This window comes from Mytilus californianus, unplaced genomic scaffold (genome assembly GCF_021869535.1).
Source record: "Mytilus californianus isolate M0D057914Y unplaced genomic scaffold, xbMytCali1.0.p SCAF_7, whole genome shotgun sequence".
Lineage (NCBI taxonomy): Eukaryota > Metazoa > Mollusca > Bivalvia > Mytilida > Mytilidae > Mytilus > Mytilus californianus.
The window spans coordinates 10,209,209-10,281,297 of record NW_026262723.1 but is presented as its reverse complement, the minus strand read 5'-3'; the positions used below and the strand labels follow the sequence as shown (position 1 = coordinate 10,281,297).

Sequence of the window (72,089 nt, the reverse complement as noted above, 5' to 3'; positions counted from 1 at the left end):
AACAAAATCTAGATTTCCAATTTTGCATCCCTATTGCAAACATTTAAGTTTTGTAGACATAATCCTGATTACATATTTCGCCTTCCCGGTGCTTTTTTATGGACAAATTACAAATTTAGCATTTCCGATTCGGAAATGTGACCCATATGCGTCAAAGATTTACTTATCATGTAATGTAGTAAACGAAATCTTGATAAATAGGTATAACAGTCATGAGAGTCTTTTGTATGCTTTATTTTATAATTCCTTAGAGACTCAAATATGTTTTTTCGGCTACTGTGTTTTTTCTAAAGGCGCGAAAGAGAGCATGCATATCATTAAAATATTTTATTAAAATTTGTAAAGCTGAATTTCAAAACCAAAAATAACCTAACAAAAGAAGAAATATTTTTTCATAAAAAAATGACACGTTGAGAACTTCAACTTCTTTGATTAACTCGGTTAAACAGATGACCTATAATGCCAAAAATCTAAAATAAAAACATACCTGCCATGGCCAACTGTGCGGAATGGACTCTTTGCCTCCAACAATATATGTAGATTTATGAGGTGCGGTTGTTTGTTTTCCACATCCTGTATTTTTACCACTCGGTGCACCTATGTTTTAAGAAATTATTATCTTAGAAGATTAACACAACTCTTAAAATTTCTAGTTCCTGTAAACTCTCGCAAAGCGTAAATGCTGACATAGCTGATATGTATCTTTTTTTCATAATACCAGTTCTATGTTTAGGATTTTTGAATTATGAAAAATGCACGAAATTTCAGATAATAATGAGTAAAATATTCATGCACATTTATCTTGCTTAATACAGAAATTAAGAACACAGTAGTTTAATTAATTTCAAATCTCCTACATCGACTTAGAAGATGCAAATCAAGATAACAAGATGCGATTGCGTCAACAGAATATAGGGTCTCATGCTACCAAAAACAAACGAAATATAATAGAAATATGTGTGTTTTACCAAACACAATGCCAATTAAACATATAAGTACGACTGCCTTCATATTTCAAGTATGTAGTACTATAGTCTAACAAGCTCTCCTTATAAAGTGTTGACTTGATCGTGGATGCAGTCACGACCAGGCAATGGAACACAAAAGAGGGGTTAGAATCAATAAAAAAGTCATTAACAACCTACTTTGTAATAAAAATCAGTTTAACTCGTTAATACTATTGGACTTTGTATTAGTACAAATGAACATATTTGTAAAAAATGGTTGTCAAATCGTTCTCAATTTTTTAAACACATATTTTTAAAACTTTCCTCCCTTACCATTCTAAATTTGGACGATTTCAGCATCTGTAATTTGACACATATAGGTAATGATAATATCATTTTATAATCATTTGAACTAATATTTATAGTTTGCGGTAACGTGACTTTAATAGACATAGTCCTACTTCGTATAAAGCTAGTCAATTCCAGGGCTTTCTTTACATATTTCATAATAACACTACAAATACTTGGCTAAAAACAGAAAATTGGCGTCATAGGTTACACGGTTACCTGCATGAAAAGGGCGATAACACATTTGATTCTTATAGAATTGAAAGAGAAAATGCTGGATGTGTAATTTTTCTCCATGGAGGACATTCATTCTTAAAATTAAAGAAATACGAGTGAGTAATGAAGCAAACAGATATATAAAACACAGCAAGATGATTCAAACATATGTGTATTTTTTAATCATCTTTGAAGCTCGAAATGTTCAAGACTTAAGATTTGATTTGAAGTAGACCAGGGAAAAATGTGCTATTAAGACCATAATCTAAAGACAAGGAGAAGCTGGTTTTTTTTAGTGATTTATCCTCGCTACTTAAAATTGGGTAATTGACAGAACAAAGCAAAAGCTGTACAAAGAAGAATGTAACTTTTGTTTTGAAAACCGGTATACTACTGTTGCCTTTATTAAGCACAGAACAGAAACCAATTTTATTTTTAAGTATAAAATATTTATTTGAGTGACCTACATTGTCATTGATAAGCACACATAAATAAGTCATGTACAATTGTCACGTTGTAGTTTATTATTAACATGTACTTTGAACTTTATACCTAGTTTTTGGAATATAAATTGACATACACTAAAGGTGGGCAGGTAAGTCATATGCAAGTATACTCAAAACAAAAACAAAAACTTATAAAGAACGCTTGCATAGAAATTACAATTTCAATAGCCAGACTGGGACACATGATACACTAATGAATTATAAAGAGCACACCAACAATATAAATGCAACGTTTGCTGTTTAGGCAACACACTTGTTCACCTTATCTGAATATTATTGTTGAAATTGACAGACTAGGATCTATTACAAACGTGACAATTTCAACTCCCCACTTGCCAATCTCCCATTATCAGTTATAACATACCGTCTGTCGCATTGCATGGCGTTTAAAATCTCAATTTATAAGTTACGCGCCTCCACGTTCACATTTATAAGGATGTGCTTGTTTTAACAGGGGTTTGTGGAAAAACCATTGAAATCCACACTACACAAATGCTATGGTCAATATCACGAATTGGTTAACTGATACGATGTGTATGTGTCTTACATTTGTTTTTCTAACTCATCAGAGGAGACATCACTAGTAAACTAATTTTGATCTGAAACGGTCATTTTTGTTCTGACAAGCTCTTACATTTGTAAAACAATGGAGAATAAAATATTAAGTCTTTTTCAGTCTTTCCGTCCAGTTTCATACTTATCCACTGCGGTTCATTTAGTAATGTTTTGAAATTTTGTTTACAGTCAGAAAATACTTGTTCAGTCTATGTTCAGCTTGTTCAGTAGTTGCTTTTTACCTGTACATTACACTAGTCATTTTGGGGGCCCTTTATAGCTTGTTGTTCGGTGTGAGCCAAGGCTCCGTGTTGAAGGCCGTACTTTGACCTATAATTGTTTACTTTTTACAAATTGTATGTCATGCTGAACTTTATTTTAAATAATTAGTAAATTCGCTTGCTGTTATTTTCAGTACGGTTCGGTAGCTTTTTAAATAATTCAGTATGTTGTTGATATATAGAAATAAGAAGATGTGGTATGAGTGCCAATGAGACAACTCTCCAACCAAGTCACAATTTGTAAAAAGTAAACAATTTACATAGGAAAACAATCTCTGCTCATTTTAACGGTATTTACCGAACCCTCATAGTTAACTCACCATGACTGGTCATGATAACAATATTATCAACCATAAATAAACTAACGTTGATTTCATGAGACTTGGACAGTTGAATATTTGACGATCAGGAAAAAAGGCACTGCATTGATTCAATGCAGCCTGTTGTTCAGTGGTTGTCCTTTGTTGGTGTGGTTCATAGGTGAATCTCGTTTCTCGTTTTTTATATAAATTAGACCGTTGATTTTCTTGTTTGAATTGTTTTACAGTAGTCATTTTGGGGCCCTTTATAGCTTGCTGTTGGGTGTGAGCCAAGGCTCCGTGTTGACCTATAATTGTTAACTTTTTATACTTTGTGACTTGGATGCTTAATATTGCTAAACATGTCCATATAATATATATGATATAGCTACTTTAGACAAATGACAATAGATATGGCCGCTAAATCATCTCTGTAAATACATTGTATATAAATATTGCTTGTCATATCCAAAGGTATTTCTCGGTAACTGATTAACAAATGCTTAAGATCCATTGTGCCCGAACAGTAATGCAACGCTATTATATTGTCCGGAGAAAACAAATCCTATTTGATTTCTTTTATTTGAAGATAATCTAATTAAGAATACCATGCTAAGCCTTGTAATTAACAAAAAATGAAAATTTGCTAATATACTTCCAATACCCTACATATAAGGTAAACCTAAGTGTTAGTTTGGTACAAAAAAAAAACAACTTATAAAGCTGATGTCACGTGTGATTAAAATAGTTGCATTTGATAGTTGTTAAACAGGTGAAGAAAATGTTTATAAAAGAAGCCGCAACTGCTCTAAAGGACCATTTATTATTCATATAATGTACAGAGAAAAATAACCACACCGTTTAATGTTTTTATAATATAACATTTTCAAGGAATTAAAGGATGTTGGATATCAGGAATACACAGCTGCTGGTAAAAATCATAGCATACACTAACATAATAACAATCGCCAGGTAACATAATATGTTATTAGCTTGAATGGAACTCCCTCAAGTAACATTGACTTGCGTTATATTCCCCTTTTTGTTAGATCGCTATATCCTTGTATTAATACGATTTGTGACGTCACATCTTTTCGCAATTAATGTGCAGTATACAGTTAAAACAAAAACATCGTGTAACTTTGAATCACTTACTTGAAATAATCGAAATGTTTGGTAGCAATGAATGGTTAACTACAAATGTATTTGTTTGATTTATATATATACAGACGTTAGAATGTGTGTATATATATATGGGCATCGTATCACGATATGAAAACTAACTTAAATCACTATTTAAAAAACACCTACCGAATGTTATTCCAATTACCGCAGCAAATAAAGCCAGGAGTTTCATGATGAATAAGAATTTGACAACTGCTTATCACCAATGCCCAATCTATTTAAATGGAAATATATACCGTATCGTATGGGGGCACAGTTTGTTTGAGTTTTTATATTGTTTATGTTTCCTATCATCTGTCAAATCTTGCTGTCCTTATTTAATTCATTTGGCTTTTTATTTTCAGTTGTTTCACATCTATACCGGATTTGTTTTTATATCATCAATAACATATAAGTTTTGTCATTTTCCTTACACTTATCCCTCGTTGTCCTCTGCTTTCTCTTATCTCTAGCCTGGGTTATGAACTTGGAAATCACGTAGAAACTAGACTAAAGGTTAAACTATCTTGTAATATAGATTCCTGTTTGGGATACATGAATGTATATAAACATTATATAATACCGGTACCAGCATTGTATGAGAGATTTAACTTTGATACATTTTGACATCAGTTTCAAGTAATGACAATTAAGTCTAAAATGAAATATCAAAACCTGATTGAAAAAGTATAAAATTCACTCCTGAAAAAAAAAACATTTCGTAATTTTTTTGCTATTTTGTATTTGCAACAATTGTTTTAAAAATGTCAACACATCATTTATTATACATTTTGCACAATTTCAGCAATATTTCAAAAACGTAGAAATCATTCATTTATTGCGCGCTTTTTAAATATTGTAACAATTGGTTCAAAAGATGTCGAGACGTGAATGGCCGAATGTTCTAAGTAGTTGATCTAAAGCAATTACTAGCGTGTCAACACTAATGTTGTGAGTTCAAGTTCCGTTCAACACTGATCTAAAATGACCAGCATTACAAATTTTTCTACCAAAGGTCATTAGTTCTTTCTGTGTAGTCCAGCTTTCTCCACCAATAACAACTTTCCACTATGATGAAGTATATAGTCCTTAAAGTTGTGTAAAACGCAATCAATCGGTCAATCAATGAAAAGATGCCAGTGACAGATGAAAACTGGTCCTGATACATTTGGTGCCTCGAAGAATCGCTTTTCTGGGTTAAACTTAATTGAATACGCTGAAATCTAAATATTTGTAAGCAATGAATGATACATACGCTAGAAGGGGAGGATCTTCATGGACCTAAAATAAAATAGCAAAATTTGAATGAGGGAGTTGAAAACTTAATTCTTCATTTAACTGGTCAAGAACCGACAAAGTAGTAATGACATGCTTTAAAGACTCATTTATTTTGTTCAGGATCAGTTTATATATTAGTTAATTGCACTTTATTTATTGATGTTATAACTCTCATGGGCTAAATTGACCATAGACAAAATTGATGATTTTGATAAGCATATCCAACTAAGTCAGACATCACGTGACTTTTGTGACGTATACTAGCCGCCATTTTGTATTATATTGCCCCATATAAAATGCATAGGTGCTTCAATAAAGTTTAGTTTTCTCATGAACCTGACCCGTTTTCTAACTTTTGCAAATCAATCCTTGATATTCAAACATATTTCTATCAAACAATGTTGGTCTTAACAGTTTAATTTTTGATTAAATTCTGTCACTGGAGAATCGTAAAAACATGTACTTTTTCTCGTTATTTCTCCGTTGACTCAATGCTAAATGTACCGATACCCATGTCTACTTGTATAACAAATAAAGAAATTCCGTTAATAAAAATAAAACTTTGCAAATCGATTAAGTATATTCAAACATATATCTGGCGAAAAATACTATTTAAAACAGTTTAATTTCTGGGCAATTTCGGTCAAAAATCGATTTAAAAAAGTGAATATTTCGGGATTTTTCAAAATGGCGGATGATGTATATGGAAATGTTGCATCAAATCGAGGATTTGTATAGTAAGACTTTCCTTGATTTAATTTAATTTTCATGTAGAATCTCTGATGTTTCTGTTATTTTCTTTGGTGATATTTCGATATGATTGATTTCAAAATTTATTGATTAAAAAAATATTATTTTAAGTGTGACATGGGAACATTTTATTTTGACAGATATCCAGGATAGTTAACAATAAAATTTATAATAAAATTTTCTCTCTTCTTTTTTTAAAAGGTTTTTTTCCTGTTTTCTGTATAATTTATCTTTCTTTAGAAATATATTTATACATTCCTTTTAGAACAAAAAAATATTTACGTCCCAAGAGAGAAAAAAATCCCAACAATTATTATAGATGAATATTCCATACCTTCAAAATCCCATCACTTGACGAACAGGTGAACTCTGACTTTGGATGTAATGTTACATAACAATATATTGTCAGGTAGACGTGCAAACCAAAAGCAACCAGGTGACATTAAACATCCTGTGTATACATGTATTACCAGAGTTTAAATTTTGTGATATACAAAAGTTTTCATAACTGTACAAATAAATATCTTCTCTTCCCCGTGTCAAACCAGAAGAAGTATGTATCATAATAAACTTTAAGAAAATATGAATATTATAAAAAAAAATCTTTAAAAAAATAATTTTTGCTTTAAAAGATAATCAAACTAATATTTATGTTTCTATAATTATTTTAAAGAAATATATTGATTCAAATTTTAATTTAAATGGATTTTGTATTATTTCGTAAAAAATTAAACGAGATTTCATTGAATATGATTTTATTATTTATTTTTTTAATTCAATATTTTAAGCAAAATCCAGGCATTCAATAAATCGATATAAAGTTAAACTTGTGTAAAAAAATTTGTTATTGTATACATTTCAACAGATGCTCTGATTTCAACAACATTGTATACCCGACAATATTTATCGACAGAGTTATCGGTCCTGAATAGGACTGATATAGTTGGGTATGGCATTTTTTTTTTATTCTGATGCGAATACATGTTGTTTTTACTTGGTTTCTCACATCCTTGATAACAAATGTGAATCTAATAGAGTTTATTGTTAGAAACCCTATATCAAACATTTATATCCAATTTTCATGACGTAATAAATACACAGAAAACGTTCATAATAAGGGAAAAAAGACACCAAAGGGACAATCAAAATCGTAAGTCAAAGAAAAACCGACTATGTCATGGCAAAAAAATTACGACAAAAAGACAAACAAATTTCCGCAAAACACTATATACAAAACTTAAGACCAAGAGCGCGAACCTGAACCGGGGGACTTCAGTTGTTCAGGAAAGGTATGCAGATCCTGATCCACAAAATCTACCCGTTGTGTTGCTAATTGCAAGTACGATTGAATGTCTAATTCGGTAATGCCACATTTTCGGAAAAGATGAGAATCGGAACTATCCATGGTCAACTGTGACAACCATAATCTTTGACGTAGTAACTATTGGATTATTCGCTAATATTAATATCTGTTGGTTTTCAAATTAGCTTTTCTATCAAAAAACTTCTGAAAATCTTGAAAAAAAACGATTTAGTGTGTAACTTTAAAGATGTCGCTATACTTGTTTTTGAAGTTTTGTCAGATTTTCGGAATCTTCTAGTTTTATCGATGTAGTGCCAATAAAAAATTTGACCGCTAACTACTACTTTTCTTTTCATAATTTTATTACATATAGTTTTAAAAGCCGTTTTGGTATTTTTTCATAGTTTTTGAAAGAAAAAAAAGTGCCAATGTTGAATGTACGAAATATCTAGAGAGAATCGCTCCTCGCCAAATTTTCAATAATTGATTATATCTATAAAAAAAAACACGGACGCTGACCATTCTTTTTTGTCTGCTTTTTAAGTTCCGTTATTTAATATATACTATCACAACTTATAACAGTCTCTTTAAAAGCTTGTTTTTTTAAACGGAGGAGCAAAACATCCTTCAAGATAAAATAACATGCATTTACCACTGCTTAAAAAAACAATAAGGTTTCAAAATCATGTGGAATTTAAAATCGTCTGTGAACAGAACATCTGAATTAGTTGATGAAGGATTCAAATAACAAAAACCGTCTGTAGAGTGTGATAACATTTTGTGAGGGAATTCGATGTTTGCTATACCACAGTTCATTTCAACGCACGTTATGACAGTATAAATATACCAATCAGAACAGTGTTTTGAGAAATGATATCACTGTGTATCCATGTATAATTTGTGAAACATTAAATGTTTTAAAAGGGTGAATTTTCTGTATAAAGTCAAACATTATGTAGACTTTTGAAGTCCAAACTTTCTATTGCCTTAAATACGCAAATGAAAGATCCGAAAACTATACCAATACAGAACGACACGTTTCTGAAATTATGGCAAGAGTTTTGGTCGTTTTTGAAAAAAACATGAACTTAAAATATCTGTCATTTTCTCCCTACCCAGTTTATCCCTATTATTATACTTCATGTCAAAATGCCAGATTTTGATTGGTAAATACGAGGGAGACAATTTACTCTATCCCATGACAAATACTCTATTACCCTTCACGGAGACGTTTGCTCAAGTGTGCGCTTTAATAAACACGGTTGATTGTTATATACAAGACGACATAGTTTATTACTTTGAATTTGAAATTTAATAGACAGTCATAACAGAACATTCAGTGTATTAAATTAAATAACACATATCTGAGAGGGTGATAGAGCAGATTGTTACCCCTCGAAAAGACATTGTCAACCTTGGCTTCGCCTCAGTTGACAATGTTTTCTCGGGGTAACAATCTGCTCTATCACCCTCTCAGCTATGTGTTATTTATATATTACTTATTATGATGTGGACCGGTCATTGTTATTGTCTCATACGCAATTTGATTGGATTAAGTTACTAATAGTTTACCTACAAACTGTTTATTTTTTTTCATACACGTATATTGATTAAATCAGAACATGCATGAATGTGTACAGTAACTTAATTGACCTTCAAACTGGACACTGGACGAGTCCATATTATTTTTTATCAATGAAACTAAAGGTATAAAAGGTAAGAATTGCCACTTCTCATATTTTCACAAAATGTTCTACATACAGAGTAGATAAATCATTTTTTAAATAGCCTATTCCGGAGAAAAAAGAGAAAGTTTACAAATCAGACGTTTTATTCCTTTAAACAAGTCATTTTTCGAAGAGAAATGCCGAAAACATGTTATGCACGGCTAATTTCACTCTCATTATAATGTTATAATTACAATTAACCCCAAACAAAAGTAGTCAGTAGATAAAGTCAAATATATCCGATCTGCCTATTTTTGGACATCAAAATTCAATACGATCGTTTTAAGGTCAATTTCGTCTACCTCACAAAATCTTGTTCGGCACTATAGCTTTCATAGAAAAGTTCTTGGTAATATCTATAATTCTGATGACGGGGCTTATTAACGACCTTGACTGGCTATAAAGCCCTCGCACGGTCGGTAATCTATAATACTAAAATAACGAGGTCCAATTTGTTAGCCGACATGACGGAAAAACGACGAATCAAAGAATTCATCTTTATATATAACTAATATAGGACAATGGTGTTGATTAAAAATTACAGCATTCCAGGCCCTTTCTTTTTCCACATAATTAATATTACCAATAATTAACAAGTTCCGTGTCGAATCAGAATCCCATACCAATGTTATATTTTACCCGTTACCTAATCTGTACGTTCCACCCCTGACGGGCGCACCACCAAATGGTGTATTTAGGATTTGCTATATAAACACGTGTCATAATCACACCTGAACTTCGTCATTACCACTAAATACAACCATTGTCACATGAATTTTCCGGTTGTGGAGAAAACTGTACACCTTTAGTTTTAATCAGCATAAGGCGTAGTTACTTTAATTCATTCACGGACACGGGATGTCGCGGGTGTGTTCTAGTATACATATATAATGATGAACCTCTGTTTACATTCATACTTATGTCACAACACGCTCCATTTTATACTACATGTATGCCATCTAAATGATACCAGTTTAATCGATAATGGTACATGCATGGACAACTTTTTCAATTTTATGTCGATCTATTATTAATATCTTTCTGATACATATTGAATGTTTGGTAATGGGGATCCAGCTATTTTTGTAGTCGAGCAACCATCCATAATATGATTATGCGTAATAATTTTTGCATGTAATACATTATTTTGTATGTGTAAAAGGCTAAAACTTTTCCAAAAATTCTATAATACTTCACATGCTTGTTGCATACAGACGGTGCGATTTTAAGTCACATTGTGTACAAATCCGAACACTTTTGAATAATTTTATTTGAAGAGAGTGTCTTGAAAACGAAGTATTTCGATAGATTACATTACTCAGCAAGGGTGCGTACTAATTGATATGTGGGGTGCATCCGATACAGTTTCAAGGGAGTTAACTATTGGCGCGACCGACGTTAATGCATTCGAATTCCCACAAAACGTCACTTTCGGCGGGACGTCATGCGTGTAATTTTCCATAATAAAAATACCGTTTGAACGGTATTTAGTATAAATGCTCCAACTTGTGTTTCTTACACACGTCAACTTCTATGCCTTGAAGATTAGTGCTTTTTATTCTAACACTTTGATATATAAAATCATAAGAAATTAAACACTTATTACTGTTTCTGTTGTCCTCGTCTTGAAGCTTCTGTGAGGTCTTGAATAATGAAGTCAACAAAATATCGTATAGTGAGTAATCTCAAGACGACTGACTCTTTTGGTGTAAACATAATGCATGCCAATTATCATTTTTATTATCATTCATTCCTGATCGAATTTTGATTTGGATTCGATTTTCTGACAGCACACAACAAATAGTTTTACGGCGCATTTTAGTAACAAGCAAAGTCAATATCAATTTCTGTCAAATTTCATATCAAAAGTTCAGATAGCGCAAAAATCCAGTTTTAATCATTGTAATTCCACATCAACACATCAAAAGAAGTAAATTTCCTTACGGAACATTTTATTCCATTTGTTTTTGTCAAATATGAGAGGTCGCGACAATAATGGTATGCCGCAATTATTAGCGATGATACAACTTTTAAAATAATATATAGTAATTTACTAACATAATTACGCTTAATGAAAGTATTCCGATTTTAATCGAAACTTTTACAAAAAAAAAACATGAAATACTGGTTATTACGAGGAGAATGTATGCCAATATAATAGTACAAAACCAAAAGAGATAGGGCCAGTTTTCCATAAATTTATTACACACTGATAGTCTTTTTTCAAAGGTCTTTAAATCTGTTAAAAAATTATCACATCTATACTTTGGGGTTTCCACAACACTATATGGTATTTCTTAACATTTATTAACCAGATTATAAATGCTTTAAGTGACTTGCTTTAAAATTCTAATTTCGGACAGTACATGAATCTATACTATTAAATGAGAAGACCTCATTTTGTGTGTCGCTTCTCTTCCTTCCACAATAAATTAACCATCATGCCTTTGTGTCCTATAGGTACCATGCATAGTCGCATTTGTCATCCTTGCTTATGATTATTCCCTTTGGGTTATTTGAGGAGGAAAATGAAAATAAAGACGTCCGGATATTGTTTCCGTCATCAAACGGACTTTTTTAAAAGTCATAGACAAGACTTCCGTTTAGAACTGTTTAAAATTACACATTATTTTCATAGGTACTTGGGGACAGGACAATTATTATTGCCTTTTCTGTATACTATGAGCATACATATACTATAAATAAAGTGTATTTGCTATGTACTATCAATTCCAAGTTTACTATCAACGGCGGTCATATATTATATAGAGATTATAGTATATGTATGTTCATAGTATACAGAAAAACGCGAAAATAATTGAAATTAATAGAGAGCAAAAAAAACAGCGGATTTTGAAAAAAAAAATGGGGAGGGCTAAAAAAAATTGTCCTGTTCCTAAGTACCTATGACTTTTGATACCTTTCCCTGAAATTCTCCAGTCATAAAATCTTTTACAAAAACTTATCCTACAACAGTTTCCATACTTTCAACCCGCGATTTCGCGGGTGTGTTCTAGTATGTTTTATATTTGGGAGATGAATAAAAAAAGACACAAAAACTAAAACCAAAGTTAAGAGGCATTTATAGGTAACATGTCCCGTTTTCAGATATACATTGAATCATTTTTGCCAGATCAAAAAATTATGAAATATTTCAAATTTATTGTAAAGTTTTCCTTAACTGTAATCATTCACCCGAATAACAGTTTGATTTTATGAATAAATGTGAAATTATTAAAAGCGATTAGAATGTGAATAAAATATGTTTTGGGTGTGTGTCAATGAAACAGCAGCCCACCAACCAAAACAAAAACATCTAGGGGTCAACATATGGTCTTCAACAATACACGAGTGTGTACAATTCCGACATGTCTTTCTCTAAATTGCCGCGAGTCTTTAAAGTAAGCCGTAAAAAATTTCAACAGTCCGCAATAACTATACCGGAGATGTTTTTACTTGGAAAATGATAGAGAGGTATTTATGATCAGGGACTTTTAGTAGAGAAAGTCCCTGTTTTGATACACATTTTTTTTTATTTCCAAAACAATATTATAATAATTCAAGGTAGCTCTTTATAAGCAATATATAAACACTTGGAAAATATCGCCGATAACCTTGCAAGGGTAATTGGCGGGAGACGTCCAAATTGTCAGCCAGCGACGTCGTGCATTTTGGCGCTAACGTTGAGGTTACCAAGGGGGGACGCAATTTTTAGGATAAATCGCGATTTATCTTCGAATCCAGCACGGTGACATATGTTTTTATTTGCTATTTGGAGAAAGCATGACAAAAGACAGTTAATGTAGAAAAATGATATTATAAGAACCTCTCGATTTCCACATTTTAAGGTAAAAAATATCCCACTTTGAACATCTTATCAATAATTCTAAGCATGGCTTGAATAATTAACTAGTCATTCTTGGCGGGATTTATTTTTCCCTTATCTTTACTTATCACAGCTTCAGATTGAATCCAATCTTATTAATTTATGACGAAGAATATCTACTCCAAAATTTTTATAACTTTGCTCAACTTTTTTTGGAACTGTATCTGATGCCCTTTTAAATACAGAACGTCATTATTTCCTAAATAAAGTTTTCGCCTAATATATCATGATGTAAACGTGTTCGAGTTAGGACGACAACTACATTACATTCATGCAAAACCATGATTCGAATCAATTGATAACCTAAAAAAAAACTAGGTCTCTAGTTCGAACTAATTTTAAAGTAGCATTGTTCCGTGACAATTGTTCACGACGAATGTGAACACGTCATATCAGTAACAATGTTGATTACTAAATACCAAGGACATCTGCATTCGTTTGTCTTGACTAGATGGTGTGTATATATATACAATGTATATCATGTATATGACAGTTGCACTTCACTTCGTGCATTTGAAATGTATTACAACTTTCGATGAATGATCTATCCGTAAATTAAAATTTATGATACACGTTCTATTATCGTGTTTATAGGCATAATAAGTATTATAGTAAAAGTTCAATGATAAGTTAACATTGATATTAAAAGACCTCCTCACAAAAAGGGATACACAAAAAGGGATGTTGACATCCCCGAGATCGAAGTGCGAGCGGATTTGAACAACCCTTTTTGTGAGGAGGTCTTTAAATATTCATCATGTTGAATGTGGGCAGTATTTGGAAGAATATGTCAATATCAACTTCTCATTGAATTTTTCGAAAGCGTAAGAAAAGTACACGTAAAAAGCACTTGCAGAAGCCTAATTTCCCTGTAATGGACGAGTCTAAATATATTCAACTTACATGATAGTATATAACAGTATTCAGACTGATATATACAAATAACAGTTACCTAATTGCATTTACAACGGACTGATTAAATTGCAGTACAGGGGGGGGTTAAAAATAAAAAAAAGTATGCCTTTAAACGTCAATGAATACAATCGTATTGTAATACTTAGTAGCCTAAATGTAACATCTTATATATACTAAGAACCATAGTAAAAAATATTTTAAAAAAAATAGATATTAGTGTTCAGTCATGTAGTAAATTGTAAATAAAAAAGTTAGCACTATTTATTGAGTGATTTAAATGGAAATTTTACATTTATAACATTGAACAAGATCCTGTCTTCGTGTATTGTTTACATGGATTAATTAATGAAGTTGATTGATTGTTGTTTGCTTTACGTCCAGTGAAAAATATTTCATGCATGTTCATGACGAGAACACATAAATGTAGATACAATATACGACTTGCAATAGGTAAATTGTGAGGTTGGACGGGAAACCTAGAATACCACTGGAAAATGAGGGTATATTGGATAAGAACAGAAATTTAGCCTTGCAACAGCTGGCCACATACGGACCCTTCAAATAATTGGTGCATGTGTTTTTCATTTGCAGAGAGCGTTGATGTATGAAATCTTCTCTTAAGTCGGCAATTAATATTTACGTGTAGTTTCCAATATCATTCAACGTTTCTGATTTAGGTTAGATACAATGAAAAATGCACGAACAGGTTGGTAATGGGTTCAACAAATATGTGTTCAAGGAATCATTACCTTTAGAAATGCATGTCTGTCTGTTGATGAAACCTTTTTAAATGATTATTTTATTTATGAACGTTCAAGTTTCATAGCAGATATCACCGGTGCAATAAAAAAACCCAAGTCTCAGAAAAGCATCACTAAATAAATAACTGTCAATAACGCACTATACAGAAGACAAAATAGGATGCCCGCCATTAACCGGGGTTGATGAACTACAATTGTGTAAAATAAGAATGTGGTCTCCTTCCTCAGGAGAGTAAAATTTTGTCGAAATAAAGATTCAATGTGTGAATCTCAGTCTTTTGATTCAAATGTGTGATACCTAAATGACTAACCTTTCTAGTGTTACTAATATAAGAATAAGGAGATGTGGTGTGATTGCCAATGAGACAACTATCCACCCAAGTTCAAATGAAGTGGATGTAAGCAGTTACGACTACTCTACACCCGAAATCTAGTGTTAAAAGGATAAAGGGTCCCTGGTTTACTTTTAAATGGACACACTGTTATTTGATAGATACCACTGCAAACGTATTGATTGAACAGACAGTACTGAATCGCAGTGGATGTATAAAAAATCTTTTTGTTCGGTCTTTTAAAATAATTAAGGTTATTTTGAGATTCTTATCAAAATAAACTTGAACATTTACTTACACGGACATGTCAGTGGACGATTTGCTACTGTAAAAGTATATCGAAAATAATAGAAACAGTTGGCCATACAAGTACCGTCATCAGTTTAAACTGGTACTTAGTATCATTTATATGGCATAGTTTCAAACGCAATTTAGTGTGTTGCTGTCATTGGCCAGGGTTTTATAATATGTGGAATTTGATAAAGAATATTGTTGCGATTTGTATATAGTTTTTAGCAACTCATTATCCAATGCAATATGTGCAATGTCAGAATGTCGTATCGTTTGAATAAAAGGAAGATTCGAATAAAAAATATACAGCGGTAATATATTCAAAACAAGTAAAGATGTACTGTTAATATTAAAGGAGAAGTCGTAGTTAATATTGGCAGATGTCAATGTTGATATTAAAGGAGTAATTGTTAATAGTGAACGAGTAGTATCACGGCTTAACCAATGGACCAAATGCAAAGCATTGGTAATATTGCTAATTGTGCGAAGGCTCTTTCGAAAGAAAGTTGTTTGCTGTTACTCTATTTTTATGTGGATAAATCATTGATTTTTTACGATAGGGATGAATATTCTTATAATGTTATAAACTTTCAAAATCAAACACGAAGAAAATTTGATGGTAATAAATGTATTATGCTAAATGCATTACTGATTTGACATTTATCGCTTTATGCTTAACCGTTTTTTACAAATTGCTTACATGTTGTCAGTTTTATAATTAGTGATACATATCACACCAATTGCTATGTTCGATTTGAACATTTGAAATGCCTTTCATTTCTCGTTTTGGACTTATCTTTGTTTAACTTTTATAAATGAAAATAATTTGATAGTTTAACTTGTTATAATAATGAACTCGAAGTATATCATCATTAGAATAGTACAACAGGAAATACTTTTCCTCCCGGAGTATCTGAGATTAACCTTTTGTTAAGTTCCAGTTGCAGCATCCTTAGTTTTTTATGCATTGCGATGAAAAGAAAATAACACGTGAATTTGAAGGTAACCCAGCGATACTAAATGAAATACAAAGGTCAACATTTGTTCTATACAAAATTAAATTTCTACGTCGCTCCGAGTCAGATCAATTGTAAATATTCCTTTCTGAATAAAATTGAGAATGGAAATGGGGAATGTGTCAAAGAGACAACAACCCGACCATAGAGCAGACAACAGCCGAAGTCCACCAATGGCATGGGTCTTCAATGCAGCGAGAAACTCCCGCACCCGAAGGCGTCCTGCAGCTAGGTTGATTTATGGACTGCTATTTGTTCTTTTTCTTTTCCATGGTCTCGTTTTGACTTATAATTTTAAAGTTAGACCATTCAATGGATACTAGGTTAAGTGACAATCGATAGTGGTAATAATACTTCAATATTCTAAAGTACGCTGAAAGTACATCCTCATGAATTGTATCATATCTGTATATTCTTCATAGAACAACATTGTCGTTTGACGTAGAGTTATCTCGCTTTTATTTCAATAAATATCCTCTGATTAAGTATAAATTATGCTACTATATATTACACAGGCAGTCGGTAAGATAATCGGGCATATACACGGTCAGAAAATGTTTTATGTGATGAGATCGTAGTTCGAATTCACCTAATTATACAATTTACCTACCGTATTTATACCAGCGCCATGTCAACTGTGCGGTACGTCAAGCGAGATAGATTCGCTGTTCAGAGGGGAAGATGATGTTTTGTTCAAATTTACGCAGGAGAGTCTTAACCAATTAAATATTTATTTAGGTACCAATATTTTCATGCAGTGGAATGGTAAGTTTTGTTATATAATTGAATGGTGTTTTTGGTTTTTTGTTTGTTTGTTAATTTATACGAAATGAAAGCAAGTGACCATACCATCTTTGAAATGAAGAACGGTAGTGCTTCCTATAAAATTGTAATAATTTGCTTTAATTTTGTGAATATTTTCAAAAACTCAGCCTAGCTTCAATTTCGGATTTTCGAAATATAAAACATACACGTTATCACAAGTACCATTTCAATCTGAATTTAAAACACACACACGTTATCACATGTACCATTTCAATCTGAATTTAAAACATACACGTTATCACATGTACCATTTCAATCTGAATTTAAAACATTTAGCGCAAAACTTTGCACCAATACACCCGAGATCATCCCCGTATTTTTTTCTTTTGGTGAGGTTCGTGTTGCTCAGTCTTTAGTTTTCTATGATGTGTTTAGTGTACCGTTGTTTGTTGGTATCTTACTGTTTTTGCCATGGCGTTGTCAGTTTATTTTCGACCTTTGAGTTTGATAACCCCTTTGGTATCGTTCACCCCAATCGTACGGTTGATAGGTTGAATGACGATTGATATTGGTAATTAAGTGCCAGCCTTTGTAAGAATCAGGCAATTTAGAAGAGTTTCAAAACATGGCCGAAAAAACCCACTGACCTAACCATCCTATTTTTAAGTTACCCTCATTCTGACTTAGAAATGTTAGGTCTTTTGTTTCGGTGTTTCCGGTAACTGGAGAAATCTCTATGTAAATTTTAGTTAGAATGATAGCAAATTACGGAGTTAGCTTCCCTTAATTGGTAATTTCTAATGCATTTCAACCAAATTATATCTTGAAATACCAGAACAGGAAAACGAAACGAATGTTATATTCGTGCACCATTATACATTATGAGCTTAAATCAACGTAAACGAGTTTTTTTTTGTCAAGTTTTCACCACTGCCTGATTTTTAGGCAGATTGGCACTTAAAAGTGAAATGTTCTGACGTGATCTATGTGTAGATAACTGAGACTTCATATTCATTAATTGTATCATTTCTTCATATTCTTCATGAAATAACATTGTCGTTTGACGTAGAACTGTCTCTCTTATGTCATGACATTTTCCTCTCAATATGTGTTAATAATTATGGTACTAATTGTTAAAATGTTTTATGATAGCTTTTGTATTATCAACAGGTAATTTTATTTTCCAAACAGAAATGAAAAAAAACAAACACTTCTATTGTGGAATTGTTGGCAAAGTCAGATAAATATACAATATTAGTACAATGTAGGAAAATATAAAATTTATTTGTACGAGCTTTACAAACATAGAGCGAGTACACATTAATAACATATTCTCTTACACTGTAGGAATTCTGTTTCAATCCTGCAATTTAGTATTGAGCTTAGACGTATATTTTTTATCCTAACCGTTTAATTTGTTTTTGAATGAAATCGACAGAACCTAAACGCACACCGCGATGAGGACTCCGAATTGAACTTTGATGTAAATAGTAATTCTAACATAGCTGTTCGCTCGCAAAAGAAGCAGGATACCTTCCATAGAAGTGTAATGTAGTTTAAGTTTATATAATTAACGCTTCGTGTTACCTGTCCATCTGTATTTGTATAGCAGAAAGGTCGATTGCAGGATAAAGGTTGATCCTTAAGTTCAAACATTAACAGTATTGACGCCTCTAGTAAAGCTCAGATTTCTAAAGGTTTATTGGTTGATTTTAAACATTGTAAAACGTTGTTGAAAAACTGAACATAAGATTCTTTCAGATTGACAGTACATCATTATATATTTTTTTCTTTGTATTTAACCATAATTTTTATATTTATCCTTCCTTCTTTGTTTAAGTTGTTGGCTCTGGACAATAGAAAAACATTACGATGTTTACTCAATTAAACGCAAATGCTCTAGATTTTCTTTTCTGTTTGAGAGTTGAAGATAATTGTTAATATACAAATAAGGAGATGCTGAAACGTTTCTACGCTGGTCTCACTATAAGAACTGTTTTCTCACATAACAAAGTGTCACAAAATTACACTGCTTGTTTTATGAATCTAGTATTATTATAAAGCGTAGGACCAGGAAAGCCAAAGTTCATCATTAAAATAAATCTATACAATGTCACATTTGAAATGTTTCATACAAATATAAATCTACTATCTTTTCTATTTACTCTTCGTGAAACATTGTGAAATTCCTTAAAAGTTTAATGATTTCGTATATATTTCAGTCACGTGTTGTATTAATGAGTTTTGATTATTATTTCATATTAAGGATAAGTTGACCACATTCATGGAATATAATGAATTCGTTAGTGTAAGGTCCATTTAGTTAAGACACAAAACGTTCCATAGACGTCAAATATCCTTCATTTCAGCTTAACGTAAGTGTTCTTCTACCAATCTTGTTGTGCTTATTTTTTACAGTTCCATTATTATGATTATAGAACTTTTTATGAACTTTTCAAATAAAGCGTATGCAAATTAGGGAATTGATTATTTTATGGGTGTTTATCTATATTCGGCAAAACCTTTTGGAATGTTTGGCCCTCAACGCTCTCCAACTTCATATTCATTTGGCCTTTTATCTCTTTTGATTCGAGCGTCACTGGTGAGTCTTGTGTATACAAAACGCGCGTCCGGCGTACAAAAGTAGAGAGCCTGGTATCATTATTGAGTGTTTTTAATACCGTAGTTAATTCTTTGAATATTGTTTTTATCGGTACTAGTATTGAGTTTGTGTTTGATAAATTAAACCATAATTTAATATTAGTGCTTTGGCATGCTTTTTCCAGACTGTTTATGATGTCACTTCACTTTTTTAAATTCGTTGGATGCGCACTGGTTGACATGTTAGTCTGGAAGAACATGATTTATTTAGTAGTTGTTACTTACTTTGAACTAGCTTTCCGTAACTGCGATTGGTACATTGTTTTCTTTTGTTTTCGTGTTAGTTTATTTTGTGCTTCTTTTCTATCGTATGAGTCCATTCATTTCAAACCAATTGTTTACAGTTTGTTCTTATTTTGTGCCTTCACTTCAATGTCCTAGATTAGCAGAACGGTGAGCGCTCGCAAAGATGTTTTACCCGCCACATTCTATTTGTGACTGTTTCAAGTCTGTTTTCATTTATCGTTTTATCTTAAATCGGGCCGATGGTTTTGTTCGTTTCAAGTGTTTCACATTTAATCAAATCGGCGTCTTTTATAGCTGACTATATGCTTTTGCTCATTTTCAAAGACCGGACAGTGAATTGTAATTGCTTAAATCCCTGTATTTCAGACTATATTGGACGATTGTCTCATTAGCAAGTTTTCCATTCGTTTGAAGCATGTGTTTGAGCTTTAGATTTTGCCATTTGATAAGAGACTTTCCGTTTTGAAATTTCTTTGGAGTTGGGTATTTTTGTTATTTTACTTATTCCTTGTTCGCAACTATGTCGCTTAATAATTACATGTATTAGGATTGCAAATGATGCTGATATTAAATCAAACACTGTTCATTCCCATAGTAGACACCTAACAGTGTGTGATTCATATTGCTAAATCTTTAATGTTCTTTCTACATATCAACATTAATTTTGCTCCCCTATTCGCCTATGAACTTTTGATCATGTTGCTGTCCGTTCTTGGTCGACATTATGACAAGGGTTGATATCGATACTTTCTTTGACTACATCGTCCGCTTGTAGAATACCACAATAAACTTGAGAATTCATAAAAAATTAGAATTGCAAAGATGTTGATTTTTACAAATGTTGCTCGGCAACATAGAAATTAAAAACAAACAAGACAAACAAACATACATAGACAGAAGTAGATGTTTGTCATGAATAATGATCATATGTTTGTAAAGCATACATAATTATCTATATTCTCGTGTGTTTCTTTGTCTTATATGTTCTCCCTTTTATTTGTATTGTGGTCCTGTCATGTAATGTTGTCGTTTTGGTGTTGTGTTTGACGTTGCCATAAAAGCGGGAGGTTTGGCATGCCACAAAACCAGGTTCAACTCACCATTTTTTTCTTAAAATGTCTTGTACCTAGTCAGGAAAATGGCCATTGTTATATTATAGTTCGTTTCTGTGTGTGTTACATTTTAATGTTGTGTTTTTGTTGTGTCGTTGTTCTCCTCTTATATTTGATGCGTTTCCCTCAGTTTTAGTTTGTAACCCGGATTTGTTTTTATCTCTATCGAAAGCTTAATACCAAAATTTTCGATAAAAGAGATGATTTCTTATTAATTTTTTCCTATTGTTATAATCAATATTCATTTTTAGATGGTGACGTTCCCTTGTCACCTCCTTATGGTGTTTATATATCTCAACTTGTTCGTGTATTGTGATAGATATTTGACATAAATTTTGGATATAGATGACGTTACAATTATTCCTTTGATTTAATGTTTCAAATGTGTCAGATAAGTACTCTAATAAACTATTAAACATATCTGTTCTATAAAACTTCGGCTGATGCCAGACTGACCTCCAGTTGTATGTCTGGCAGAGTTTAACATAAGGTCTTAGAAGTTAGACAGCGGTCAACCTGCGTCAGCAACTTTATTTATAACTCATAAAGCATAAATTCTTTTGTTTGTTGCAATCAGTTAAGGGTTACTAGGATATTCAGAAATTAGTATATAAACTGATCAAGCCGCTATAATATTAATAGCGAGTTTCTTGATGTTCTAGGTGAGTCTCTTGATTTTGGAAACAATTTAGATTTTAAATTATTTTTCTTTTAATTTTATTTTGGAAAAAACAAAGATAAATAAAGTTTATAAGTAACTAATATTTAAATTCAAAGGTTGAATTTAACAGTAATTATTATTGTTATTATTTGATATTTAATTTGAATTGTTTGTAGTATTTTATTATTGTTTTCAATTTATTTTGACATTCAAACTACGTACTTTGAAATTATATTGTAATTATTTCAATGTTTACCTTATTAAATTAATAGCGAGTTTCTTGATGTTCTAGTTTGGTTTTCTTTCCTGTTGTTGTTCCCGGCCTGCCTCTACATCGGCAACAACGCCCGGCCTGCCTTTACATCGGCAGCAATGCCATACATCATCAAAGGCATTGTTCACAGCTAGTTTCCCCCGAACATGTAAAAATCAGAACCAGCTCTCACAGATGTAGTTCGTCTGTTGAGAGTCTGAGGGAAAAGAACAGTAAGCAGACCATGTTACATTACGCAAATATCAACCAACTTCATATTACAATAAATGGTGGTTCATTCGTTTGATACAATAATACAATAATTGGTGGATTCTTTTTGTTACAATAATTGGTGGAGGCCCGTTAATAAATGTTGGACGACTTTTAAAAGCTGACACCAAACATCGACATCCAGACCTTACAGCATGCTAGCGTTTCGACCATTCGAACAGAAATATTTACATTTGAACATTATTTTTTGTACCGTTCGGACTATTTAATTATATATGTTTTTCCAGTAAATGATTTATTTGTGAATTAATCAGAATACACCATTGAACAACGACACCAGCTGAATATCAAAGAACATATATATATATATAATGCATTATTTTCAAAGAAGAACTTTTATCAACATCAGTGACATTAATAACTTTAAAGTTATATTGTTGTGTATTTTTATTGTAAACATATATTTTCATGAAACTGTGAGTATATCAAATGCTTATTTAAAATCTATTTTACAATCTAAATTTAAAATTTAAAATTTTCAGCTATGAAACAAAATGTTCATTCTCATTTCACAAATCGTATTGCGTTTCATGTCTTAAAATTTTAAGAAAAACTTTATTAAAATACTGTTTAAATAAGTTATAAAATTATTTTTTGATAAAATGTTGTAAAATTTTATTCATTTAAATCATCCATTGAATAACTTTTCAGAATGATGTTAATTAGAACTGAATGTTTGTATTTCAAACGCATGTCAATATTAATATTTGCAATCAGTCGTCTTTAAGATTAGGTTCAACTTCATTAAGGGTTACATAAAGTAAATATCCTTGTTTGTAAGTTACCTATTAGGAACAAGTTAGACAAATTCTTGTTGCCGTTTACTGTTGGATAATCTAATACCGGTACAAAGTAATAATTATTTAATATATATATATATATATATATATATATATGCAAGCATATTGCATAGGCTACCTGAATAGCAGGGACGCCACACAAATACTTAATATAAAGGGCTACCTCAGGAGCAGGGACGCCACAAATACTTAACATAAAGGGCTACCTCAGGAACAGGGACGCCACAAATATTTAATATAATGGGTAACCTCAGAAGCAGGAACGCCATAAAAACGATTAAACAGTAACTTAGAGACTGAAGTAAGCAATTCAAATTCTGTTGAAGTTTTATTCTAGTCTTTTCATATTTCATATATTTTTGCAACATTTTGTTTAAAACACTTTGCATATATTTTTAATTAAATTTTATTAACTGTAAAAATAAACGTTCAATTGTAAGCATGCGGGTAACAAACTTTCAAGAACAACGATTTAAAATTAATACCAAAATATTGTAACACCATAGACATCAATTGATTTATAAAAAATTACAATAAAACCACCAATTAAACAGTATGATTAACATGCAGTCTCAAAAATGAAAAAAAAAAGAGAAAAATATTTAAAAAAATAAATTCAAGTTATTTTTTATCGCTTAAAATCAAAAACAAAATACTATACTTTATTTTTTTTTGCATCGCAATCTTCTACATTGCTTGTCTTCTATATTGTTTTGAGGTTTAATATGGATATTAATTATTTATTTACGTTAATAATTAAAAGTTATAAATCCATTTTAAGATTAATATAGTAAACATAAAATTGTATGCAATTTCTTTAAAATATATTTTTTTATTTATTAAATTTTGGAGTCCAAAATTTCTAAGGAGAGTGATATATTGTGATAGATATTTGACATAAATTTTGGATATAGATGACGTTACAATTATTCCTTTGATTTAATGTTTCAAATGTGTCAGATAAGTACTCTAATAAACTATTAAACATATCTGTTCTATAAAACTTCGGCTGATGCCAGACTGACCTCCAGTTGTATGTCTGGCAGAGTTTAACATAAGGTCTTAGAAGTTAGACAGCGGTCAACCTGCGTCAGCAACTTTATTTATAACTCATAAAGCATAAATTCTTTTGTTTGTTGCAATCAGTTAAGGGTTACTAGGATATTCAGAAATTAGTATATAAACTGATCAAGCCGCTATAATATTAATAGCGAGTTTCTTGATGTTCTAGGTGAGTCTCTTGATTTTGGAAACAATTTAGATTTTAAATTATTTTTCTTTTAATTTTATTTTGGAAAAAACAAAGATAAATAAAGTTTATAAGTAACTAATATTTAAATTCAAAGGTTGAATTTAACAGTAATTATTATTGTTATTATTTGATATTTAATTTGAATTGTTTGTAGTATTTTATTATTGTTTTCAATTTATTTTGACATTCAAACTACGTACTTTGAAATTATATTGTAATTATTTCAATGTTTACCTTATTAAATTAATAGCGAGTTTCTTGATGTTCTAGTTTGGTTTTCTTTCCTGTTGTTGTTCCCGGCCTGCCTCTACATCGGCAACAACGCCCGGCCTGCCTTTACATCGGCAGCAATGCCATACATCATCAAAGGCATTGTTCACAGCTAGTTTCCCCCGAACATGTAAAAATCAGAACCAGCTCTCACAGATGTAGTTCGTCTGTTGAGAGTCTGAGGGAAAAGAACAGTAAGCAGACCATGTTACATTACGCAAATATCAACCAACTTCATATTACAATAAATGGTGGTTCATTCGTTTGATACAATAATTCGGATTCTTTTTGTTACAATACGTGTATGTAACAACGTATTTTATTTTAACGAAAGAAATCGCTGTGTTCCAGAAAAAGTATTACACTAGGGTTTTTCGATATCACAAACTTGTCAAAACATTGAACAAATTTGATCATCGGTACAAGCACACTATTCGTAAATATAAATCACCGTGTAGATATCTTATACGTTCAGGTATTTCACATCCAATATTTTATGGTAATATTCTATACAAAGAACAAAAATGTCGTCATTCACCTCAAGAGCTAACCAAACCTTTAAACATATTTATTCAGAGTGGATATTGTTACGATACTGTTGTCAGGTCATTAAAGATGGCATTTTTTGGAATTAATATGATTCACTCATAGGGTCTTTGTATCGTAAATAAACACATTTATTCTAAAACCAGTTGTTGAAATGATACAGGTTATGTTCTTCTCATATGTTTTATGATGGTATGATACTAAACCCCTAAAGGGAGGGATTGTGCTTGTATGATCAAGACATAACCGTTCAATCAGTTTAATTGAGGTCTGGAGCTTGCATGTCAGTAGCTGCTAGTAGTCCTTTGTTATTTGATGTTATTATTGTCATTTTGCTTAGTTTCTTCTGTTACTTATTCTACAATTTAGGGGCCAGCTGAAGCCTGCATCCGGGTGTGGGATTTTTCTTGCTGTGTTGAGAGCCCATTGGTGTCATGGGCTGTTTTCTGCTCTTTGGTCGGGTTGTTGTCTCTTTGACACATTCCCCGTCTCCATTCTCAATTTTATTTTTTATTAAAATAAGAAACAATAACATATGCATGTCAAAATATTGCACTAAGACTTTGTACGACCATGGAAGTAACATGAAAAGTCAATATAATACTTCCATGGTACGAAGGACGCCCTTTTAATCTCACTAGCCTCGCCAGTTTCATCCACCCAGTGATTGTAGAGACGTACCGGATATACCAGGCTTACAAGTAGGTTTAATTTGACAGACGCGCCTTACGTCAACATAAGGCTTATTAATCAGTACCACTCAACTCATAACAATTGGAGGCAAACTGCTTTTCAATGGCCTCTAAAGGCAAATTTGTTCCTTTACATTATAAATCGCAATTTATGGCTAAGCTGCAATTTGTCAGAAATTTTACAAATTATATTCAACAACGATCTGCAGATTGCAGATCCGCAACAAAAATCTGCAGTTATTTGAATGGCAGATTCGTGTTACATTTAATGTTTATATTCTTACTAAGTCTAACATTAAATGCAATCGTTATCCCTTTTAAAGTTCAGTTTGAAATCTTCGAAAGACAACTATTCTTTTCGTTTTCTTTCCTTTTGTTATTCTTCATTTCTTAAATGATCATTCGTTGGATCAGTCTTGTTTGGTGTATACATTTCTGGCCTTTGTTAGTCTTGTATGTTTTTTAATTTTAGTTAATTTATAACGTTTTGGAGTTTAGTATGACGTCAATTTTCACTCAACTAGTATACATTATTGTTCAGGGGCCATCTGAAGCCCGCCTCTGGGTGTGGGATTTTCTCGCTGTGTTGAAGACCCATTGGTTGTCTTCGGCTGTTTTCTGCTCTTCGTTCGGATTGTTGCCTCTTTGACACATTCCCTATTTCCAGTCTCAATTTTATTTGTCAAATTATCTGATATGCGCGTGTTTGCAGCTACGATACTGGCATGGAAAAACGAATATTGTGTTACTGAAATTTGTTGTTATAAAACTTTGTAGGAATTCATTTGAAATTAAGTTATGTAATCATTTGAAATTAAGTTATGTATCTCTCTCGTCCATTACTCTGGTTCGGTTTTTTTCTGCTCTCCAAGGTTGTATAAGTTTTGTGATTTTTAAACATTTTGACCTCAAGCATAACTGAAGAGACATTTGTTGTCCAAATACCCTTCTGGTTCAGTAATAATGGTAGCGTTTAATTTTGATACTACCACTGGGTCGGTACATCTACTTGTAAGCTGTAAGTCCAAAAAGGTATCCCCAGCATAGCAGCTAAGTACTATCGTACTGACATAAACATACGGATACTTTTTTATTGAAATGTGCTGTTATAACTTAAAAATCAGTAAATCATGTAAAATTAAGGAATGCATCTCCATCGTTTATAGTTCTGATTTCTTGTCCGACTTTACTTTTAAGGATTTTTTTCATTTACATGTATATCTGCTCTTAAACGTTTGTATAAGGCTTTGGATTTGGCCTCGAGTGTCACTTAAGTTAAATAATATTCAACATGCGCATCGTGGGGCAGTAAAATTGATACTCATTGTCGAAGGTCGTGTAGTGATCTATAATTGACTAACTTCTACGTCATTTGGTCTCTGATGGAGAGTTGTCTTATTGACAATCATACCACATCTTATTTTTATCATATCCAGAAATCAACGCCACTTTGCTTATTTGAATATTATACTAAAAAAATCGGATACGGGTCACGGAAATTATATTGAAATGATAGGGAATTCTGACAAAAATGTCTGTTTTAACTTTAATTTAAGTGATAAACAGGTTGCCGGGACAGAAAATAAATATACACACAATATACACCATTTAAACGAAACATAATGACTGTCGTTGCAAAAATCAAGGTTCCTGAGCTATTTTAAAAATCGAAGCGAGAGGCTTTTAACATTGCAGTATAAAATACAGGCTAAAATGGCTGAAACGTCAAATTTGCAAACTTCGTGTTGAAAACTGGCTAACAAGGTAATTACAAAAACAGTTGCCGGGATGAAATTTGAAACTTGAATGTCCAAAGAATAAGCAAGTCCAAACCTTGTATATGTAGTCGTTGAACTCTAGGTTCCCACGTAAAGTTAAAATGCCCATATTTCAAGAAAAATAAAATCACGAAAACACGAAAAATTCATTAAATTCGCGTTCATTGTTTTGATTTTGACCGCCAGACAACTTTACGGAAATATCAGAGTGATTATAAACAAGGACTCTGTGACGGGCAACTTATAATATCCGTGTTTTTAAGATTTTAATGATGTCAAGCCAGTCCAGTTCAAACTATTATCACGTGGTACAATTCTCATTTACATGTAATGAATATTAATTAGCAAAAGTACTACTAATTTCTGGCTATATATTGTTTTTAAGAGTTGATTTTAGTTTTTCATGTTGTGTGGTTTGTTTGTTCGTTCGTCTTATTATTTCGGTCATGAGGTTTTCCTTTTTTTTTTACATGGTTTAATATGTACATCATTTTATTTTTTTTAAACATCGAAAATACAATATAATATAAATACGAAACTAATTTGGATTTATGAATTAGCTTTGTCCAACATGTTTGATTCTGCAAAATGTGACCCACACATCTGATGATCCCTGTAAAGTACATTGATGATACGTTATCTGAAAAAAAGAGAAAATATATTAGATGTTAATCAGAAAATGGTGTCACAACGTAACTATCAAACAGACTACATAAATTGACAACATTGAATCAACGTCATTATTTGTAATTTATTGTCATATGTTGACGCCGTATTATAGAGAAATTAATTAAATTTTCAAAGAACCGCGCGATCGACAAAATCCTACATCTTTTTTTAAATTTCAAGGGTAAGTATGGTGTCAACAGTTTGGGTAATTTTGTTAATTTTTGTGTTCTGTCTTTTGTTGAGCAGCGAGTTATTGTAGCACAGGTTTATTTTTTAAAATCAAACAGATTTTGGTTGAACATAATGTATTTTTAAAGCAAATCCAAAGTCCGTTTTAATTTCTTGCTAATGAAGCCTGTTCCCTTGTTAGCAACCCATATGGTACATTTGCAGATAGAGGTTGGTATTTTTTTATCTCCTGGCAAGCAAAGCTCAACTTCCTCGTCAACGTGGTTCATTTTGTCCTGGTCTGGACTGTACAATGTAATCAGTAAAAATTGAATGTTGTTTTAGAAGATAAAAATGAAAATACCACAATGAATGATAATACACTCATGGCTATTACATGATGGCCAGTTTAAAGAGAGCATCAGGCCTTCGATTGGGAAACTGGCAATCCTGGGCAAAGTCATAATAGAATATAGCTGAGTTGTGGTTATGTTGGATAAAGGTTTCTCCCTTTACTTTTTGCTTAGTTAAATATAATGTACAGTTTTTACACAGGTAGTATGATTTTACCTTAATCCTAAAAGTGTATTGGTTAATTAACAATTACGTATATTATTGAAAAAACTTAAGATACAATTATTTTGAATTGACAGTGAATGGTTTAGATGTATTTTTTTTTACTAATATAATTTGTTTTATTCTAAGGTGCATTATGCGAATAAAAAAAACCACACACACATACATCCTCTGACATTATAAGTGAGTCCATCCATTTGGCTAATATTGCATCAAATAATTTTTTTTTATAAAATAGTTTACACAATGGCATGCTCGCTTAATCAGTGACTGTAAACACATTTTGATTTTAGAAAACATCGAAAGTTTAATGTAAAATTGAAACCAAAATATGGAATTGTTTGATTGTTGGTGGCTCTTTAAAATTAATTTAAAGAATTGTTAGGCCAATATATAAAAATACCTGCAGTGTCGGATGTGGAACAAGCTTCAGAAACAAGTTGAAACAAGAGTGCACACATTGAAATGTCTCGCCTGCTTTACTAACCATTGATTTTAAAGATAAAGGTTTTACTAAAAGCATTACAGCAACTTAACATTTTTAAAGATCTATGACAATGAGGTCAAGGTCAGATAAATCGTGTCAGAAAGACATATATGGTTGACCTACTGCGTATGCTAATTGCAAAACAGACCAAAACACAAAAACGTAACATTTATCAATGAACCATGAAAATGAGGTCAAGGCTAGATTATACCTGCCAGACAGACATGTGCACCTTACAATTATTCCATACACCAAATATAGCTGACATATTGCAATAAGTATTTGAAAAACAGACCAAAACACAAAAACTTTATAATGACCATTGAACCATAAAAATAAGGTCAAGGTCAGATGATACCTGCGAGACAGACATGTACATCTTACAATCATTCCACACATCAAATATAGTTCACCTATTGCTTATAGTACATGAAAAACAGACAAAAACACAAAAACTTAACATTGACCAATGAACCATACAAACGAGGTCAAGGTCAGATGATATCTGCCAGACAGACATGTACACCTTACACATTACATACGCCAAATAAAGTTCACCTATTGCTTATGGTACTTGAAAAATGAAAAAAAACAGAAAAGCTTAACATTGACCTATGCACCATGAAAATGAGGTCAAGGTCATGTGATACCTGATACACAGACTTGTACACCTTACAATCATTCCATAAACCAAATAAAGTTGATCTATTGTTTATAGTATTTGAGAAACGGACCTAATCATGTAACTTTAACCTTGATCACTGATCCATGAAATGAGGTTTAGGTCTGTTGAACTCTGTCTGACGGACATCTAGACGTTGCAAGGAACCCGTATACCAAATATAGTTATCATATTTCTCATAATAAGTGAGAAATTCACATGACAAAAAAACTCATTTTTTTTCAAGCAGTCGCTGAACCATGAAAATGAGGTCAAGGACAATGAACATATAGTTGACGGAAACTTCGTAACATAAGGTATCTGCATACAAGATATGAAGCATCTAGGTCTTCTACTTTCTGAAATATAAAGCTTTATACAAATAGTTTACGCCGCCGGATAGTAATACCTATATCTCGCATACTGTGACTTTCGTCGCAGGCGAGACAGAAACGAGGCTCAAATGAATTTTATATCTCAACATTGGCCATTCTTAACATATGAAAATTTGCTTTCCTTTTTGTCTTTGAATTCGGTATTTAAACGTTAATGTTAAGTTTGATATATATTTTTTTTAAATAAAAATTCTAGTTCAAAAACAAAAACGGCATTGATATTTATTGCTTAGAGTAGGATACCAAACTGTCACTTAAACAAACGCCCATACTACCGATCGCTCATACTAAATAATCTGTGCAAATATCATATGAGTTTTTAACTCCTCTTTACTTTAGTTATAGTTAAATTGCCCAGATGAAAGATAAAAATGACGACATTTATCTTTTATTCAAACACAATTCAAATTATATGAAAATATCTGCTTTCTTTGCATGATATTTACTAATGATATACAACTCAATATTCACTGCTTTATGAAATTCTGTTATTGACATTTAATTGGATCCTTAAATGTTAATGGTTCCCAATGGATAGTGCTGAACATGCAGAATTTAAATAATTTCATGCAGTGTAATAGAAAAATATAAATACAGCAAAGTGCGCAAGATTTACAAGTTAGAATCGATGATTGAAATTTTACCATGGAGTTTGATACATGTATACAGTGTGATTGTTTCGTATGTTGTACATCACATTAACTGACATAAACAGGAACCATGATATATAACACACATTTGCAGAATATTATTGCTGTCTGTCTCAGAATCATATTACCATGTTTACAGAAAAAAGGTATATAAATATTAATTGATGCTACAAAATCATTACATGTACTTAACGAAAATAGCAACAGAACTGCTTTTAATGCCACAGTCACACATTGCAATTTTTAAATGATCCCTAGCGCCGGTAGAGCGGAATCATTAGCTATATATGTCTATTACAGATATTGATTGCTGATTATTGAAATGTCTCATTTGCCATTGTCACGTCCCTGTCTCCTTTTCTTCTTCACAATGTTTTATTAAAGTCATGAGCAATGCAGCGAAAATAAACTCATCATAGATAAAAGGGATTAAAATTGTGTACGCCAGACGCGCGTTTCGACTACATAAGACTCATCAGAGACGCTCGAATCAAAATTTTAAAACGGCCAAATAAAGTACGAATTGAAGGTGAAAAGGACACAACATTCCGAAAGATTTTTCTAAAAACAGCTAATATAATCTATTCCTAAAACAGATATTATTCTTCTGGAGCACATGTGTTCACCCTCGTTTTCAGTGTAATTCATTTTGCTCATACTTGAGTTTTTCTTTGTAATAATGTATTGACATGTATTAATCTTAATTCCCTTTTTTATTTTGTTTCATTTGTCTTCTTAATTAAAATACATGAGATACAGTTGATAAAGATGTAGCTTATTTCCATTGCAAATAATCATGTTTCCGTGGATGTACAATATAAAAATACAATAAAATGCTCTATTATATTTTATTAACGTTGTTATTGAAAACAAACTGAATGGAAAAGAAGGATGTAATGTATCAAATCACGTGACAAAATCATTACACACATTTTATAAAACAGAATTAAAGCGAACAGCGCTTTTACCGCTGCTGTTCATTTAATCAGGCCTTCAATGCGGAGCCTAATATAGCACCATATTGTACGTGCATGATTTCTCTCACCGACTTGAGCGAGATCCACTGCTAGATTGTAAATAACACTAACATTTGTGCATTAAAAAACACACTTTTGATACGTCTTCCAACCGATTACACCAGGCAAGGAATCCAACAAATACTGTTGTAACATATAGCAGTATATACTATTTCAACTAATTCTACTAATAAAGACTACTGTACGGTCTTCTAACAGCGTGTGTCGCAAGCATAAACTCTTTGTAAGTCTAGAAATATTTCGAAGGGAATTCAATGAATGGTACCAAAGATCTGTTGTAAACGCCAAATTCTAAAAAGGGGCAATAATCTAATGTGTACTTCCAAACTTTTTCAAAATACAACAGCGTTTTACTATACATACTGTCATCTGTAGTAAGTATATAAGATGTAAAAGAATCATTTGTTATAGTGCAACCTGAATAAACAAATAAATGCATGTTTTAAAATACAAAATAATCAGCCAGCCAAATATGTTGAATTTTTATGCACCTGTCCTAAGTCAGGAGCCTGTTGTTCAGTGGTTGTCGTTTGTTGGTGTGGTTCATAAGTGTTTCTTGTATCTCGTTTTTTATATAGATTAGACCGTTAGTTTTCCTGTTTGAATTGTTTAACACTAGTCATTTTGGGGCCCTTGATAACTTGCTGTTCGGTGTGAGCCAAGGTTCCGTATTGAAGACCTTACTTTGACCTATAATTGTTAACTTTTTATGCATTTTGACTTGGATGGAGAGTTGTCTCATTCGCACTCATACCACATCTTCTTATTTATATTATGATGCACCTTCTAATAATAATAGTCTTTTCTGAATTATGAAAATGATTTTTGAAATCAAAATTTAAGTTAATGTATATTCATTGTTAGGCGATTTTAAAAAAAAAATTTTTTATTAACCATTACGATTTTAAAAACTAGAATTATTTTATTTTATAAAGTGATACCCTGTCTTCTTGTAGCCATTTCAACGCATGTTCTTGAGTAAACCGACAACAGAACAAGACAAAACCATACACAGACATACAGACATATCCAAACTTCCAAGGACACATACAAATGGTCGTACTTCTCTCGGAACAATCATACAATGGAACTTGCTCCCTCAAACTATCATTGGAACCCCTTATGTTGCCAGCGTAATTCAGAGATAAGCTAACTACAGCTGTGCTCTCCAGCTTCAAATAAACACACCCAAACCAAAACATGTACATAAAGTAAAGGTTATCTTACCAATGTTGTAATTAGATCTTTGAATATAGTTTACATTGGCACTAATATCGATTTTGTTATCAGCAAATTAAAACATAACTAAATTTGTATTCTTTTCAAACGGGATGTATAAAGACACACCACGTTCATTTTTATCTATTTATCAGGTTAACTCCTAACTATCCTACTACCTGGCGATACATTTATTTTTGGCATTGCACAAGTCATGTCTTCTTTGACTGTCCATGACGTTAATATACTAAATCCCTGGGATGTGTTTTAGTTGATTTTAGTCTCTGGTGCATGATTTTGTATTATTAATTGTTTTCGGCTTTTAACTAGCTGTCAGTAACTGCGAGTACTCTCAAATCGTACTTTCTTGTCAATTTGACCTGTTGATACTATTTGTAATGCTTTTTTGTTATTTAATGTTTACTTATTCAGGGTTATATCTGTCCTATATATATATATCATCTTTGATAAGTGTTTGGTATTACTATAAATTTTCACATCTTCGAACTATGAAAATCAAAATTATTTATTTTGTAAAAATTGTTCCTTTCTCCTTTTAAACTGTATACCTAACAACAAATTATTTCCATTTACTTGTGTATAATATTATTGTAAATGGCGGATTTTTGTTTAAAGTTATTGTTGTTTTTCTGATATTGTTTAACATTTCACAGCGGTATAATACTGTTACTTTAATTATTCAGCCCTTATTTTATTGATTTTGTATTTACATTGTATCATAGATCAAATTTATTCGTTCAGTGTATGTTCACTTGTGTTAATATGTCTTTTGATTGAGTTAAGCCATTTAAATTGATATTTTATAGTGTGTCTTTCTATGTTGTGATGTAACACTATTGTTTCAGATAAGGGTGAAGGTTTGGTACATATGTACCATTAAAACGTTTAAACCCGCTGCAATTGTTTGCACCTGTCCTAAGTCAGGAATCTGATGTTCAGTAGTTGTCGTTTGTTGATGTGGTTCATAAGTGTTTCTCGTTTCTCGTTTTTTATATAGATTAGACCGTTGGTTTTCCCGTTTGAATGGTTTAACACTAGTAATTTTTGGGGCCCTTTATAGCTTGCTGTGCGGTGTGAGCCAAGGCTCCGTGTTGAAGACCGTACTTTGACCTGCAATGGTTTACTTTTATAAATTGTGACTTGGATGGAGAGTTGTCTCATTGGCACTCATACCACATCTTTTTATATCTACATAAAATTTATATTTTTACTAATCACGATCTGTATATACGAACACTTAAATTGTTATTAAATTATTATGAATTTGTTTAAATTTTCGTCAATCATGCAAACAACATGTACAGGTATTCTTTGGTATTAAAGCCGTGTTGACCCAAAGAAGAAGATCAATTAATGCCTACTTCTATGGGACTATATAACATATTGATGAGCGATTACTTTGGTGAGCAGGTGTGGTTCATAAGACGAAATTGTTAAAATTAGATAGTTTTGCAAACATTGAAAATCAAACGTCTTTGACAATAGAGATGTTCGTTTCGCTGCTGTTGACATTGTACTACTTGTAATGGTTGAAGGATAATTTAAAGCGTTACACATTCAGCAGTTAAGTAAACCTAGCTTGATTGTTTGGTGCAAATAAAAGATTAATAATAAAAAATGAATAAAAAGAATGATTAAATGTACATAAATAAGATGATTACAGAAATATAATCAACAATATAATTTCTTTTTAATGATATGAACTTTTGGCACTGCACATTTAGTAAATTATTATCTCGACAGCGAGAGAAAAAAATATTTATAAAATCAATAGACAACTGACAATGAAACCTTATATATATGCTTTTCGATTTGATTTAAATTTGCTCTATATACTGAACTCTAACTAAAGAACGAATTCATCCTCTGACAAGCATTTTAATTGTGTAAATGCTATCTTTGAGATGAAAAAAAATCCACATACTTAGATAAGTCTGTTAGTTTTTTACATCTAAAATTGCCTAATGGTGATTTCACAAGTTTAATGGAAACTGGCCAATAAGAAGCAATTAAATATTGATAGAAATCGACATTTGAAAAATTGCTACATTGAAAATAATCGATAAACTTGAAACTGGATACATATACAACATTGTCATTTAAGTTTGTGAAATAGATATACCCTTTAATTTTGATTCTACTTTTAGAAGGCTTTTAGATTTTTCTAGGTTAATTACAATACTAATCAATACAAACTTACAATAATGACTTTAATAACGCCTCTGTGTTTCGTCGTAACGTCTCTTGTTGATTTGGTCAACAGACATCACATAGGGTTAAAACATCGTTTTTGTTACAAGATGTTTTGACATTGGCCGTGCTTTATAACGTTACTATCGATATATTTTAACTGATCAGGTTTAAAAGTTCGCAATACTCTTAGGATATCTATTATGATTTGTCTCTTCTAGTTATGTATTTTTTTGGTTACACAATATCTATGCATTTAAATAACATTTATCATCCAAAACTTGTCGATCTGAGCATTCCTGAGAATGTCCTCCGTCGCATAGCGATGCAGAGATATACAGAAATATAGGTCGTCCGTTCGTCTGTCCATGCGTTCGTCAAGTCTTGTATGAGTTATAACCCTTGGAAATATAAATCATAAGGGAAATCCATTATAAGCGCTCTCAAGCAAAGCCTATATTAAGTTCTATGTTAGCAATGTCTCGGACCAGTTCTATTGTCAGCGCTGATCAGTACTTTTTACAGTAGTTATGTCACTTGGAAATGAATATTAAGTACCAAGTGAGAAATTTCAAGTACGAGGTTTAGCTTGCTATAACACCCGGTTTAATCCAACATTTTCTACAGAAGGAAAAGCTGTACCAAACCAGCAATATGACAGTTGTTTTCCATTCGTTTGATTTGTTTGAGCTTTTGATTTTACCATGCTATAAGGACTTTCCGTTTAGGATTTCCCTTGGAGTTCGGTATTTTTTGTCAGTTTACTTTTTGTCAACCATAAGAAAGTGCATAAAAAATCAACTGAGCGTGCCAGCATAGTATAAAGCAGGACTTAATCACATATGAGAAATTTGGGTAATTTTTCTACATTCCGAACTTGTTTCTGATCTTGTCGCTTTATCTTCTTTCAAGGAAGATGACTTCCGAATGTTTATTTCTTGGGAAACCATGACATATTTTTAATTTCCTATTAAGAAATTAGCTCATAAGAAAGAAGAATGTATGTGGTTTTCATACTTCATTTAGAACTTGTGGACATTGTAGTTGACTTGTAATCCAACACTGCCACGGGTAATAAAGAGGAGGGATGAAACTAGCTGATTTGAAATCATATCGATTGGTCATTGTTTTAATTTGACAGAAAAATACAAGTAATTACTTAAAACAATGTTCCATTGAACTGAAAAAAGTTCTGCAGCCAACAGGAATTGTCCTCGGATTGCATATACATTTGTATCTCATATATTAAACTTTTAGATTATTGATCCAGTTATCAGTTTCACAAAAAACTTACGACTAAAGTTGATCGTAAGTCATAAAGAATTCAGTATATTTACGATCAATTGTAATCGTAAGACTTTTTGTGAAACTGATCACAGATTCATAGAGATAACAACAGTTATTTATTAAAGTGACAAGGGCATGCTTTAATTGACTATGTTATTACTGGAAAATACGTTACATCAAGGATGTTTAATTGTTTATGAAAGCAACAAAACAACACGCTATTATACTGCTTTAGAAAAAAAAATTACACTTAATAAATGCATTGCGTCTGAAACATTATTTCGGATTAGCCTTCATCAGAAACGGTCAAACTCAAGATTTTAAAAACTAAAGATGTATAGATATTTGTGAAGCTACAGGTATATGACCAAAACGGACAAATCCACTTACAGCTAACATTGCTTGAAGGAGTTAGAATCTTAGTTGAGCAATAATTTTCATCGTATGTCATGGTATATTATAAATCATGTCAGTGCCGAACCATTGACAACTGAGCATTAATTTAATATAAAAAAGGAGATGTGATATGATTGCCAATGAGACAACTATCCACCAGAGTCCAAATAACTTTGAAACGAACTTTACTAAAAATAAAATAATATTGCAAAATGGTAGGTTTTGAAAATTTTGCTAGAAGCAAATCAAGTGAAAAAAATGAATAATATATTTATTTTCACCTGAACTCGATTAATTAATTACAACTCTATTATAAATGATTAATCACATATTATCTTTTATGATTCCATGTGTGCTAATTAATTTCCCTATGTTTTGACGAATACTAATGTATTACCCAATAAAGCAGACAGATGGTTTTCAATTGAAGTAGATGTTAGCAATTATTATACGTGCATAACCCTACGACCTTCAACAATGAGAAAAACACATACTGTATATAGTCGGTTATAAAAGGCCCCGACATGAAAAATTAAAACAATTCAAATGAGAAGACTAACGACCTAATTTATAAAAAAAAATATACGACCTAATTTATAACAAACAAAATAAACGGCCTAATTTGTAACAAAACAATAAACGGCCTAATTTGTACCAAACAATAAACGGTCTAATGTGTAACAAAATAATAAACGGACTAATTTGTCACAAAATAATAAACGGTCTAATTTGTAACAAAATAATAAACGGTCTAATGTGTAACAAAATAATAAACGGTCTAATTTATAAAAAAAACAATATACGAAAAACAAATATGAAATGAACTAACACATCTTCTTTTTTATATAAACGACAACCCCTGAACTACAGGCTCCAGACTAGGGACAGGCATTCATAGAATGTGACAGGGTTAATAAATAAGAAGATGTGGTATGAGGCCAATGAGACAACTCTCCATCCAAGTCACAATGTACATGTATAAAAAGTTAATAATTATAGGTCAAAGTACGGCCTTCAACACGGAGCCTTGGCTCACACCGAACAGCAAGCTATAAAGGGCCCCAAATGACTAGTGTGAAATAATTCAAACAGGAAAACCAACGGTTTAATCTTTATAAAAAACGAGAAACGAAAAACACCTATGAACCACACCAACAAACGACAACCACTAAACAAGAGGCCCCTGACTTAGGACAGGTCCATAAAAATGCATCCCTCCCCTAACCTGGGACAGTGGTGTTACAGAACAACATAAGAACAAACTGTTAAAATCTGTTGCAATTGGCTCAACTCGAAAGATCGGTACGAGGCACAAAAACTACTAAATATGTATGCTAAATTTTTTCTGACGTTACATTTTTGTATTAATTCAATTTTTCACGAACACTAGTTTATAACTCACTTCCTTTATGTTTTATCGTTTGATAGCACAAGCAAAAAAGACAATGATCGCTGTGGGAACTGTTTTTTTCCCTTCAAATTCATGTACAATTGAAGCAAACTTAATATTCCAGTTTAAAAAAAAAATACACGTATGTGTAAGAAGTTTCACTAAGGCAATCGGAAGGTGGTGTGGTAGTACTGTCTTGAAAACTTCCGTCGAGTATGTAACGCAAGTATATGGGTGTAGTGTGGAGGTCAGAAGTACGTTTAACAGGCAATAATTCCTGTTTTTTTTATATTCATGCTTACCATTTTCACTCTTGAAATTCGAAGCTATTCAAAAGTGTTTTTCAAACATGCTTCAAAAATGGTTGTGCAATATAAAATAAATTCTTGCAATGGCACGACGAAATGAATTGAATAAAATTTGTAATGTTAAAATTTTATTGTTCTGTGATTTCAATGATTGACTTGAAGAAACAAATAAAAAATGGCAAAATTTTGGTTGCTATGCATATCGGTTGCCATATCAACCGATGACCAGTTTTACCCCTACTGGATATCCACGATATTAAGCTAAACAATGGTATTTTCAACTAAATTATTCATATAAAATAAATAAGAAAAAGAAATATTTTAATAATTTTATTAAATATATACATTTTAATAATGTATATTTTTATATCAATTTTCAATCATAATCACATATACCCCCCTTTTTAGGTGGTTTGCATTAAGTAAAAAATACCCTTTTGAGGACATTTTTGAATGCTCACCATATTTTTAGCGGACACCTGAATTAAAATCAACCATGAATTCATAAATACCATAGCCTTATCTTATAAATGACGCCAAAACATAATGGGGAAAAATGTCTTATTATGTTGTTGCCATGGATACAAAATGCTTAGTTTTCATTTTTTCTATAAAATCAACTTTTGCAAAATTTTGAAAAAAAATTGTTTCAAACCTAATTCTGCAGTCAGAAAAAAAATAAATAAATATACAATTTGTAGAAATTATAGGTATCATTAAAAATTTTAAAAATATTCATATATAACAGTATTAAAGTTTTAACTTTGTTGCTATGGAAACAATTTCATGATGATACACAAATTTGAAACAATTTTGAAAAAAGTTTCAGTTTGTTTCTTAAATGTGCACAAAAGATGGAAACTAGAACAACCTACACTAAATCAAGTTTCACTGTGTACATACATGTGTATATATAAATATAGTTTTGCTAGTATAGTATATCATAATGGTAATACCAACTGAACGAAAATACACAATTTCTCTAATCTGGATAAAAGTGCTTATTATGAAGAAATTTCAGTCTGTTTGCATTAACATGAAAAATATACTAGAAAAACAAATATTCAGTATAGAAAAACAGATCAAATTTTTAAAAAAATCATGTATTCAAATTGTGAAATATTTGCCATTGAATGTATTGCCATGGAAACAAGCAGTCCATTTGCATATATTCACTGAAAAGTGCTAATCTTGACAAATTAATTTTAATGAACTTAGATACATATAACAATAGACAATTTTGCTTACATTATGCAGGTGTTATTATCTTTGAGAAATATCAATAATATTCCAGGTAGAATTAGTGATAGTGTTGCCATAGAAACAACAAATAATATGCATAAACTTGGAAAACGTTAAAAAAATGACTTAATCTTTCATACAAGAACTCACTTCTGTAAGTTTTCAATTTAATGCAGTGTCAAATAATGATGATTTTAACCAGTCGTCCATCAACTATTATTAAACTGCTGTAGTGAAGATTAAAGATCAAAGTGCCACTTGATGTTGACAGTTTGGAATTATAGCCACTAGCTCCAAACTATTTATACCATTAAGAAGATATAATTAGAAAATTGCAATTGACAGGTCAGGAAAGGCCAAGCTTAAATTTTTTGTGTCGATTAGTTGTGGTTTGCTTTTTTTCCAGTGTCAAACATCTCATGCATATTCTAGAAGAGAACAAAATCAATTAATATAATAAGTACATTGTAGGTCCTGCGATAGTCTACCGACCCAAAAGTATAAAAGGTAATAATTTGATACAACTCAACAACAAAATAAATAAATGGAACAAAACGATTCAGACGTTGATCCTCTATCTATGATAAACGATTGTAAATAAACGATAGTTGACTGTCTAACTTTTCTTACTAACAGGAAAAAATACCTATATTATGAGCTGTTAACTTTTTTTATGCATTCTTAAACTGAATGTTGAATTGGCAAATCATGTATAGCTATACATTTTGAATAATATTGTATTATTATAGTGTGTATATAAAGATCATTTTTGAGGCGAAGTTGAAAAAAAGACAATTTCAAAAAGGTCCTGCGATAGATGTAGGCTGGGATGAAGGTGGACAATTTTAAATATCACTGGAAATCAGGATCAATTGGAAAGGCACAGAAATTTCAGCAGGTCATCTAAGGACCCCTGAAAGAATTGTCGCAACGGTTCTTTAGCATACAAAAGGCGTAGCATTTTCTTAACAAATTAGCTATCGGCATAGGATTATTGAAATACAAGAATAACAATTATTTTTATGGGTTTTTAGCAGCCAATTAAAAAATGTTGACAGACTGATAAATTTTTACACAGGGTAACTTTAAAATGAATTATATTCATGTACATTTTGTACCTATAAATTGATTTTCACCGAAAGCCCATTACAAAAAGATGTTTCTCAAAATTAGTACATTTATTTTAACAAAAACTTCATATTTTACTTTGAAACAGGACTTAAAGTTGATAACATATTATACATGATATATATAGCATTTTCACGAAATCCTACAATGTATCACAAACAAAAATTTCTCAAAAGTTTTGATTTTTGCCAGCAAAAAAAATATTATTCCATAAAAACAACATACTGGTATGCATAAATGGATAAACCTCCAATTTTGACTAAATCCTGCAGTTTATTACATTGGAACTGATAATATACAAAAATTAGCACCATTGGCAATTTTGTTCAGAAATGTAAACAAATGCCATGGGAGACCATAAGTAAACTGTAAGTTGAAAATACAAAATTGTTGAAAAGTATTAATTTGACAAAGTATCAGTTCCAAACATTGCTTAGCCATGTTTATATAATGTTGTTCATTTCTACTGCTTGAATCTCTGGTGTAAATGTGTTCCATTCTTTCACTGTACGTACTGACACCAGCAAGAGTGATAAACTTGTTGACTACACAAGTCACACAGTCTTTTGATGAGTGACTAAGATGACGTTAACATCCGGCATATCATCCTGCTACATCTAAAGCATATGTTGTTACCTACAAAACAATTGAAAGATCGAATCTTACATTCCATAGTAGCGGAGGGGGTATTAAGTTTTACCCTTGTCCGTCCGTACGTCCGTACGTCCCAAAGTTGGTTTCCGTTCTCTAACTTTAGTTTGCCTCAACCAAATGTTATGAAACCCATACACAATGCTTATTACCACAAAACACAGATCAAGTTTGAACTTTGGTGGCATCACTTTAATCGTTCTAGAGTTATGCTCCTTTACAAATGGAAAAATTGCTGAATTTTTCGTTTCCGTTCCCTTACTTTAGTTTGCCTCACCCAAATGTTATGAAACTTATACACATTGCTTATTACTACACAATACAGATCAAGTTTGAATTTTGGTGGTTTCACTTTAACTGTTCTAGAGTTATGTCCCTTTACAAACTGAAAAATTACTGAATTTTTCGTTTCCATTCTCTAACTTAAGTTTGCCTCAACCAAATATTAGGAAACTTATACACAATACTTATTACAACAAAACTCAGATGAAGTACAAATTTGGGTAGTGTCACTTTTACCGTTCTTCAGTTATGTCCCTTTATAACTTTATATATGCAAGCGGGGGCATCATCTGTGTCCCATGTACACATTCCCCATTTATCTTCTGAAAGAAACCATATTTTTCCATGACCTTAGTCAGCATATAATTGACAGTACAAGCTTAAAACATTTTTCGTGTCTATGCTGTATTTAAATATTGCTAACAATCAAATTACATGCCATCAGAAAACTTGAAACTTAAAACAAATAAAAAAACTATCAATTAGTCACAAACTTAGAAAGGAGGAATTAAGTCTATTACCAAACTCTTCATAAGTTTCCAATTTTTCTCATGTTATTACCGATCCTACCCTTTTTTTCTATAAGTTTCTATATTGTTTAGGTGTAATACCACCAAATCATAGTACGTCACATCCGGTTGCATACGAAAATAGGTCGAAAAAAAATATTCCCTTGAATTTGACAGTTGTAGGTAATTGATCCTACATTTCATTGCAGTAAAACATTTCTGAGTCATAAACATATATCTTGGGTATTTCAAAGCACCATTATTTCTTTATTTGGGGTTTCAATAGAATATTTTGGAAACTTGAGGTTACATGGTTACTAAAGCTTGTACACAGGTTAAAAAAGGGGGAAAATTTGATTGGTTAAATTCCAGTGATGGTTATTTTCTTATATGCAATGAAATGTTATGTGAAATTTTTTCTATAGTACTGGACAGGATAAAACTTTACTCATGCCAAGTATTTCTTTATTTGAAACAAAGATAAATTCTGCACAATTTTTTGAAAAGTGCAAATTTAACAAAGACTAATAGGGGAAAATCAATGGTGGTATTACACCTAATATGGGAAGCTGTACATGCACCTTTGACCTTGTGAGTACTCTCATGTGTTAAAATTTCTTGCTATTTAAGTGAAATATTACAAATAATGAAATATTCTGAGTGGATTGAGTCTCCAAAATACATTTTATGAGAAAATTTCCTTGAAATAGGACTTTACCATGAATATTAGTTGACAGAACAAGCCATACTTAGAGTCTTGGAGAGCTTTTTCTCCTTATTTCTTATATTCTGCTATACTAGAAAATTTTTCCTAAGAAATACTTTAATAAATATATAGTTTTAAGTAAATGAAATTATTTTTAAAGCAGTAGCAACAAATTATTCATCAAAAGAGAAGTTTTTTATGTCCCTCTCTGGAACGCGGCGTAAATTTAAGTTTTACGCAAGGACTTATTGAAACCTCCTTGGAGACAGTAAACTTTTATACGGATAGTTCAAGCAGCTTGAATACTTCAATTAATCATTTATAATAACATTCCTATCATAAATGAGTGAAAGTTACCCCAAAATTTTTATTTATTGGCTTAAAAAGTAGAAATTTTGAGGAAATGAGAGGTATAAATGGACCAAAAGAGACTTTATAAGGAAGAATAAGAGGTCCATTAGTAGTATTTATCATCCTAAAGTCATCTTTTGTATCATATTCAACTGTTTGTAGGCAGATGAGATAAATATTTGATCATTTATTGGTCCACACTATATTCTATCATGATGCGGCTTGGTTTGAATTTTTCGAAGAAATTTTGCTCGAATCGCTGTAGATGTCGTCTTACATTATACTAGATTTTTCTCAAACTATTGAACTGATTATGACAAAACTTGACAGGAATGCTTGAAATAACCAGTATTACAAAGGAAAAAAGTCACATTCAGTTTATTCAACAAAAAAGTCTTCTTTAGGTGTAATACCACCAAATCAAAGTACGTCACATCCGGTTGCATACGAAAATAGGTCGAAAAAAAATATTCCCTTGAATTTGACAGTTGTAGGTAATTGATCCTACATTTCATTGCAGTAAAACATTTCTGAGTCATAAACATATATCTTGGGTATTTCAAAGCACCATTATTTCTTTATTTGGGGTTTCAATAGAATATTTTGGAAACTTGAGGTTACATGGTTACTAAAGCTTGTACACAGGTTAAAAAAGGGGGAAAATTTGATTGGTTAAATTCCAGTGATGGTTATTTTCTTATATGCAATGAAATGTTATGTGAAATTTTTTCTATAGTACTGGACAGGATAAAACTTTACTCATGCCAAGTATTTCTTTATTTGAAACAAAGATAAATTCTGCACAATTTTTTGAAAAGTGCAAATTTAACAAAGACTAATAGGGGAAAATCAATGGTGGTATTACACCTAATATGGGAAGCTGTACATGCACCTTTGACCTTGTGAGTACTCTCATGTGTTAAAATTTCTTGCTATTTAAGTGAAATATTACAAATAATGAAATATTCTGAGTGGATTGAGTCTCCAAAATACATTTTATGAGAAAATTTCCTTGAAATAGGACTTTACCATGAATATTAGTTGACAGAACAAGCCATACTTAGAGTCTTGGAGAGCTTTTTCTCCTTATTTCTTATATTCTGCTATACTAGAAAATTTTTCCTAAGAAATACTTTAATAAATATATAGTTTTAAGTAAATGAAATTATTTTTAAAGCAGTAGCAACAAATTATTCATCAAAAGAGAAGTTTTTTATGTCCCTCTCTGGAACGCGGCGTAAATTTAAGTTTTACGCAAGGACTTATTGAAACCTCCTTGGAGACAGTAAACTTTTATACGGATAGTTCAAGCAGCTTGAATACTTCAATTAATCATTTATAATAACATTCCTATCATAAATGAGTGAAAGTTACCCCAAAATTTTTATTTATTGGCTTAAAAAGTAGAAATTTTGAGGAAATGAGAGGTATAAATGGACCAAAAGAGACTTTATAAGGAAGAATAAGAGGTCCATTAGTAGTATTTATCATCCTAAAGTCATCTTTTGTATCATATTCAACTGTTTGTAGGCAGATGAGATAAATATTTGATCATTTATTGGTCCACACTATATTCTATCATGATGCGGCTTGGTTTGAATTTTTCGAAGAAATTTTGCTCGAATCGCTGTAGATGTCGTCTTACATTATACTAGATTTTTCTCAAACTATTGAACTGATTATGACAAAACTTGACAGGAATGCTTGAAATAACCAGTATTACAAAGGAAAAAAGTCACATTCAGTTTATTCAACAAAAAAGTCTTCTTTAGGTGTAATACCACCAAATCAAAGTACGTCACATCCGGTTGCATACGAAAATAGGTCGAAAAAAAATATTCCCTTGAATTTGACAGTTGTAGGTAATTGATCCTACATTTCATTGCAGTAAAACATTTCTGAGTCATAAACATATATCTTGGGTATTTCAAAGCACCATTATTTCTTTATTTGGGGTTTCAATAGAATATTTTGGAAACTTGAGGTTACATGGTTACTAAAGCTTGTACACAGGTTAAAAAAGGGGGAAAATTTGATTGGTTAAATTCCAGTGATGGTTATTTTCTTATATGCAATGAAATGTTATGTGAAATTTTTTCTATAGTACTGGACAGGATAAAACTTTACTCATGCCAAGTATTTCTTTATTTGAAACAAAGATAAATTCTGCACAATTTTTTGAAAAGTGCAAATTTAACAAAGACTAATAGGGGAAAATCAATGGTGGTATTACACCTAATATGGGAAGCTGTACATGCACCTTTGACCTTGTGAGTACTCTCATGTGTTAAAATTTCTTGCTATTTAAGTGAAATATTACAAATAATGAAATATTCTGAGTGGATTGAGTCTCCAAAATACATTTTATGAGAAAATTTCCTTGAAATAGGACTTTACCATGAATATTAGTTGACAGAACAAGCCATACTTAGAGTCTTGGAGAGCTTTTTCTCCTTATTTCTTATATTCTGCTATACTAGAAAATTTTTCCTAAGAAATACTTTAATAAATATATAGTTTTAAGTAAATGAAATTATTTTTAAAGCAGTAGCAACAAATTATTCATCAAAAGAGAAGTTTTTTATGTCCCTCTCTGGAACGCGGCGTAAATTTAAGTTTTACGCAAGGACTTATTGAAACCTCCTTGGAGACAGTAAACTTTTATACGGATAGTTCAAGCAGCTTGAATACTTCAATTAATCATTTATAATAACATTCCTATCATAAATGAGTGAAAGTTACCCCAAAATTTTTATTTATTGGCTTAAAAAGTAGAAATTTTGAGGAAATGAGAGGTATAAATGGACCAAAAGAGACTTTATAAGGAAGAATAAGAGGTCCATTAGTAGTATTTATCATCCTAAAGTCATCTTTTGTATCATATTCAACTGTTTGTAGGCAGATGAGATAAATATTTGATCATTTATTGGTCCACACTATATTCTATCATGATGCGGCTTGGTTTGAATTTTTCGAAGAAATTTTGCTCGAATCGCTGTAGATGTCGTCTTACATTATACTAGATTTTTCTCAAACTATTGAACTGATTATGACAAAACTTGACAGGAATGCTTGAAATAACCAGTATTACAAAGGAAAAAAGTCACATTCAGTTTATTCAACAAAAAAGTCTTCTTTAGGTGTAATACCACCAAATCAAAGTACGTCACATCCGGTTGCATACGAAAATAGGTCGAAAAAAAATATTCCCTTGAATTTGACAGTTGTAGGTAATTGATCCTACATTTCATTGCAGTAAAACATTTCTGAGTCATAAACATATATCTTGGGTATTTCAAAGCACCATTATTTCTTTATTTGGGGTTTCAATAGAATATTTTGGAAACTTGAGGTTACATGGTTACTAAAGCTTGTACACAGGTTAAAAAAGGGGGAAAATTTGATTGGTTAAATTCCAGTGATGGTTATTTTCTTATATGCAATGAAATGTTATGTGAAATTTTTTCTATAGTACTGGACAGGATAAAACTTTACTCATGCCAAGTATTTCTTTATTTGAAACAAAGATAAATTCTGCACAATTTTTTGAAAAGTGCAAATTTAACAAAGACTAATAGGGGAAAATCAATGGTGGTATTACACCTAATATGGGAAGCTGTACATGCACCTTTGACCTTGTGAGTACTCTCATGTGTTAAAATTTCTTGCTATTTAAGTGAAATATTACAAATAATGAAATATTCTGAGTGGATTGAGTCTCCAAAATACATTTTATGAGAAAATTTCCTTGAAATAGGACTTTACCATGAATATTAGTTGACAGAACAAGCCATACTTAGAGTCTTGGAGAGCTTTTTCTCCTTATTTCTTATATTCTGCTATACTAGAAAATTTTTCCTAAGAAATACTTTAATAAATATATAGTTTTAAGTAAATGAAATTATTTTTAAAGCAGTAGCAACAAATTATTCATCAAAAGAGAAGTTTTTTATGTCCCTCTCTGGAACGCGGCGTAAATTTAAGTTTTACGCAAGGACTTATTGAAACCTCCTTGGAGACAGTAAACTTTTATACGGATAGTTCAAGCAGCTTGAATACTTCAATTAATCATTTATAATAACATTCCTATCATAAATGAGTGAAAGTTACCCCAAAATTTTTATTTATTGGCTTAAAAAGTAGAAATTTTGAGGAAATGAGAGGTATAAATGGACCAAAAGAGACTTTATAAGGAAGAATAAGAGGTCCATTAGTAGTATTTATCATCCTAAAGTCATCTTTTGTATCATATTCAACTGTTTGTAGGCAGATGAGATAAATATTTGATCATTTATTGGTCCACACTATATTCTATCATGATGCGGCTTGGTTTGAATTTTTCGAAGAAATTTTGCTCGAATCGCTGTAGATGTCGTCTTACATTATACTAGATTTTTCTCAAACTATTGAACTGATTATGACAAAACTTGACAGGAATGCTTGAAATAACCAGTATTACAAAGGAAAAAAGTCACATTCAGTTTATTCAACAAAAAAGTCTTCTTTAGGTGTAATACCACCAAATCAAAGTACGTCACATCCGGTTGCATACGAAAATAGGTCGAAAAAAAATATTCCCTTGAATTTGACAGTTGTAGGTAATTGATCCTACATTTCATTGCAGTAAAACATTTCTGAGTCATAAACATATATCTTGGGTATTTCAAAGCACCATTATTTCTTTATTTGGGGTTTCAATAGAATATTTTGGAAACTTGAGGTTACATGGTTACTAAAGCTTGTACACAGGTTAAAAAAGGGGGAAAATTTGATTGGTTAAATTCCAGTGATGGTTATTTTCTTATATGCAATGAAATGTTATGTGAAATTTTTTCTATAGTACTGGACAGGATAAAACTTTACTCATGCCAAGTATTTCTTTATTTGAAACAAAGATAAATTCTGCACAATTTTTTGAAAAGTGCAAATTTAACAAAGACTAATAGGGGAAAATCAATGGTGGTATTACACCTAATATGGGAAGCTGTACATGCACCTTTGACCTTGTGAGTACTCTCATGTGTTAAAATTTCTTGCTATTTAAGTGAAATATTACAAATAATGAAATATTCTGAGTGGATTGAGTCTCCAAAATACATTTTATGAGAAAATTTCCTTGAAATAGGACTTTACCATGAATATTAGTTGACAGAACAAGCCATACTTAGAGTCTTGGAGAGCTTTTTCTCCTTATTTCTTATATTCTGCTATACTAGAAAATTTTTCCTAAGAAATACTTTAATAAATATATAGTTTTAAGTAAATGAAATTATTTTTAAAGCAGTAGCAACAAATTATTCATCAAAAGAGAAGTTTTTTATGTCCCTCTCTGGAACGCGGCGTAAATTTAAGTTTTACGCAAGGACTTATTGAAACCTCCTTGGAGACAGTAAACTTTTATACGGATAGTTCAAGCAGCTTGAATACTTCAATTAATCATTTATAATAACATTCCTATCATAAATGAGTGAAAGTTACCCCAAAATTTTTATTTATTGGCTTAAAAAGTAGAAATTTTGAGGAAATGAGAGGTATAAATGGACCAAAAGAGACTTTATAAGGAAGAATAAGAGGTCCATTAGTAGTATTTATCATCCTAAAGTCATCTTTTGTATCATATTCAACTGTTTGTAGGCAGATGAGATAAATATTTGATCATTTATTGGTCCACACTATATTCTATCATGATGCGGCTTGGTTTGAATTTTTCGAAGAAATTTTGCTCGAATCGCTGTAGATGTCGTCTTACATTATACTAGATTTTTCTCAAACTATTGAACTGATTATGACAAAACTTGACAGGAATGCTTGAAATAACCAGTATTACAAAGGAAAAAAGTCACATTCAGTTTATTCAACAAAAAAGTCTTCTTTAGGTGTAATACCACCAAATCAAAGTACGTCACATCCGGTTGCATACGAAAATAGGTCGAAAAAAAATATTCCCTTGAATTTGACAGTTGTAGGTAATTGATCCTACATTTCATTGCAGTAAAACATTTCTGAGTCATAAACATATATCTTGGGTATTTCAAAGCACCATTATTTCTTTATTTGGGGTTTCAATAGAATATTTTGGAAACTTGAGGTTACATGGTTACTAAAGCTTGTACACAGGTTAAAAAAGGGGGAAAATTTGATTGGTTAAATTCCAGTGATGGTTATTTTCTTATATGCAATGAAATGTTATGTGAAATTTTTTCTATAGTACTGGACAGGATAAAACTTTACTCATGCCAAGTATTTCTTTATTTGAAACAAAGATAAATTCTGCACAATTTTTTGAAAAGTGCAAATTTAACAAAGACTAATAGGGGAAAATCAATGGTGGTATTACACCTAATATGGGAAGCTGTACATGCACCTTTGACCTTGTGAGTACTCTCATGTGTTAAAATTTCTTGCTATTTAAGTGAAATATTACAAATAATGAAATATTCTGAGTGGATTGAGTCTCCAAAATACATTTTATGAGAAAATTTCCTTGAAATAGGACTTTACCATGAATATTAGTTGACAGAACAAGCCATACTTAGAGTCTTGGAGAGCTTTTTCTCCTTATTTCTTATATTCTGCTATACTAGAAAATTTTTCCTAAGAAATACTTTAATAAATATATAGTTTTAAGTAAATGAAATTATTTTTAAAGCAGTAGCAACAAATTATTCATCAAAAGAGAAGTTTTTTATGTCCCTCTCTGGAACGCGGCGTAAATTTAAGTTTTACGCAAGGACTTATTGAAACCTCCTTGGAGACAGTAAACTTTTATACGGATAGTTCAAGCAGCTTGAATACTTCAATTAATCATTTATAATAACATTCCTATCATAAATGAGTGAAAGTTACCCCAAAATTTTTATTTATTGGCTTAAAAAGTAGAAATTTTGAGGAAATGAGAGGTATAAATGGACCAAAAGAGACTTTATAAGGAAGAATAAGAGGTCCATTAGTAGTATTTATCATCCTAAAGTCATCTTTTGTATCATATTCAACTGTTTGTAGGCAGATGAGATAAATATTTGATCATTTATTGGTCCACACTATATTCTATCATGATGCGGCTTGGTTTGAATTTTTCGAAGAAATTTTGCTCGAATCGCTGTAGATGTCGTCTTACATTATACTAGATTTTTCTCAAACTATTGAACTGATTATGACAAAACTTGACAGGAATGCTTGAAATAACCAGTATTACAAAGGAAAAAAGTCACATTCAGTTTATTCAACAAAAAAGTCTTCTTTAGGTGTAATACCACCAAATCAAAGTACGTCACATCCGGTTGCATACGAAAATAGGTCGAAAAAAAATATTCCCTTGAATTTGACAGTTGTAGGTAATTGATCCTACATTTCATTGCAGTAAAACATTTCTGAGTCATAAACATATATCTTGGGTATTTCAAAGCACCATTATTTCTTTATTTGGGGTTTCAATAGAATATTTTGGAAACTTGAGGTTACATGGTTACTAAAGCTTGTACACAGGTTAAAAAAGGGGGAAAATTTGATTGGTTAAATTCCAGTGATGGTTATTTTCTTATATGCAATGAAATGTTATGTGAAATTTTTTCTATAGTACTGGACAGGATAAAACTTTACTCATGCCAAGTATTTCTTTATTTGAAACAAAGATAAATTCTGCACAATTTTTTGAAAAGTGCAAATTTAACAAAGACTAATAGGGGAAAATCAATGGTGGTATTACACCTTAAAGTTGTCCTGCACAGGCATGAGATATTTGCATGATGTTTAGCAACAGACATCTATCGTTTAAAAGAACAAAATATAATCAGTGTATTGTTTCACATTTGTCATGTCGGGACATTAACATTTTACAGATTACTAAATCGTATGGGTTTTGCTCATTGTTGAAGGCAGAATGGTGACCTATAGTTACATATATCCACTTCATAGGGACCCCGGTGAATAGTTGTCTCATTTGCAATCATATCACATCTCCTTATTTTGTGGATATGCAACATGTTCATGTACTACTTACATGTACTTAGTATATGAAATAAATATCAATGAATCATCTTTTTTTCAAAAATGAACAACCTCTTATAATGTAAAGCTACGGAAGCGTATTAGCGCCACACAACTTTTTTTTTGTATTTCTTCCTACGTTTGCGATATAACGCAAACCTTTGCGAAATAACGCAAACCTTTGCGACATAACGAGGTTGGCGTTATAACGCAAACCTTTGCGAAATAACGCAAACATTTGCGTTATAACGCAAACATTTGTTTTATCTTATTTCTTATTTAAGATTCAAAGGAAGGAGCAGTTATTAATGGAGGAGTCTGCATATATTTATCTTCATTGTACTCATTGCTAAGTTATAATTGGTAAAAGTAAACCATTATAGGTCAAAGTACGGTCTTCAACACGGAGCATTGGCTCACACCGAACATCAAGCTATAAAGTGCCCCCCCCCCCCCCCCTAAAATGATATACATGATAATACATGTACATATATTTCAATGAAAATTGAGTAAATTAAAGTTATACCGAAGAAAAAAAAACCCTGCTAATATAGCTATAGCCGAATATAAATATACTTCCAAAGTAAGCTCTCGTTTGAGGATTGTGTAAGGTTGGTTAACCACCCTTTTGCAATAAATGAATAAAATGAAGATGTTTTATTAATAAAATTATGTTCTCTTCATTTAAATTGCTACCATGTTACCACACTAGATTGAAAATTTCATAACTTTTTATCAAAGAATCTTTATCATATTCTACGATTTTAAAAAACGATTTCTTACATCAAAATTAAAAAAGAAAAAAATGTTTCTTAATAATTCATTTTACAGCAGAAAGATCATGTTGTCTATTTGACTTGACAGTTTTACAATTGTATGACATTATTTTTGCTCGTACTTATCTACTTAATCAAAATTTAAAAAATGTTGGCCTTTCAAATAAAATATGCCTATAACATTTCTATGTTCTTGTTAAATTATAAACTTTTCTGTTTCCTATGCATATTTATTATAATGACTTTGCCTTGTATTTATGGTTCTTTTCCTAACTAAATCACAACAGAAATTTAATGACAGACGGACATATATACAAAACTTAATGAATAATTGAAATCAAGATGTTTGCGTTATATCGCAAAGGTTTGCGTTATATCGCAAAGATAGGAAGAAAATTATAAAAAAAAAATTGTGTGGCGCTAATACGCTTCCGTATAAAGCACTATATAAATTGCAAATAGAAGTATAAAAGACAATTTCTTAATTCAAATAAAGAATGTATGCCTTTGTAAGAAATCCCAAGCAATAAATAGAAAATTGTTTATTTACAGATTCCTGACCAACCTTAACAAAATTGGCTCTTCCTACAATACATGAATCTGTTATTGGTTTAAACATATTTTTTGTAACTTTTTCCTCAAGTTTTAAATGTACACGTGTTATAAAAATGTGTCTTTTAAGGATATTTTAGAAACAGAATTGCATATCTATCTATAAAGTAACCAGTTCATACATTTTGGCTCAAGAAACAGCCAATCAACTTTGATTTAAAAATGGCCTTACTAAAATATATCATATCAAACATATTTTATGCATAAAATCTATTTACAAGCAATTAAGATGGGGCTACACTTAGTTGTAAATCAATTAATAAAACCAGAGCAAGTTAAAACATTTTGACAGTCTATAAACATATCTTGGACTTTGAATCAATGAACAATTTTCAATGTTAAAATTTTCTGCTTAAGTCAGTTTGATAAGAACTACTTGTGATAGATCAATGAGATTTAAATAAAGCGACATTACAACATGTATCAGTAGATATCAGTTTGAAGACTATTTCGACACCCTGCCCCCTAGGTCATGGTCCAGTGACTTTGAATTAATTAGCAATTTTAAATGTTAAGTTTTTCTGATGAATATAAAAATAAGAAGTTGTAGTATGATTGCTAATGAGATTATTCACTAAAGTTAAAATGAAGTGGATGTAAGCAATTATAGGTAACCGTACGGCCTTCAAAAATGAGAAAAACCCATACCGTACAGTCTGCTAGACAACGTTATTTTCTATAAAGTTACATTACTGTTTGTACATCTCAGTTTGTTGACCATTTTCAGACCCTGCCAACTAGATCATGGTTCAGCGACTGAATTAATGAATAATGTAGGTGTCCATCAGATTGCCTATTTTTAAATTTAATGCCGACAGGCGAGACATATCTCTGTGTCAACAGTTCATATGAAATATATAACCAAAGACACCACAAGTGATTTTGTATGTCCATGCAGTGTACTTGTTCGATATTTATGACCTTTAAAACCTTGCCAAGAACCGCCAATTAGGGGACGACCATTTGATATAGGGGGGGGGGGGGGGAGGGTAGGTGGAAAGGTGTATTTTTCCCCCCAATTGATCATTTTTATTCATCGGTTGCTAAGTATGCCTGTTTTCATTCGTGGCAGGTGGGGGTGGGTTTGAGGTTTTTTTTTCCCCCGAAAATAAACAGTTATTTTTATCTGTTGCTACGCTTGCTTATTTTTCTTTGCCGTGAGAAAATTAATTTTCGTTTCGAACACATTGTATCCTCAAACATCCTGTCATTTATTTTCAGTTCTTACCAGGCAAATTTATTTCTTTTCAAAATCCTCCCTTTCAACTAAAAAATCAAATGGTTGTCCCTTAGAAACAATGTTGGTATTTTGTAATCTTCAACATATCGAAGTTAAGAAGTATTATGTAGATATAGATGTTGTCAATTTTTTGTGGGTATGAAAAGAAATGATGTGAATAGTAAATTTGAGCTATACTAACCTGGGCCAATGGAAAGTACAATGCTTCTTCAAGTTCTTGTCGTGAAGACATGTTGGACCTGTTGCTCCTTCAAACGGTGGTTTTTACGTTCTAAGATTAGTTGTTGTGAACTGCTAAACTGGATGATATTAAACGTTTCACCGTTCGCTGTCTACTGTACTCACGATTGTTTAGTTCAAGTAAATAGTTTCCACAAATTACAATATTATTGGGACGAAGTCCCCAATTACAGTTAGTAGAAAAATCAATAAAAAAAAATAAAAAAAAGAACATATGAAATAATCAATCTACTAATGAACTCAAAATCGTTAACTTTTTTTTTCTAACTTTTTTTTTCCCGCATCTGCGCAGAAATCTTTTCCGGTATCGTTTATCTCGGGATTTGAGTAAAATATTATAGGGATGTGCCTTATACAGTAAGCAAATCAATAGACACTTAAAATCATTATAAAAATCAACATGACTAATGAAATCATAGCGTTTCTTTGTTTACATTGAAAATGACATCACAACTAAAATCCCTAACAACTGTTACAGGACCAACATCGGAAACGTTTCCGTTTCTTTCTTAACAGATTCTGGAGTTAAAAATATGCTTGAATTAAAAAAATAATTTGTACGGATTTCGTCCCCTTTCACAGGTAACACCTGCCTCATATTTACATTATCATGACAGGACACAAATTCACATAACAGGCAATCCAAATCTAAGATCAACATTAATATCATCTTATCCCAATGAATTTCTTTTACATTCAAAAATATTTTGAAACATGGTGTTTTACTACGAAATTCAGTAAAATGTTTTGGAGGCAGATAGCTTTCTGTCATATTATTTTCAGTGAACACTTTTTTTACCTCTGCACTGAAGAGGTCTGAACAGACCAAAGGGAGACAATTCGTTTATTGAGGAATATTGCACAATGATGTTTTTTTAGAAATTAATTTCACACATTTCTAGGTAGATTCCCCATAACTTTTTTGATTTATGATAAAAATAATACTGAAATTAATTGTTCTTATATTTCTTTCTAATAGATGTAGCCGCATAAGTTCACAACACTACACCAAATATTGTATCTTTTTCAAACATCCCATCTTTCTCCCCTGTTACCATGGTAACCAAACAATATATATGTCGGTTGGCATTATTTTTCTGACTAGGCTATTAGGAACTACATCTCAGCCAATTTTCAGAAAGATCGGTGACTATATGTTCCAAAAAAGTATAAGTGGTTACAGAGAATGGGTATTAATAAGGAAGACATGATCTCTTTATTCATGTTTATCTTGCACACATTTTCTAACAGACAGAACGCTGCTATTTCATAAAAAAATATCAATATAGGAAGATGTAATATCTTTATGCCTGGTTATCTTACGCTCATTAGGCTTATTACTCATCTTTTTATGATTATTATATATTGTGATTTGAAGCTAAGTAATTAATCAAGAAGACATAGAGTACAGGATAAAACTATGCATGCACTCACTGTCATGCAACATTTGAAAGCCATCTGTCATTAATGATAATATGTGATTAATCATTTATAATAGAGTTGTAATTAATTAATCGAGTTCAGGTGAAAATAAGTATATTATGCATTTTTTTCACTTGATTTGCGTCAAGCATAATTTTCAAAACCTATCATTTTGCAATGTTATTTTATTTTTAGAAAAGTTTGTTTCAAAGTTGCTTAAATCACGTTATTTGGACTCAAAGTTGTGTCAAATCAAATTTTCAAAACCTACCATTCAGCCAACAATAAAAAAATGCACTCAAAAATAAAAACACATTTATAACCTAAAATAGGCTAACAGTTCGATGCACTTGTGTTTCGTGTTTGATATTTTTGAATCGCATTCTTCACAGTATAGACGGTTTTTACTTTAAGGCAAACCGCCTCGGTGGTCTCATGGTAGCGTGTTCGCCTCGAGTGCGGGAGGTCGTGGGTTCGAACCCCGGCCGGGTCAAACCATAGACTTTGAAATTGGTACATGTGCTTCTCCGCTAAGCACGTGTCATTAAGGAGTAAGATCAAAGACTGGTCGGCTCGGAGTCCGAATAATGTGCCCGTGTAAGGTGACATGTCTTCCTGTGTACGGTTACCTTGTGAACTAGCACGTTAGAAATCCGTCTCAGCGTGTCGGTCTAGTACAAAGCAGGGTTAATATTCATATTAAACTAACATGTACTCGTCCTGAATATGCATATTAATTTGCCGCTGGACGTTAAGCAGTCATTCATCATCATCATCATACTTTGAAGCAAATAGCTATAATTCACAATGTATAGTTACACTTATAAATATGAGCATAATTATTGTTGAATGATAATACTGCAAATGTTTTGTTTGAACGACAAGTCACGTACTGGTACAATTAAACTGATGAATATGTGACATCCAAAACATTGTAATCAAATGAATTTTACTACTAAAGAAACCCTAGAAGGAGGGGGAGAGAGATGTGCGTAACAAGTAACACTATTGTATGTAGGATTAACAGTAAAACAATTGCAAAATTAAAGGAGAGAGAGGGAGATGTGATATATGTAAACGGAAATTTCTCTGTTAACTTATATACACTGTAAGTATTAAACGATATGTGTTATTCTTGCCATTGCCATTCTTGTCATTGAATCTATAAACTAGACGACTGACGCTATCATTGAAAAGTATTTGAATAATTCATATTTGATGATGAATGTGTGGCCTTCTTAAGAAATTATATCACGGTATTTTGTCATTTTTACATTATGTAATGTGGTTTGCAGATATGCGATGTTCAGTATTATGTCAAAGAAGGAATTATTTGTATGATTGATTGAAAGGATATTGCATAATAAAGCTATAAGAGAAAGGTTGTTTTCAAAACATTGTATTTGCATGTATAATGCTTTTTATTTTGATAAAATTGTTTAAAATTCAAGCCATATGACAATGTTACAGGCACAAAAATGCAGACTACCACAATGGCATTGGCTGATATATCATTATGGAAAATATACCAAGAGACGAAGCCAAACTTAAAGGAGTAAGGGCAATAAGGCCCTTGTGTGGCCCAAATATTAGTGCAAATTGAAAAGTTGGGTAATCCTTTACGAGGGAGTCGATACCATATCTTAATCAACTCGCATTGACTACTAAACCGATCGTTAACGGCAAAGGAAATTGTGGAATGGACTTAAAATGCTTGCTGTGTTCATTGGTATTTACAAATAAAATTTGCTGTTAATGAATTCTACCTACCATAAAGAAATTGTTCCGGTATGCTAAATTTCATCTTGTTGCGTTTGGCTTTCTTTATCTACATACACACTGCTTGTTTCAAGGAGCGAAGTGTTAACGTTTTCATCTGGCGAGAGGAGAAACCCCGTATTCGTTGTCTTCATTGTATCAAGTTCAAATTTAGGTTTATGTCGTTCATTTCTTTTCTCTCCATGTTGTTGTGAAGATTTCGGATAAATACTATTATCTCCGGCTGTTGTTTTTCTATCTAATTCTATTGATGCTACGCATTTAAAAGCTTTAGCAAAGCTTCTCCTGAAATTGTCACTTAGAAATGCATACAATAACGGATTAAGCATACTGTTTGCAAATGTTAAAACTGTGAAAACATTAAACAAATAAATTTCCCAGTCCTCTAGCCTTTGATGCATAGGCAAAAATGTTAGATTTATCTGGAAAACCCAATGCGGCAACCAGCATGAAACATACACTAAAATAACTGCTAGAACAAGTTTGGTCACTTTTCTATGTGATTTACGTTTTCCCTTCGATTTTATCATCTGACCAACACACGTAAGTCGAACAATAACAGAAGAGTAAAACACGGTTATCATGGAAACAGGAATCGCAAAACCGAGAAGGAATGTATACCAGGTAAAGGCTTTACCTTGCGGAAGTAGCTGGTTTGAAGGCCACTGAATTGTACATGTCTTTAGAGATGGATCTTTGTAATTTGATACAGTGGTTGAATATAAAATGATTGGCAACATGACCAGAAACGACAACGACCAGATGATTAAGCATATGAAATAAGCTATATTAATGGTGCGATATTTTCCAGATCGTATCGGGTGGCAAACGGCTAGATATCTATCACCACTTAGCACAGTTAAAGTCAAAACACTGGTTACGAAATTGATAGAATACAATACATTGTATATTTTACACATCGCTGTTCCGAATATCCAATGTTGCAAAAGCGTCGTAGTTATGATAAATGGAAGGCTAATCAGAAACGAGGCATCTGATATAGCTAAATTCAGTATATACAAATTGGTAACAGTTTTCATTTTTGCAAAACGCAAAACCACATAGATGACTAAAGAATTCCCAACGATACCAACAAAGAAAATGATGACGTATGAGGTAATGAGAAAAATTGTTATTGCAGCCTTATTAAATGTCATGCCAGCAGATGTACCATTAGACATCCCTTTCGAATCTGTAATGTTGTAATCGCAGTAGTCTAACATATCTGTAACATTACTTAATAGTGCAGTAAAGTTTGAGGCCATTTCGGTAACTGCATTTGATATGTTTCCGGTTGCATTAACATTTGTAACTGCTTCCATTTTTTGTAATTCAATAGCTATTCCAAATTCTGTATTTTAATTTTTACCTGTAAGGAGAATAAAAAAAAGATAGTTTGTTTTACATGTTATAAGTTATAAGCACACACATCTACCTATATACATCGTCCTGAACATGCATGAAATATTTGCCACTATAGGCGTTAAGCAAACATCAATCAATCTACTTAATATATACGTATATTCAATCAAAATACTGCTGCTGAAATTTGATTAAAGAAGCTTCAAAACTTCGGTTAAAAATTGTTCTTTAAACAAATACATTTAATGGTCAATGATAAATAATAGCCATATAGACTGCATGAGACTTCAAAAGCTTTGTGGTGCCCTGAGTTATTTTATAATGTAAAAAGAAGTTTTCATCAATTTGATTATATTTTACTCTTTTATCCTTTAAATTGTAAATTCCTATTTTATGTATCTTTATTTTTAAAACATCAGACACTAGTAGCTAAAATGTTTGTGGCTGTTTTCAAAAGGCAAAGTTTGTGGCTGTTGTCAATTAGAGGCAAAGTTTGTGGCTGTTGTCAAAAGGCAAAGTGTGTGGCTGTTGTACTATTGCCATAGGGATATTTTTATGAGCCCCTTCGTTGATAGGCATATAGATATTTTTGGACTATGGTGGTCGAATAGTCATCTTCTGATCATTTGCCTGTCAACTGCTAGTCTGAAGTTCGAACCCTGCTCAAGAAGAAATGTTTTCGACTCCGATCTTAATGACAAGGATTCAGTTTGCCAGTTTTCCCGCCGAAGGTTAGTGGTTGTGGCACTCCCGCCCCTTCTACCAATATATACCTATATAGAGTTATTTCCTTTCAAAACAACAGGTCATTCTTTTGACGAACCAACCTGGACGATACCAAGTTTCAATGAAATGTGCTTTAAGGCATAAAATAATGACCTTCGTCAAGTCATTATTTACCATGATTAAAATGCAAACTACTGAGTATTTAAGCATTTAATTCGTGTGTTCATGCCAATTAGGGTTTTACTGTTTAATTTTCTATCTTGAACATTTTTTTAAAGTTTAAATAATAACAATCCTTCCCTCCGTTTATTAGGCTGAAATAAATATCATTCGAAACTGAGAATGGAAATGGGGAATGTGTCAAAGAGACAACAACCCGACCAAAGAGCAGAAAACAGCACAAGGCCACCAATGGGTCTTCAACACAGCGAGAAAATCCCGCACCCAGAGGCGGGCTTCAGCTCGCCCCTAAACAAAGATGTGTACTAGTTCAGAGAAAATGGACGTCATACTAAACTCCGAAACATATAAATGAACTAAAATTAAATAAAAACATACAAGACTAACAAAGGCCAGAGGCTCCTGACTTGGGACAGGCGCAAAAATGCGGCGGGGTTAAACATGTTTTGTGAGATCTCAACTCTCCCCCTATACCTCTAGCTAATGTAGAATAAACAAACACACAGCAACACGCACAGTAAAACTCATTTTAAAAGAAGTCAGAGTCCGATATCAGAAAAGGTAACAGAAGAAACTAAGCAAAATGACAACGATACACAAATTAACAAAGGACTTCCAGCAGTTACTGACATGACAGCTCCAGACCTCAAATAAACTGATTGAAAGATTATGTCTTCATGATACAAAAATCAAGCACAATCCCTCCCGTTAGGGGTTTAGTATCATACCATCATAAAATGTATGAGAAGAACAAAATCCGTATCATTCCAACAACTGGTTTTAGAATAAATGTGTTTATTTCTGATGCAAAGACCCTATGAGTGAATCAATAATAATTCAAGAATATGCCATCTTTAATGACCTGACAACAGTATTGTAACTATATTTACTCATTGTTATCAAAAGTTATGTAACACTCTATAGCTATATTCATAACCATTCATATTTTGCTACACACTTCTCAAACTAATAAGATCTGTCATATTTGTACAATAAGTACTTCAGATCTGTTTGAAAAACTTATTAATAACATCACTTAGTAGCACGTTGAGCTCCTGTTAAAGCTTATTCATTGTATCGTGGTTTTGCATTAAAATTGAAAGCTTTGAGCATACTAGTAACGGACATAAGCATCATCGATAGTTACTATAGTAACGGACAATGAAGTATGTCAGTGTGCAACAAATTCGAACAAAATAATGAACGAAAAACAATTGAATATTTTACAAAACATAGAGGGAACAACCATACATTCGTCTTCAGTATACAATTTATTTGTAATCTTCACGAAACGGGATAGAATTGATCGGTTAGCTTCACATTTCTACCTGTTTCTAAATCCAGTACACTTTTTTATTCAACGTATGGACATTCTCTATATCTCAGCACTGTTATGAAGACAAAAGCAGGTAGCAAATATCAAATTTAAACAATCGTTTCAAGTCGTTTCCAAACCGGAAAAAAATCCTTAATTATGAGTGCCTTAAAGTTTGTGGTTACAGGGTCACACGAGACCGGGTCTAAAACGTCATACACTGCACGTCACAATGGGGTAAATCTGTTTTTGGGATTCGTATTGATAAATATTAGCTAATTCCGTATGAAGTTCAGGCTTTCTTAACGTCTGATTGGGCAATATTGGGGTGCATCCATTACATGATTCAAATTAATTGAGTTTTTTTCTGTCTGTAATATTCAATTGTGTTTGCATCAGATATAAATATTATTTTAATTTAACTTTCGAATTCGTAATTAACTGATTCGTGTATTTTATATCACTTCATGAGTTACAAATAATCGATAAAGATACAGTTATCACTCATGCGTTTCGTTATACAGGCTAATAATACAAGTAATAGCTTTTCTAAAATGCTTACCGTTTTATAGCTTATGTTGATTTTTTTTTTTTTTTTTGCTCTATAGTTTCATCCATTCAGAATAATGCACTGCATATAAATTGTAATATCCTACGGCATTTGACAATAAGAAGTAATCATACCGCATTGCAAGCTATAAAAGCATCCGACATGACAAATGTAAAAAAATTAAAACGACAAAACCGATGGTATGTCTTTGAGACAACCAATGAAATTCGGGCTCATGATTTTTGTACATCCACAGAGCAAACTTGGCGGGGTTAACCATGTCTGCGGGCGCCCAACCCACCCTCTCATCTTGGACAATGGTATTAAAGCGCAATATACATAAATAAAAGCGCTGTTCCTTTGCTTTTTGTGTTTTGCTGTGCATGTACTGATTTTGTGCCATGGTTGTATATCCCATATCCTATCTTTTCTATTATATGAGAATAAACTGTAAAAACCCATTGAAAAGGGGTTGACTCATTGGATTGATACAAAGCTAAAAAAAACAACTAACAAGAAGACCAATATAAAGAGAGAAAGTACCAATCAGAGAGTCACACGTGTTTCAGTATTTACTCAACTTCATAACATGCGCCTGTGTCGACTTTTTCCAGAACCGACTTTAAACCGATTTACTCCTTAAACATTTTTCTGTGGGAAATATGCACCCTTATAGATTACTGGAACCTGCTAGTAGGATAAAAGGACAATTAGTTCCGTTATAATAAAAATTCATTTGGGATCTAAATCGTTTGAGTGACAATCACTCCTGTCGGGACAATTGATCAAAGATTATATATATATATATATATATATATATATATATATATATATATATATATATTGATCACACTTTTCTCAAACACAAACAAACAAACAGAGAGTAAATAAATGACATGTCTGCTGAATTGATTCATAATTTTTTTTACCAAAATTAGTGCAGGCAAAAACGCAAGTGATTTAGAAAAAAAGCTCCGTCCAGGGGTTAACTCACCACGTACAAAAAGGAAATTGTAACCCCTAAAAATACGATATTGGCCTTTCCAATATTCCACTTTGGGCCAGGTGAGCTAAAAAATGATAGTTGTTTTTGACGTGTCTAATGGAAATCATGAGTATAATTTACACGTGTTGCGGGTCATTGAAAAGTGAGGGATTTCCATAGTGCATGAAGTGGCGGATCCGGGGGTTTTGACGATCAATGCATTTGAATGGGGACATATAGTTGGAAACCCCCTTTATCCTGGGTTAGGACCCCCCCCCCCCCCCTTATAAATGGCTGGATCCGCCCCTGTGCATGTCATATTTATAGTTTTTAAAAACTGATCAAAGTAAACACCTCGAATGCAATTCAGTACATTTCGATTAAATGATCCAAATATAGCGTGTTAGAGACTTTGAAGGCTTTAATAACAGAATTCCGTTTGAAAAAGAAAATTGCATTACGGCTTTGTCTTCAAAATATTTCTTTGTTTATTATAACAGATGCACGGCGTAAATTAAAGAATTAAAGACGAATTATTCAAAACATCAATCATATTAGTAAATAACTTTGTCCAATTTCTACAGCTCTGATGCCCGCAGTAACTATACGCAATATCCATTTCCGCCATTTTGTTTATCTACAGTATGGAATGCATTATGGGTCAGGAGGCAATACTTTTAACCCACCGAAAAAGCTCAACTTTTAAACTATATAAAGTAATAAAATATTGCAGTTTTATTGTAAACAGAAATGTACATGAATATTTTATACTATATTATATAACATATAACCTTTGATCCTGATCAGTTATCAATGTTAAACATTTGTTTATATCCCAATCGAAGATAAATCAATATTTACCTTCGAAGTGAAGTATATTCAAAATGAAAAGTAAAATTGTTATGAATATTAAAACGGAGTGTGATGAAAGGCAAACCAAATTTTAATGATAAAAATACTATTTTGCACAGGCTACTTTGAATATTAAAGTAAATGTTAAGGATGCTCGCTCCCCCGTTTCAAAATAACAAGCTTTTTAAAAGACTGTTAAAAATTGATCGTATATCAAAAACGAAACTTAAAAAGCAGAAAACTAGAGCACCCAAAGAGCCTGTGGCGCTCACCTTGGTCTATGTGCATATTTAACAAAGGACACTCTCCAACATTGTAGACGAGAATAGAATTCATGACAAAAATCTCTGTTTTGCTGATCTTATATTGCTTGTATTTGTTCTGTTTAGTTTCTCTCTATCTTCATTAGTTTTTGCTCAAAATACAAAAGAGGGTAAAACAAATCCTCATTTAAGGACAATTACTCCTATAAAGAATGACAGTCTACTACCTATATCGGCAACATTTGACTTCTTCGTAGATCTTGCTGATCATTTTTGTGATATAAAGTGTCTATTTATCTATTTTAATTCTTATCATGTAAGGCAAAGCGCAAAAAAAATGGTGAAAACTGTCATTAAAGGGCAATAATTCCAATAAGGAGTCATCGGACAATTTTCTCCATATTGTCTTAATTGAAGATCTTGTCTTGTTGATAATTTTTGCTTATTTAAGTTTCTATCTGTCTATTATAATTTTTAAGATGTAAAGGCAAAAACTCAAAAAAATGGAAAAAATCATCATCAAAGGGCAATAATTCTAATAAGGATTCGGCTGACGATTTCGACCATGAGACTTATTTGTATAACTTGTCTTGTTGACCAATTTTGCAATTCATAGTTTCTCTCTGTCGATTATAGTTTTCAAGATAATAGGCAAAAATGAAAAAAAATAGTAAAATTTTTCATTTAAGGGCAATGACTTCTATAAAATAGGAGTTATAACCCTTAAATGACAAATTTTACCATTTTTTCTGACAGTTTTCACGGATATGAACAATTGGTAGAACTCAACATTCTGAACATTTCTGCACCTGTCACATTTTAATTTATGATGGTTTTCAAAATAATAGACAAAACTTGCATTTTACCCCTATGTTCTATTTTATTTTGAGCCATGCAGGCCATCTTGGTTGGTAGGCGGGGTTACGGACAAATTTTCTAAACTAGATACCCCGATGATGTTTGTGGCCTAGTTTGGTTGAATTTGGCCCAGTAGTTTCAGAGGAGATTTTTGTAAAAGTTAACAGACGACGACGACCGACGAAGGACGACGGACGACAGATAACGGACGCCAAGTGATGAGAAAAGCTAAGGGCCACGTGAGAAAAAGAAGGATAGGTTCGTGTTCTTGTTTTTGAGATATGATTAAATGAAAATGATTCTCTCTAGCTTTTTCATTCATTTAACATTGGCACATTTTTTCTTTCAAAGACTATGAAAAAATAACAAGGATTTAATAAGATTTAAAAAAAATGCTTTTTTATTAAAAGAAAAGTAGGGGTTAGCGGGCAAAAGTTTTATTGCCCCTACATGGATAAAACTAGAAGATTTCGAATATCATTCTGACAAATGTCAAAAACAAGAGTAGCGAACATCCTCCACCCTTCATGTTTGCCTTGTGTACTGAGAATGAGTGTCACGCTGTCGTCACGTCAAGAACCATTGATCTTTGAGGGGTCTGTAGGTGGCCTGTTGCAAGACTTAATTTCTGTCCCTATTCAATATAATTAAATTCTGTCTCTATCCAATATAATTATCCTCGTTTTCTAGTGGAATTCCAAAATTCCTGCCTATCATCCCGGTCGACCCAGTTTGTTTGTATCAATCATTTGTTTTCTTTCCGAATATTCATGAAATATTTGCCACTGGACGTAAAGCAAACAACAATCAATCAACCAATATGTCTGGTGTTCCATTTATTTCCTGTGTATACATTACTTAGTTTGTTCGGGTAAGCGCTCTAAAGAGCTTAATATGTTTTGTAGTGTGTAACTACACATGTACTAAAATGTATACCGAATCTAAATAAAGTTTTCGTGTATTCGTAATTTAGTATGAAAATGTTCAAAGTTTTTTTAATGGAGTTCAACACACCATCACTTGACCCCTCGTTATACGAGGAATCGTGGAAGCATGTCCAGTGCTAGAAGTTGTGGATTGTAACCTGTTTGAATTAATTCTTACATTACTGCAAAGTTTTGGTAAATGGCCTTCCACGTTAACTTTTACGCAGCTGGATCATCCTATAATCGCGGTATATTAGAATGTAAGTTTAAATTATAATAGATGAATATTTCAATCTTGTCCGTGCGTATAAAGAGATGATAAACTGTCCCTATTTTCTTATCGTCACAAGAAAAAAATATTTAAAAAAGGAGCGTTCACATTGGGTTAGACACAAAAACAACACAAGTTTTAACCATTGAAGCTTTCAATTTGTGTTGATGTATAATACAATAGATGTATGTATATATAATAACCATTTAAATCATATACATTGCCAATAATTCCCAATATTTGAATGTACATTATAAACAAAGTGTAATTGGGAATGCACATGATACATGTACACGAAGATTCGCCATTTTCATATCATAAACGATATTATTTCACTATCAAATACGATACATATGAAGTAATACATTTAATTAATAAATAATTATTGTTACCTTATGTACACATCCATTTGTTCTGAAGTTCATTAATGTTTATTGCATGTACAATACGATAACGTTTCTGTCCGTTGCAGACATGGCTTCGATTGAATAATAAAATTGAAGCTGTATTCCTATTGATACCGGTTGTTATAAATTAGTTTTGCTGTTTAATTACATTGATAATATCGTGATATTATCTGTCATAGAATTTGTGGCTTAAGTATTTACTTGTCAGTGAAGCATCATACCAATTTAGGATAAACGTAGTTAGATTAAAAGTAATGATTATATATGGAGAAATATAACGAAAATAGCAAAGTGTAACTACCATTTAATTACATTTATTAATAAGAGTCGACTAGGGGTGATACATTTGATGTAAAATCAGTATTGTTATAATGAGAATTATCACTGTATTTTTACTTAAAATGAGCAACAAAACGGGTGTCACATGTGCTGCAAGATCTGCTTAACTTTCCGGAGCATGCGTATAATGTATGTGTTTTGCCATAGTGTTGTCAGTTTCTCTTCGACTTATGAGATTTAAACGTCCCCTTTGTTGTTGCTCTCCTCCATTCAATAACAGTTTTAGAATGCTATAGGAACACAAATAAAACAAATATACCATTGTGTTTTTTTTTTTTAAATATCTTGTCATACGAGATATCAGTTATACTAAATATATAACAAAGGAAATAACTCTTGAAATTACTATATAATATATAATATAATTTATAAATAGAATAACGAAATGAGTGGATAAAATATCTGCCGTTTTTTAACCATGTGTCGCCGTTATAATAAACCCTGCCTGGTCTTTACAAATAGCTGTACTTAGTTCATGATGTATGTTCTAAAAATGTATCTTTTCAAAGTAGAAATGCACATAGATAAAAGTGTCCTGCAGCAAATAGTACAAACTTGCATATTTAGGATCACAATTGGACTAGACCGAAATGCTGATTCTAAGTATTAATTTTGTCACATGCGGACTCAACCGTATATATGAAGACATTTTAATTCAGTTAGACAAATTATCCTTACTCCGAGCCCACCCAACATGTATATCTACTCGCGAAGAATCATAACATGCCAATTTAATACTTTGGTTTAAATTTCATTACGAAATTCTATTATATTCACATTAGTTATGCACGACAATCAAAGTTATATATAGAACTGACATTAAATATTTAGTTTATTTCATTTAAATGCAATCAATTATAGTGTACAAAAGTGCAAATTTCTTTTTTTTTTTCATAGCTATTTCTATCGGTCTCTTTTTAAATTTACAGTTTTGGATGTTTCCTTTTATTTCTTTTTTCTCATATGTTTCAATACTTCTGAACATTCAGTATTGATCAACATTTATTTTTAACGGGTATAAAATGTAAAAAAAAACTTCCTGCATTTGGTCCTCATTTTCGTTCCGTTGTTTTATCCCATGCGACGTAAAAACTAAAAAATAATGAATGACCATAAAGAGCAAATGCGGTGAACTATAATTCCTTTTTTTTTCTCTCGTTTGATTGACGGAACAAAATGTAAAAAATACCAGGATACATAAACGCTTAAAATGAGAAATGACACAAAAAGGTTCCCTTATCGCGTGTAGCATTTCAAAATTTTTCTTTACCAAGAATGTTTGAAATTAAAATTGAAACAGCAAACTGGTTTTAGAATGTAGAGCGTTATAAAATAGAACCTTTATAAACGTCGTGCGTCAGAATCGCTTTTCTGGATTAACCCTCATCATAACCCCCAGTTCCCCACTCACCCTCACCCCGAAAAATATACATTTTAAGGCTAATAAAATCTAACAACCATTTTTGAAATTAAAACAGCATTACAGCTTTGATTTAAGTGAGTACGTTGATATAAAACATGGAATGTGGTATGATTGCCAATGAGACAACTATCCCAAAGTTCAAATGAAGTGGTTGTTAGCGATTATAAGCAACCGTACGGCCTATACACAATGAGAAAACTCATACCATTATATATAGTCGGCTTTAAAACGCCCTGATATGAAAAGTGAGAACCAATTCAATTGAGAAAACTAACGGCATGATTTATAAATAAAACAATATACGAAAAAGAAATATGACAGACATGAACCAGCGACAACCACTGAACCACAGGCTCCTAACTTGGGACAGGCACATAAAGTATGCGGCAGGTTTAAACATGTTTCTAAGCGCTAAATCCTTTCCTGGGTTAATGGTGTAACAGCACAATATAAGAACAAATTATAAACATCGGTTTAACTCAAAAGATCGGAACGTTTTTACAACAAATAGTCGTACTTACGATTGGTTTTATTATTGATTGGTGCTTTTTTAACATAAACTCGCTAATCCGAATGGATATAACCAAACAAATGTGCAAAACGTCACAGGAAAAGTAAAAAAAAAAATACATTTAAAGGTCAATTTGCCCGACTGAGGAACGAACATAGATTTTGTATCTTATGAAGATCACCTGAATTTTTTCCACATGATATTCACGTAAATCCAAAATAAAGTTATACAAATAACATCTAAATTTTCAAATTTAATTAAAATCATGAAAAATACATTTTTTTTGTAAAGTTCACGTGAATCTCAATTAAGTCACGTGAAAAATGCACATATGAGATAGTTTACGGTGAATTTCACGTGAAACATGAGATTCATGTTAAATCACGTGAGCAAAATTTGCCTGTGTACTATTGATTATAATAATGCTAAAATATTGAAATTCTACTAGATTTCATTAATTTTAAAAAATTCGATTCTGTGATTAAATTGATTTCAGAGGAATTTACCCATATCTCTTTAGTATTAGCAAAATCATTGTAAAGTAGTTAAATCATAAACAAATCTAAAACCATGAAAACGTTGACCAATGTGATGGGTTTTTGTGTTCTTATTCTCTTGTCTATTTCAAAAAATACAAACGACATTTTAAAATTTAAAATAGTAAACTTTCATAGCTTGAATTAAAATAGGATCACAGGCCAAATCATATAATGATTGATTGAGTGTTCCTTAATCGCAGTTCAAGGGGGGGGGGGGGGGCAACTTTTCAAACATATTCGGCACGAGAACAGTTTAACGATGCATACAAAAGGTACATGTAGGTTCAACAGTAGATCAACGAAAGGTTGGAAATTTGAACAGCCGATGGAATAAAAACTTTGCTTTCCAACATGCCACCAACTGATTTCTCAAGGAGAGTCCAGAGTACGTAGTGCGTTATCTCTCTCGTACATTTGTTGTCAACTAGCATCGACTGACCAAAATTGTAAACCACAGTGTACCCGTCGGATTTAAACATTTTGTTGTTGATGGTTATATATAAGTACGAGTATCTCAAATGTTATAAAAACATAATGCGATAAATCTTTTAAATAATGCATGTCCTTTTCTGAATTCGCCGAATTGAGATGGAGGTTATCACTTCCATGATTTTATTTCCACTTATACTTTCATTGTATTTTTTTTTTGTGTGCATTAAGAAAAAAAAATCATACACAACACTTTAACTCCCAATAAAATTAACGACAATGATTCAATTTTTAAATTCAGTAACAATTTCCCGTTCTGAATATGCATGTAATATTTTCCGCTGGACGTTAAACAACAATCAGTCCAATTGTACTGTATTTGATGCAAAAATAGTTTCGATCAATTAGAAAACTTACTATGTATAACAATACACTGATTTTATATAAAAATAAGAAGAGAAACAACTCAACTACCAACTTGGAGGTATATAAACAAACTCTACCAATGTGAGACAAAAATATTCGTTATATTTTAAAACAAAAAGAAAACACAAACAAAAACCGAAAATGCGAGAAGTGTTTACATAAAACTTCAAATAATAGCTGATTTTTAAAAAGCATAAAACATCAATTGAAACAGATAAATAGTTATTTTTAATTTTCAAATGAATTATTGTTCAACTGACTGCATGTTCATTCAAAATTTGAAAAATATAATTATATTTCATTCCTAAATAAGCTTAGGTCTTTTTGTTACAAGGCACAATTAAAATATAATTGATTATCTAAAACATATTGTTTCTTACCTAAACTCGATTAATGACAAAACAAATATGCATCCGCTGTTGAACAGTATCTTACTGACACGGAGAAATTCATTGCGCACTGATATCAACACATTCTAATCTGAAAGTCCTTCTAAACTGTAGGAAAATATATACGTCTCCGCCTGACGTATCACAGAGAGTTTGCATTGAATCAAACCACACAATTATAAGATCTTATAAACGTTTAAATAGAAGTTGCTTTATAACGCCTTTGGACGCTTCTGCAAAAATGCTGTTATTGATTCTTAAAAAAAATCATTAGACTCCTGTGTCGAATCTGTAAACGTAGACAATATAACGACGAAATTAGGAATACAAATCTGTTCAAATTGACCAGTAGCAAAATAATTTGTTCAAATAGACTGTAATTAATCCATGTACAGTTGATGAGTTATAAACGTCAAGAGAGAAAATTATTGTGTTTTTTAATTTGATTCTCTAAAAATGGCTTGAAATAATACTTCTTTCATTATTCATATTATGTTATATCTATTAATTGTTTATTCTTTTGTAAACACCACAGCAAGATATTATTTAGCCCTAACCATGAGACAAATGTTACAAACAGCTTCTTACTATCGGAATATTAAAGCAATCAACAGAATTAATCTAGTCACAAACACAGATGAACATAGCAATATGAATTTAAGCAATTCTCGCGAGAATTTGCGAGTCAGCAATCGCAATATCAATTGTTACTAATTGACAAAAAAGATCATCCTACAAAAATGGGAATTTTCTGACGTATGAATCATGTTATCTGTCATTGCTAACTATATCACTCTGTCATATAGTCTTTAATCATTGATACTCTGAGGACCAGACAACATTGTAGATCTGTCAGTACTCGGCTTATAAAACGTGCAAAGGCGTCCAGAAAATATCATCCTGTTCACAAATTAATATTGGAAGGTCACCATTCAAGATTTATGGTATTAGATTTGATTTTATATAATTGCTTTTAATATGCATTTTTGATTCTGACATCGCATTCATAATAGTAAAAAAAATATATTTCAAACTTGTATATTTCTCGCGTATTGTTTA

The 72,089-nt window shown here is 31.8% G+C and overlaps 2 protein-coding genes across 2 annotated transcripts in view; both read right to left on the bottom strand.

Moving 5' to 3' along the window:
• The window catches only part of LOC127708894 (trypsin-1-like), a 14,239-nt gene extending 9,672 nt beyond the window's left edge, over positions 1-4,567 (bottom strand). Inside the window, exons 1-2 of the mRNA XM_052214054.1 lie at positions 4,464-4,567; positions 488-597 (exon numbers count right to left, since the gene is read on the bottom strand). Coding sequence (XP_052070014.1) covers positions 488-597; positions 4,464-4,509 — 156 coding nt within the window. The 5' untranslated portion in view covers positions 4,510-4,567. The remainder of the gene's footprint in view (positions 1-487; positions 598-4,463) is intronic.
• Positions 4,568-28,198: 23,631 nt separating this feature from the next.
• On the bottom strand, positions 28,199-71,307 carry LOC127710156 (somatostatin receptor type 2-like). The gene is made up of 3 exons (XM_052215892.1): positions 71,022-71,307; positions 58,271-59,648; positions 28,199-28,542 (listed from the first exon to the last, which is right to left on the bottom strand). Exon 2 carries the CDS (start codon positions 59,599-59,601, stop codon positions 58,294-58,296), a length of 1,308 nt encoding a protein of 435 aa, XP_052071852.1. The 5' UTR covers positions 59,602-59,648; positions 71,022-71,307; the 3' UTR covers positions 28,199-28,542; positions 58,271-58,293.
• Between the last annotated feature and the right edge of the window lie 782 nt (positions 71,308-72,089).

Coding starts and splice junctions, on each gene's coding strand:
- LOC127710156 (XM_052215892.1), bottom strand. CDS start 59,601: ATGGAAGCAGTTACAAATGTTAATGCAACCGGAAACATATCAAATGCA.